This window comes from Podarcis muralis, chromosome 4, assembly GCF_964188315.1.
Source record: "Podarcis muralis chromosome 4, rPodMur119.hap1.1, whole genome shotgun sequence".
In the NCBI taxonomy this organism is placed as follows: Eukaryota; Metazoa; Chordata; class Lepidosauria; order Squamata; family Lacertidae; genus Podarcis; species Podarcis muralis.
The window spans coordinates 38,865,382-38,937,470 of record NC_135658.1 but is presented as its reverse complement, the minus strand read 5'-3'; the positions used below and the strand labels follow the sequence as shown (position 1 = coordinate 38,937,470).

The following is a 72,089-nucleotide window of genomic DNA, read 5'->3' as shown; positions in this document are numbered from 1 at the left end:
AATTAAGCCAAATGAATAACACAACCGACCTCTCTTGACAAGCAAACTGATTTAATAGAGTTCTCTTCAGTGCTGCAGCAAAGAGACAAGGAAGGCCATCAAGAGCCTTCTTAGGGCCAACTTAAATGTTCTGAACAGTTGGGTTGGGGTTCTTGTTTACAGCAGACTCAGTGGCTGCATTTGAGACCGGGAGAAAGATGGGGCAGAGGCTGCTTAACCATTTCCCTTCTTGCTATTTTTTCCACTTTAAAAATGCAGCTTCTAGGGAGATTTTTCTCTCACGCTTCAAAGCATTTGAATGCTTAGGGGGTTCTGCAGAGTATTTTTAGACCATGTTCTCATAGCCACATAGGGGCATGGTAGCCGTGGGATACATACTCATCTTCACTCCTAGCCCTACCCAGGGCATGCTGAGTCAATAACATGCACTCACTGCCATTTCCTGAATCCTGTTTTCAGCACCCCCATCACTAACCCACATTAAGAAACGTTTGCAGACATGGTTCAGCAGCAGAGATCAGCATGGTGTGACGATGCACACAAGATAGCAACATGGGATTCTGCTGAGCATTCACACATGCTCTCTCTCTAAGACGCCATTTTTACAGTGAATTGGATCTTTTGAGATAGATGCTCAGTGGTTTCAAAACACTTATTCAAATTCAGCCCAGGGTCATTTGCTGTTTGAAATCAGCAGGTCTAATGCATGCAACCATTTTTTAAAAAATAAAAATAAAAAGATCACCATTATCTTTCTGGGATAAAAGTGAAAATGCCATACACAGCAAAAGTGGCAAATACACAATACTAGGAAACTAACAATATTCTGGATACTGAAATTTGTTGCTTTTCCAGGGGCAAATTATTTCAAGATGATGAAGATGACGATGATTTTTACAGTGGCTCATCAACATCCATCTCCTTTCTCAGAGATATGTTCTCATATCTGCTTTTAGATACTGTCTCTGCAGGTGTGATATAATTTTGACTTCTGCGCACTTTCTTCTTTCCCATATAGAAATCCAAGCAGAAGTTGTAGGCTATCAATAAATGTTATCAAACGTATGAATTTGGCATACTAGAGCTGAAGGCTAATCTGACAGCAAAGTCAGTATCCGCTCCTTTAGGGAAAAATCTAGAAATCTAGTAGGCAATTATAGACTGACCTGCCCACTGCAGCACACTGTTTGGAAGCCCAATTAACCAGCACCGAGCTTTGAAGTATAATGTTTGTTCTATTCAAACTGTTTTGTGGAGTCATAATTATGCTGCTGTAAATTGGAGATTAAATAAAGCAAATTTTTTTTTTGTAGTGGTGTTGCCTTCTCTAAATTTGCATCTCTGCATTTTCATGCTGACATGACCTCCAAGAAAACAGATGGTCAAGCTTAGCTGCTTTGCCCTTCAATGAATCTCTTCATCAGCCTATTCCAGATTGGTCCCCATGCCATAGGAGTAGAAATCTGTTCCCCTCTTAGCCAAGCTTTTAAAGGAAGCATTTGTCTTTATGCTTCCTACATTTTTCCTGGGCTGTGTGTATTTTCATATTACAGAAAATGCTTTTGCTGTAGGTCAGGGTCCAAGATTCAAAGTTAAACCATGAAGTATTTTACAGTCGTTATCTGTAATCTTCTGTGAGTTCAGTTCCACATTGTACAAGTACATTGCAAGGTTATTACTTTCTATGAGTATGTATTACAAATGAATCACAGCTTGAGTAAATGAAATGACAATTGCAACAGCATTCTAGGCCCTGCCCCAAAAGTGACATAAGGTGGCATGGAATCTTCAAATGCCTTAACTGTGTTGCAGAATCTTTATTTTGTTGAATCAAGGGAGGAAAAATGTGGAATAGAAAATGCTGATGGGCAGAATTGCAGCATATGTCAGAGAAGTCAGAGGTCGCCTCTTGTGCAACATTAAACAATGTTTCCATTTAACCAAGTTTTGTTCTAATTTCAATGCTTAACATGGAATGCCTTCTGTCTTTTACTTGATGATCATCAAGGTGCAAAGGTAATTTCAACTACATACGTAGTTGACTTGGGGAAGTGGAAAATTAGCAGTGAGCACCCACTTCAAATATTTCGTCCTTGTCTCATCAATGCACACTTGCCCATCAATACCTGTCCTCTTCAAATTTATGCTCACCACATTCTCTCTCTCAAATTGAAATCCTGGAATTGCAAACACCAGAAATATATGACAAGCAAGTGTCTGATGGAATTTCCTCGTTACCACTGTCAAAGGGTTTAGCCCTCTCAAGATAACAGCTTCAGCTTTTGGGCGATTTCAATAGCTATTGAAAACTGCTATCTCAGGTGACACATGCATAATCTCACTGAAGGAGATCCGCATAGTAATAAGCCTACTACAGACAAGATCTTTTGATGTCAGTACTTTTCATAACAGGATGAAACAATAAGATGGTTAGGGTGCGTGACGGTGTGTAAGTGGTATGTGTGTTTATGGTGTGTGAATGCATGTGCATAAGAATGTGGACCTTACCACATTTTTGGCTATAACCACTCTGCTATGCAGCCCCCAGAGACATTGCAACCGAGTAAAGTGGCCCCTCAAGCTGAAAAGGGATAGCCATCCCTGGTTTACTGTGAAGCCTTAACACATCCAGAGTAAGACTAATATAGGTGTGGACAGCTCAGTTGGTTAGAGTGTGGCACTGATAACGCCAAGGTTGCCCGTTCAATACCGCATGCAATAGGTGCATATTCCTGCATTGCAAGCGGTTGGACTAGATGATCCTCAGAGTCCCTTCTAACTCTACAATTTTATGACTCTATTATTAATGTGTGCAGCAGTAATTGATAAGAATAACTGTTTAAACCAAGAGCAGATCAGTGTATATTAAACATTAAACTGGTTTTTAAAAGAAAAGAAAAACAACAACCCAGAAATGGTTAAAAGCATTTGACAGACTTTTAGCTTTTTATGAAGCAAATTATTCAAAGTAGGGTAATAAACACGTGCAGTCATAGACCTAGCACCACAGGCTGTAAGAATCATGATTTTGCTAAGCGCTGAGGGAGGGACGAGAGCGGAAGGGCGTAGTGCAGGCTGTGAAGAGAAACAGCTGAACCTATCCTCATGGAAAGAATTGTGTCAAAACCCAGTGAAACTACTATCCAGCATGCACACAGAGAGATGAAAGGAAGGGAGGAGGGGGGTGGAAGAGAGAAGGGACAGTTCAACAGATGCCACAGAGATTAAAGGCAGCAGCTAGCATTTCCTGGAGTTAGTTCTAATACTGGAAAAACAGTGCAGAAAACATAATTCTTGAAACTGGGACCATAAGCCACTCTTTCTTATGTTTTATCCTGCATCACACATTTTAAATGTTTGATGAGTTATTTTAATATTTTGTAAAAAGCAATGGTAACATATAATTAATCATTGTCATTTACGGTTTTCTAGTTGAGCAATCAATCAAATAATTAAGCAATCGAACACAGACTTTAAAAGAACCTGTTGCTATTTGTTAAACTTCAGACAAATGTCGTACAGATGGAAAGGTGTCCAATGCAACTTATTTTTTTTTTATTATTTGAACTAATTCATGCTGGTTCAAAACTATTTTGAGGAAATTGTAAAGAATACCTTATTCATTGCCCTCATACAAGCACACACAATTCTCTTACACATGCCCCCAAATTAATTTACCATGCTTTACTCATGCTTCTATTTAAAGCAAAGATGGGTCTATTGACACACACAAGGGAGCTTTTTGGAGAGGCTGAAGAAGATGTTATTAGACTGCTCCCCTTCCCCAGAGGTGCGCCATTGCTGGTGGACATCCGGGACCTCGTGGTGACCCGGGAGTGGGTGGAGGGGTGCTGCCCACGTCATCAGGGCTCCCGGCAGTGTCACACACCCCGAACTTGACATTAATCTGGTCCCAGGAGGTTTGGACTGGGTGTTCATCAGTATGCGGATGATACCCAGCTCTACCTCTCTTTTAAGTCAGAACCAGTGAAGGCGGTGAAGGTCCTGTGTGAGTGTCTGGAGGCGGTTGGAGGATGGATGGCGGATAACAGATTGAGGTTGAATCCTGACAAGACAGAAGTACTGTTTTTGGGGGACAGGAGGCGGGCAGGTGTGGAGGATTCCATGGTCCTGAATGGGGTAACTGTGCCCCTGAAGGACCAGGTGCGCAGCCTGGGAGTCATTTTGGACTCACAGCTGTCCATGGAGGCACAGGTAAAATCTGTATCCAGGGCAGCTGTTTACCAGCTCCATCTGGTACGTAGGCTGAGACCCTATCTGCCTGCGGACTGTCTCGCCAGAGTGGTGCATGCTCTGGTTATCTCCCGCTTGGACTACTGCAATGCGCTCTATGTGGGGCTACCTTTGAAGGTGACCCGGAAACTACAACTAATCCAGAATGCGGCAGCTAGACTGGTGACTGGGAGCGGCCGCCGAGACCATATAACACCGGTCTTGAAAGACCTACATTGGCTCCCAGTACGTTTCCGAGCACAATTCAAAGTGTTGGTGCTGACCTTTAAAGCCCTAAATGGCCTCGGTCCAGTATATCTGAAGGAGCGTCTCCTCCCCCATCGTTCTGCCCGGACACTGAGGTCCAGCGCCGAGGGCCTTCTGGCGGTTCCCTCACTGCGCGAGGCCAAGTTACAGGGAACCAGGCAGAGGGCCTTCTCGGTAGTGGCGCCCGCCCTGTGGAACGCCCTCCCATCAGATGTCAAAGCGATAAACAACTACCTGACATTCAGAAGACATCTGAAGGCAGCCCTGTTCAGGGAAGTTTTTAATATGTGATATTTCAGTGTATTTTTTATCTTTGTTGGAAGCCGCCCAGAGTGGCTAGGGAAACCCAGCCACATGGGCGGGGTACAAATAATAAATTATTATTATTATTATTATCCCAGCTTTTGGAGAGGCATTATTGGCGGGATTGCCCCCATCTGGCAGCAATCAATAGGGCCAAGAGAATTGCTAATCGTTCAGTGGAACGGAATGTGCCGCTCTTGAAGGGCCGGGTGATACGGCATCCCGCTATTATGTTCAACTAGGCAGCCTTGTTTCATTACAATGGTGTTTACCTTTCTGATAAGGGTAATGATATTTGGCTGGCTGATATTGTTGATAGCATTAGGTGTTGGTTGCAGGAGAGGTTGCTGGCAGCGAGCATTTTGGCTTGAGTGGTGATTAGGCATTGAATAAGCCTTGTTTATGGGAGGGGAGGGGAGGTTGTTGCCTCTGCCTGCCCCTCCTGGTTAAGGGTATCCCATTAAAGGGATCCGGGGGTGTGGTTGCTGTCCAAAGCCTGGGCGTGGGCTAGGGCCATGCCATGACCCCATTGGTGACCCTGGGGGTGCTCTCAATTGATGTATATCATAGGGCTCCCCCTATCGGTGGTTGACACTTGAGAGACTTCCTGCAGACAGGCAGAAGAGCCAGGATATAGTCTGGCTTCACCCAAATACCTAAGCTAAACCGCTAACATCTGTAGCCAATAAAGTTGTGGCCTAATTTATCCCATTAACCCAACATACTTGTATCTGTGTGTTTATTTCTGAGGGGAACTTCGGAGCCCAGGGCCTTGTCAAGCAATTCTAACCAATCAGGACCACCTGCAAGAAATCCACCATTTATATTGCATTTGACCAATATAAACTTTAGTGTACCAATTCTGAATGAGTTAAACTAGCCAACTTGCCAAAATGAGTTTACTTGTTTACAATGGTAAGTTAAAGGACACCAAATGGCCGTCATCTAAGTGGATAGAAATTTGGCTTAGCAAAGAGACATACTGGTGCCCATGAATTTGAATGTTAGAAGCCCGTGACATAAAATGTCATGTGCTATAAGGAAGTAAAACATTTGTCCCTGACGTATGCTGGTTAAGGAAAAGTGAAAAAGGCAAATCAATAGCTTGTCATCATTTCCCTGCATCTTCCTAAACTTGCTGCTAAAGAATAGGAACCTTGTATGTGCCATCACCCAATCCCATGTGTCTTGTTTAATCATATGCCAAGCTTGGATGAGCATCTATTAAACTTGATGATTTAACAAGCACCTACGGATTCAGCACACTGCTATCAACTCTTCTTCATCACAGGGATTACACTTGCACAGGGTTCATCCATGCTTCTGTTGGTGTGACGATTTCTAGTCACAGGTTCATGATTTGTAGGTACAGGTCTGAGCAGTGGGGTGGGGGGTTGCCCCACTGTTTACTGTTAAATCATAACATGTGCAATAACCAGCCTCATATAATCAACATACTTAAATCTAATGTATGAATGGGTTAATACCAGGCTTAGCAAGGTCACTTCCCCTTACCTTGGGAGAAAATGCATAATCAATCCTACTATTCAACCTCTAGTCTACCTGAGAAGTTCAACATGTGAAGAGGTTTGAGCTGGTTGCTCCAGCTCAGAATACATGGCTCTCCCATTCCATATTGTCACAATTTCACTGAGCAAACATTAACCAAGAAACAAGTGTTTTTTTTATTGACACATATAGGATACATAACTACTACTGAGGAATATAATTAAGGTTTGATGCATCCCTTCCACTCATTACTAATATTCAGCAGAAGACAGCATGCAATTTCAGCATGATTGGTTATGTAAGGTACATAAGTACTATAACATATTCATATTGCACCATAGGACAGATAAAATTACAAGTAACTGAGGCTGAAGTCCTAGTCCCACTTAAATGAGAGCAAGCTCCATTGATCTCAATGAGACTACGTAACTTCTGAGTAGATATGCATAGGATTGCACTGTTAAATAGATACACAGACGGCTTAGGTTGCTTAGTGTAAATGCTGCAAAGTATCTGGCTCATGATGTAATAGGAAATTATTCCCGTACTCAGTGTGACTTACCAATGTACAGCATCACACAGAGTGAACTGATATGCTATGCTTACTGCAGAAAGAAAACAACAACAAAATATTGGATAGTATTAACTTCCAGGAGGGAGACTAAAGCCAGTAAAAGAAATTGGTTATAATTCAGCTGTGAAAACTAGAGATATGGGGAGTTAGCCAATATTAATCATACTTGAATAAGAAGAGATGCAACAGAGATATACAGAATGATGTGCAGAAAGTGGATAGAGAAAAGTCCCATCCCCCAATACTAGAACTCAAGAAGAGCCAATGAAGCTGAATGCTGGGAGGTTCAGGACTGGAAAAAGACAGTACTTATTCACACAGCTCATAATTTCTCATGTTATCTGTATGTTAAGGCACATCAATGGAATGACTAGAATAAACAGTAGAAATCATTTGAGCATTACTCATTATCAGCATTATGGCACGTGCTATTTATGATGTAAGCATTAATAACTATAGGAAGCCATACCTAAAAGTTATCATTGCTAGCTACGTTTCATTCCATATATGCTTTGACTGAAGACAAAGTCCTAAAGGACTGAAGTCTCAAGCAGCCTCTGGGGCTAGAAGTGCCTATGCCCAGCCAAGGCTAGTCTGCTAGCTATGGCTTCTTCTGAACCCAGATAAGATAAGCACCATAGCTCAGTGGTAGAGCAACTGCTTTGCATGCAGTCCCTAGTTCAATCCTTGGAGTCTTCACATAGGGCTTGACAAGAATCCTGCCTGAAATTCTGGAATGCTGCAGCCAGGGAGCTCTTCATATCTCTCCCCATTCTATTCCATCGGCAGCATACACAAGGCCTCTCACAACTAGCTAGAGGAACTAGATTGGCGTAGATGTGGTTCCCTCTACGTTATTGGACTCCACTTCCCATCAGCCCAACCAATCTAGCCATTGAACAGGGATGAAAGGGGTTGCAGTTGAACAATATATGTTGGCTATCCCTGAACTATAGAAGATCTGCAAATTTTGATAAAGAGAGCCTCTTTTTTGCAACATTATAATTATCAGTTTTGTGGTCAATTTTAGATGTTGAGCCATTTTGGAAAAATGCAGTAGCAGGATCTAGGTTTGGAGAAAGTTCTTTCAATAAGCCAATCGACCTCTAAATTCAAAGCATGTTTTCATATCTCCTCAGTCTCACTAGACATTAAAATGAGATTAGTTTTAATAGGGATACACTCCCCATCCCTTATCAAGAAACATATGGAGGATTATGAGCAGACATTTACTGGAGCAGTTGTACTGTTATGCCCCAACAGGGCCTTTCATAGATTTATTAATATCTTGAAGAGCAGGGCTGAAGCTGTGGTTCTGCTGAACTGCGACATTCCTTGTTTGACAAGTGTCCTGCAAATGCAAAACATGACAAGCCAAATGCCAGGTCGTGTCTAGCTGTGCTTTGCCAGTTCTGGGAGATGAACAGACATGGTCATTACTACAGCAGAACAATGATTCATCTAGTCTGGTATCCTGTCTCTAGCAGAAACCAACGATGAATATTTCTAAGAAAAGGTCACCCTTCCTCAATAATAAGCCTATAATTGCAATAATACACAGTCTACCTAGGCTGCGTTGGGGAATGTTGTTTGACCTCAGCTAGTTATCCGATTACATCCTAAAGCCGGAGACAGTACTGAACATTTTATCCTGGTTAACCAGGCTCATTTACAGTAATGTTCAACCACCATTCTCTTTATCTTAAAAAGGGGAAAATATTATTCTATCACACCTTTATGGGCACAGAGAAGTGCCCAGAAGAATTTTGTATTCATGCAGAATACAAATGCACATGAGTATGTATGTAAATGTGTTTCCAGGTAAAAAGGTAAAGGTAAAGGTACCCCTGCCCGTACGGGCCAATCTTGACAGACTCTAGGGTTGTGCGCTCATCTCACTCTAGAGGCCGGGAGCCAGCGCTGTCCGCAGACACTTCCGGGTCACGTGGCCAGCGTGACAAGTTGCATCTGGCGAGCCAGAGCAGCACACGGAAACGCCGTTTACCTTCCCGCTAGTAAGCGGTCCCTATTTATCTACTTGCACCCGGGGGTGCTTTCGAACTGCTAGGTTGGCAGGCGCTGGGACCGAGCAGCGGGAGTGCACCCCGCCGCGGGGATTCGAACTGCTGACCATGCGATCGGCAAGTCCTAGACACTGAGGTTTTACCCACAGCGCCACCCGCGTCCCTGTGTTTCCAGGTATATATAGACAATTTGTTGCCTGCATCTGTGATATTTGAATTCAGTTCAATAACAAAACATTAGGTCACAGGAAACCCCTTTAGAGAACAGCTTGACCCTATCACCTTTTTGATAAGACTTTGGCAGTGGTACCAAGAATGAGTATTCTCTGCAATCAAGTGTCAAGTTTTGTGCATATCTTCTCACTAAATCCTTCACATAAATAACTCCAACTTTCACTGGGGCAGTGACATGAAAGCTATTTAGGGAGCAGAGTTTCAGGGTGGGATTATGGGGTGTATCCAAGTCCTCTTTTAAAGTGGACTTCCGCTTGTGCAGTGGAACTTTCTTATCCCTTCCTCTCCCCTCCCCACAACATCAAAATCTAGTCCAGACTGCCGGGAAACCTTGTAGAGCAAGGGGTCATTAGCAAATCTCTGCTTTCCAGTGCTTAGTGGAGTTGCCCCCATCACACACGCACCCCCAACAATGACAGATACAGGTGGGAATTCCGCCTCCACTGATGGTTCTACAGCAGTGGCTAGTAGTCCCCATTGGAAAGCTTCTTCACTACTGCACTAGTATGAGTGTTTGAACAGGCCTTTACATATTCAGAGGCTGTTTGAGGGGGATACAGGTTTGGGAACCTGAGGAACAAGCCATTTAGGTAGGTTCTTAAAAAAAAAAAAACCCAGTCTGTATCTATACTGGACTTTTTTTTGGTTCTTTTTTCAAGAAAGCTTTTATTGTTGATTTTTTTTTATTGCTAACCACTTTTGAGATGTTTCACCAGAATATATTCATAAATGAAAATGAACAAATGGTAAATAACCAATACTGTAACCAGGTACAAAAGTTACTGGTAAGGTGGTCCATTTCAGGTGGAAGATTAGAGGATGCCCTTAAACGGCAAGACACTGACAACTAGTTACCACAGATTTAACCACAAAGAAAGGATCATTTCTTGAATGACACCAGATTGTTTTGAGCCAGATTGTTTTGACTAGTGCTCAGATATTTAACGAATGAATATGTGATTGGGAGGATGGAACACCTCTGCACCAAAGAGGTTGAAATGTAGGAGGAAAACTAAGCTCTTCTCAATACATATATTTCAGTGTCAACACTTTCTAGTCATAAAGACATCTACTTCTTTGATCAAGCACTAAGCAACTAGTCCAGAGTTTTTTCCTCTACTTCCTAATGCTGCAGCCCTAGAAGCACTTTGTTTCCTTTTTTTTTTTTTTGAGGTTTTAATAACTTTGGTGTGTTTCCAAAAACTCAAAAATTATGCTGCAGATTGGTATTCTGAAATAACCACACACACACACACATTCCTTGAGAAAAAATAATTGAAAAAAGCAGCTTCTGCTCACAAACCTTCCTTTTGGGTACTATCCAAAAGAGGCCTTTCATTTTTTGTTGTTCTGCCTTGCCAGAAGATTGGTGAAAATACATTAGGGAAACAATAGTATTCCAAAATGTTTTAGTTGCCTATGGAATGTCTAACCTGTTTCAGTGAATATCCCTGATTTAGCTGACAGCATAGAATAAATCAACAATAAAATCTGAAACCCCATAAACAGGAAGGGAAAGACATCATAAATAAAACTGCAATCAGAAGAACTATATGTTTGTGTGTTAGTCACCCCACCAAAACAGTACAATTTAAGATCTGATTTTCCTCATTGTGATAGTATGGTTTAAGACTGATAACTTACTCCACAAGTGCCTAATAACAGCAAAACTGTATTAATACTTCACATTTTGTACAACACATTAAAACGTTTCACAAACATTACCCAACATACCTCAGTTGGCAGACCATGAGACTTTATCTGGGGGTCGTGGGTTTGAGCCCCATGTGAAACAAAAGATTCCTGCATCGCAGGGGGTTGGAACCCCTGTGGTCCCTTCCAACTCTATGATCTATTATCACATACATCCAGTGCTTTTTTTCTGGGGGGACACAGTGGGACACATACCCCTAAAGATTTCTGAATCTTTGTACTTTTGTCCATTTACTGTATTTATTTTCCCCGATTTGAACTATAAAATGTGGGTTTTCTCGAGTCAAAATGAGAGCACCCCCAAACATTTTTTTAAAGGAAAAAAACACCACTGCATACATCTGTAATCGTTACAAGAAGCGAAGTCAGCGTTATCCCACCGGAGCGGTGGTGCTGAAATAGAGAGTGGCTTCCCTGGGATTCCCTAACTGGTTCGGCTAAGTCTCTTAACCACTAGGCTACACCGCTTAGGAAACAAACAAAACCCCCTTCCTAGTAATTCGGGTGGATTCCCCGACACAAGCAAGCCAAGAAGGAGCAGGTGCTCCAGGGATACCCTAGAGGAGCCCAAAGCAGAGCAGGGTCTTACCTGGGATGGCCAGATTGGCCAGAGGAAGGGCGCTGAGGGCGGACGGCAGGGAGCCCATCCAGTGCGCGCTGCTGCTGCTGCTTTCCAGCGCCATCCTCTCCGCGGCACTCCGTCGCCGGTTGCCGAGGCTGCTCTGGCTCGCCGCTTCCCGCTTCGCCCAAGTCCTCGTCAGCAGCCGCGGCGTCTCCTCGGAGGTCTCGTCCACCTGCCGCTCTCTGGGTCAGCCAGCGCCCGCGGCTCCCTTTCTGCCATGCTCCGAGCGGCTGCCTCGCCGCCGCCTCTGCGGCTTAATCCCGCCTTCGCGCCCCTTCGCGCCAAAGGGGCTCCCTCGGGACGCCTGACCTCACGCTCCCTCTGCCAGGGGCTCGAGCGGAGGCCCCGCCCTCCCCGCTGACGTCGCAGCGCGCGGGTCCCCGCGGCGCACCTGGCAGGCGAGGGCAGAGGAGTCCCGCCTTTGCGCCAAGAACAAGCCTGAGGACATCTCCCACGGGAGCGCGCACCAGCGAGCGGTCAAAACAAATTATCGCTCTCCGGCCAAGCCTCGGCGCGCTGATTGGCTGGCGACGAGCTGATGGCACAGCCCTCCCTTCGTCGCGTGTCAGGGTTGCTGGCGCAGCCGGTTGGTACAGGAGGGCAGTTCCCAGCCAGCCTCCCATTGGTTGAAGGCTGGCTCAGCGCTAATTGGGCTAATTTTCTCCAGGGCGCTCCCAACGTGCTCAGTTTGCGGATTCTTTGAGGGCACGTGGCGCTAAGGTGGCAGAATCATAGAATCGGAAGGGACCCCGTGGGTCATCCATCCCAACCCTCTGCGCTGCATGAATTTCAACTGAAGCGTTCGTGGCAGATGGCCGTGCAACTTCTCCTTAAAAACCTCCAAGGAAGGAGAGTCCGCAGCCTCCAGATGGAGATCATTCCGCTGTCAAACAGCTCCTGCTTTCAGAAAGCATCATCTGGAGGGGACACAGGTTTCCTTTCCCAGTTTTGAAGGAAACATTAAAAATGAAACTCCAGGATGGACAAACGTCTGATGAAGTTGGTTCTCTCTTCAGCAAAAGCTTCTGCTGCAATAAACATGTTAGCTGCAAGGTGATACAGGCCATTATTATGTGTGTGTGTGTGTGCAACTGTTTGTGTCTCTGTAGTAGGAGTTTAGTAGCCAAAAGGATCTTCTGAATGTCCTTTATGATTTTTCTTTTCGGGGGGGGGGGGATGAGGCTCATCATCTGTCTGTCATTTGTGAGAGAACACTCAATTTTACCGACTTTCTCCAGAAGTTGCTTTTATCTCTTTTGTCAAGATCCTTACTTTTTAAAAGGGTGAAAAAGCATTGGACAAAAATCGTTTTTGAGATTTTTTTTAAAAAATTATCATTGTGTGTAACTATTAAAACAAAACAGGATCAGCACAATGAGGTTGGAATCCTTTATCAAATAAATAAATAAATAAATAAATAAATAAATAAATAAATAAATAAATAAATAGAAACTCTTCCTCTGTAATCTCATTTCAGCTGCCCTACTTATTTCCAAAGCCTCGACAACATGCTTCTACCATTTCTTTTCTGTAAAGTAGATCAAACTGGAGCAGCTGGATAAATAAAGCCACGTTCTAATGTTTGTTGAAATGTGCTTAGTGGCTGTGGTTGCAAGTCTGCTTTGAAACAAATACTGAAGCACACTCACTCTGTTTCTTCTTCTTTTTGATGCTGGTGCATGTAATAAAGTTAAATGCAAAACTGTTCTGAATAGCTATACTCTGTTACAAGGATGGGAGTTCCTCCAAATGTTGTTGAACTATAACTCCCATCATCCCTGACTTTTTGCTGCACTGGCTGGGGCTGATGCAGTATAGAAGCAAACAACATCTGGAGAGACACAGGCTACTCACCACCCTTCAGCGAGATCGTGCTACTGTAGCAGTAGCAATACAGCTGAAACAACAGTATTTCCCATGGTTTCCACGAATATTTTTGATGCTAGGTCTGTATGCTACTATTCCTTCTGATTAGCTAAAGCAAAAAGCAAAAACACAAAACATGCAAAATAAGAGAACTCAAGCAAATGTGCATTGTTTCTCCGGGTTGCAGAATTTTACTTTTTTTGTGGGATTTGGATTAGCTTGGCACAGCAGTTTGATTATGTTTTGTTTAGTACAAAGAACGCACAGAGCAGAATGATGAACTGGACTGGTCTTTGGTCTGATCTTGCAGGGATCGCTTGATGTTCTTAATGTTCCCCTCTATTTTCATGATCAAATCATCTGTCCAAACTGTTATGTTCCTCAGTAGTTAAAAAACAAAATACCAGTGTCTGTATCATGCCTGCATTCTCTCTCTGAGATAGCAACGTGCCAATCTTGTTCAGAAAAATCGTGCAAGAGAAAGGGTTATGTATCCCCCACGGTCTCATCACAATAACAGCCAATATAGCTGCATTTAGGATATATCTCACAAATGTCATAGCATAACCTCTTTCTTGTAATTCCGCCCTTCCATCTTACTTTCAAAGATAAACAAATGCACTTTGCTACCAATGGGCCAAAATACACAAGACCCTGCATAACAAACATCCAGCTGAAGTTAACTCTGATTGACAGTGCAATCCTATTTATGTCTAATTGGAAATAGATATGCCTCTACAGTTTAGTTCAGCGGGGCTTATTCCCTGTAAGTAATCCTAACTCCCATACTCTGCCCTGTGTGACTTTATGGAGTGACAGGGCTACTGCCACATGTCCATTCTTGCTTTGCAGAGGGCAGCAGCACTAGGGGGGTGAGACAGCTCCATCCAATTCAACTTCCTCGCCCAGCCTGGCATCCCAGCCAGAAATACAGCTTCAGTTTGTTGCAACCAATTTGTTCTCTGAGGTTCAATGGAATTCAGTCACAAGAACTAAATTTCAATGGGACAGAGCCCATCTTTTTATTCCTGCCATCCAAATCTATTAATGCTGAAGCAGAGCTCAGGTTTCCGAACTACAGCACAGAAGTGAATTTTCTCTCTCTTTCATCTGTTACCTCTTGAGCTTAGAAAAGAATAGGCACCGGTGATCCCTATCTTAAATAAGCCCTATGTCTCTGAGACACATAATGACTAATGTGTTGCTCATTCACCTTAATTTAGGAGTGTTGGATTTGGAAAAAAAATGTCAGTGTTGAAGCTGAGCACATGAATTTTTGGTGTGACCTGGAGCAAACCTCTTGGCCATTGCAATGAAGTCATTGCTTTATTAACCTTATGGAAGCAATTGGAAAATGCAAAGCCTTTATACAGAATCTGGATTGCATTCTGAGATGCCTGGAAAATTATCCAGTGGCTTTACCTTATGTCCATAACCTTTGAGAGATTACAGTTTTTCATCATCAAATGTATTACGTGGTTTCATTGTCACTTCCAGAAAATACTTCATGTTCCTAATTCAGTAACCTGATCCCAGAGGCTCATTTTAAATATGTGTTAGACGCGACACTTTGGAAAAGAGCCCAGTCTCTGCAGACCGAACGCCACGTGTACTTTGCCAAAACATTTCAGGGTTTTATTTTCACAGAGGCATGCATGTCCACTATACTGACAAGTGATAGTGCTGGTTTCAGAGCTGGATCCTGCTGCAATGATATCTGTCACATTGCGAGGTTGAGAATGAATTCACAGGATGAATTTCATCCCAGACTGTGGGATCAACTTAAAACTGAATTACAGTGGAGCTCTTTGTTTGCCACACTTGTATGCAGTACTAGTTTTTGTGGCTCCCTACCCTTCATGATGGCAAAAAGGCAAAAAGGGTAGAGATGAACTTCCAAATTAACTCTTAAGACTGTTTCACAACATTACAGTTTTGATGCCAAAAACACATGCCCTCGAGCACATACCTGCCACTCTCACAGCATGTGTTAAAACACACAAAAGATGTAAGTGATATACAGACTGTAACTATTTTGCATGGGGGTTCCAATCCTGGCCCCCTCGTGCATTGGGTGGAGTGTGCCCTGCCCCGTTCCTCCCCATCCACATTCTGCCTTCTTCCATGTCCAAAAGGACCTGTGCGTTGGCAGCCATATGTCAGCTGGAAGTGCCAAATATGGTCACCTCCTGTGGTATAACATTACAGGGGCCAGTCTTTCCTACAGATAAGAAATTTGAGGTGTGATTTTAAAGTAGGGTTGGGAAATCTGAGAGCCACATTCTCTTGTGGGCACATGCCAATGGGGCAATGGGCGTGATACCTTTATACAGTAAAGGTAAAAGGTAAAGGACCCCTGGATGGTTAAGCCCAGTCAAAGGTAACTATGAGATGCAACACTCATCTTGCTTTTCGGGCCAAGGGAGCCAGCATTTGTCCACAGACAGCTTTCTGGGTCATATGGTCAGCATGACTAAATTGTGTCTGGTGCATGGAGGACTGTGACCCTTATACAGTAGGCTGCATTCCAGGCATGCAAATATCAGAGTTGTTGTTACATGCAATCCTCCACCAGGCAAGAACTATGGAGTTTGGCCTCAGCATCAGCCTGACAAAGACCAATAACCTGAGTTGGTAACCACATGCTTGAGGTGGTAGACAACTTTGTCTACCTGGGCTCCGCCATAACCAGCAATAACCAGCAACCTCTCCATCAACGCAGAGCTGGATAAGACAGCTACGGCAATGGCTTGCCTCTCCAAAAGGGTGTGGGAGAATGTGATGCTTACAATCAAGACCAAGATGAAGGTCTCCTAGACTTGCCTGTCAAGCACACTGCTTTTTAGAAGTGAGCTGTGGGCAACTTACACTCACCAGTGCAGCAGGAAGATTTTGGGCATCGCATGGCAGCACAGATTCTCCAAGATATGCTCTCCCAAGCCCTTCCCAGCATGTTCACACTTCTGTCTCAGTGATGTCTACGCTGGCTTGGTCACGTCCCCAGAATGGAAGGTGGCAGGATCTCCAGGATGTGCTCTACAGGAGCTGCCGTCAGGTACCATGCCTGTTGGCAGACTAACTCTGCATTACAAAGAGGCCTGCAAATGTGACATGGAGACTGGCAACGTGAACCCCACCCTATAGAAATCCCTTGCAGGTGACAACAGTGCCTGGAGACAGACATGTTGTGTATCCGCAGCAGTGACCAGAGGAGGAATCACTGCTTGGAGGAGCACAGAGAGAAGAAGCACAATGGTGCACCGATAGCAGCAAAACTGGATGTCTTCATCCAGCCAGTGTGGTGTAGTGGTTAAGAGAGATAGACTCGTAATTTGATGAACTGGGTTCGGCTCTCCGCTCCTCCACATGCAGCTGTTGGGTGACCTTGGGCCAGTCACACTTCTTTGAAGTCTCTCAGCCCCACTCACCTCACAGAGTGTTTGTTGTGGGGGAAGGAGGGAAAGAAGATTGTTAGCCGCTTTGAGACTCCTTCGGGTAGTGATAAAGCGGGATGTCAAATCCAAACTCTTCTTCTTCTTCTTACCTTGGCTGCAGCAAAACATGCCTCTCCTGCATTGGCTTCTACAGCCACAGCAGGTGCTGCAACCTTCCAAAAGTTTGACTTCATCCCCAAAAGCACACTTCTCCATTGTCTCCTGAGACAGACATGCTCTAATATGTACAATAATGTTGTTTTCAGGATCTTTTTAATGGTAAATATGACATGTCAGCACTGGCTGCACAGCTGTGATAGACATGTAAGGCTTGTTTTATCTGTTTTTCTCAATGCTGTGAATGCAAGTCAATAGCCAAAGTATAAAGGAGAGGAAGGGCTTTGATGTGGAATGAGTTAGTTTCAAATAAACATGCACTCAATTAGATAAGGCATCTTGGAAGGAATTGGATCCACTTTCTATGAGAATACAAAAACTGGAATGTGCACTCTCTCTCTCTATCTGTGGTGGAGACAAAGTTAAGAATGCAGTAGGATATCAGCTGTTGTCCGGATGAAATCTCACCCTCTCCCCCAGCCATCAAAAAAGAATCCCTGGCTTCTAGTGGCCTGCTCTTTATGTTCTCCTGAGTCAGCCTGCTTATGTTTCCCACAATTCCATGCAACTTCCTCCTCCTGCACCAGCTGTCCACACAGCAGTCAAATAAAGTGATTGCCTTTCATTCTTAATGCATCCATCCTCAACTTCTATGCATATGCCGGTTTCTATATACCGTCGTAAAATGTAAAACGAGAAAGAGTCAGAGGTAAGGATTAAGTAGGATAGCACATGTCATTTATACAATAGGCTATATTACATTGTCGTTAAAAAGCTTGACAAACTATTATCTTCCAAATCCTTTAACTGAAACCTGTTGTATGGCAAAGTCAAGAAAGTAGCAATTATAACTGCAAAAAATGTTGTACTGCAATATTACTGTGTAACTAAATCTATGGACAGCAATCATGGGGATTTACTATACAGTGGTACCTCAGGTTAAGTATTTAATTTGTTCCGGAGGTCTGTACTTAACCTGAAACTGTTCTTAACCTGAAGCACCACTTTAGCTAATGGGGCTTCCTGCTGCCGCCATGCCACTGGAGCACGATTTCTGTTCTCAACCTGAAGCAAAGTTCTTAACCGAAAGCACTGTTTCTGGGTTAGCGGAGTCTGTAACCTGAAGTGTATGTAACCTGAAGCGTATGTAACCCGAGGTACCACTGTATATGGATACAATATAAATGTGTATCTAGGTATATAATGTGTAAGAAAAAAATGTTGTCACATTGCCAATAGGCTTCCAGTTCAACTGCAGTGTGATGACAGAGGAGGAGGCAAATAAGCGAGCACACAAATGGCCCAGGTGGCAGGTGGCACAGACAAGCAGCAGAGGAACAGTCAGAGCAGGGCAGGGCAGCTCCTCAACAGCCTCACACTGACAGTGCCATTTGGTACTCATCAGCATTGGAGGCCGAAGAAGAAGAAGGTGGAAGCAAAGCAGGCAGTTGCATGGAAGCTGCTCAGCCTTGTCTTCCTGCTTCCTCTGCAGCTCACCTGGACTTTAGTTTGTAGGGCAAATTGTGCTGGTAGGTGGCAGGAAAGGGCAAGCAAGGTTGCTGGGATCAGGAATGGGACCATCTTGGAAGTGTGCTTAGTATTGCAGCCTTAGGACATTAAAAAACACCACTTGGAGGGCAACCAAGAGCAGGGAGAGGGCTAAATGCCTCTTTTGCCCGGCACATAGTCATTTATTTCAAAGCATTTATAAACCGCTGAATATTTTACAAAATCCCTAAGCTTCTGATGGCCTCTGCAAGCTTTGACAGATGGTCATTGCATGCATGTGATTTGGGCTTTAGGCTGCAATCCTGACCCCACTCATCCCATTGAACTCTGTACTGACTAGGCATGTTGAGTATTGCCCTGTTGAAGCTTTGGTTTTACAAATAGTAAAAAGAGTTCTCCCAGGATCATAATACCCCTTGCAAGTAGCAGATGTACTTTTTATGCTTCAAACACACAGAGAGAAAGAGAGGGAGAGGGAGGGAGGAGAGAGAGAACGCTATATACTCCATAGCACAAAATACAATGAATCCTCACACACTGCTTCTGTCATTAGAATCTATGGACCCAGCATAGTTCATGTCAATCCCATTTACAGGCAATGTTGCACTTTGCTTTTAAAGCCACTGAGGTCAATCAGAGGACAGCTCAGGTGCCTGGAGCAGGAACGAGCTCAAGGCCCCATTAACCCAAAGCAAATCCATAACTCTGCAGCTCTGAAAATCGGAATTTTTCAGGAACAGAAAAGCTGCTTTAGAAGAAATGTGGACCAGGAAACAAAAGTATCTGGTGAGATGTATCATCCATAATAAAAGTGAAACAAATTGTTTCCACCTCCCAAGTGTTCCTTTGTTTTTCAGGTAGGTACTTCTATCGCCTACACACACAATGCTGCCAAACTGGAAGAAGAGAAGTTGCACTCTGTAGGAACATGGGAGCCTGCTGTTTACTGACTCAGTTTGTTGATCCATTTAGGTCATTATGGTCTGTACTGACAGGTAGGAGTTTTCTAGGGTCTCTCCCAGCCCTATCTCAAGATGTCAGGGATGGTACCTGGAACCCTTTGAAGGTAAAACATTCCCTTTACCATATATAAACAGTCATTCTTTCCTCCTCTTCCACGCTGTTCTAACCATCCCTAATCATATCTCATTCACTGATTGATTTTAATTTTTACCAAATCTGTCCCTGCTAACTCTCTTCTCAAGCATGCTGGAAAGACAATGCACTGTAATTATCAGCACGCTAGCCTTGAATGAAGGATTGGAATCTGGAAGCTGAAACTTAATAATGACTTCAACCTAGGTGTAGCTAACACACTGGCTACATTCAATGAGGCTCCTTCAGGATAAATGGCAGGTTATAGAAAGAATGAATGAACGTCAAACCATTGTTTGCTGCTGTAATTAAGCCTGAGGAAGCCTTAGTTTCATGAGGTCCCTCATCCACTTTCTCAGTTTTGCAGTGACACCCTTCTGCCGGCAAACCACAGTGGCATGTGTGTGCTTGTGTGTTTATATGGAGGTGTTTACCTCATACGCAGGGCTTTTTTTCAGCCAGAACTCACCGGAACTCAGCGTTGGCACCTCTCAGGTGGGCGCCATTGTTATTATAAGAGAACAAGGGAGGTGTTGATGGAGAATTCCATCACCTCTTTTTCTAGAAAAATAGCACTGCTCATATGAGCCCACAACTGCCGCCTGGAGTGGTTAGGTTTCCACACAAGTTTACTACTGCAGTGACCTAAAATGATTAGGGCAGTTCTTGAACTGCCACCACCAGTGTTTTCTGGGTCCTCTAATTATATTGGGTGTTATCCACTGAATAGACTTAAGTCTTGATTTCAAGGAATCTGCTCTACAACTTTGTATGGCTATCACCCAAAGATAATTAAAATAACAATTCACCACTGAATTGGAGTGTGATTGTATTCTTCTAACTTAAAGTAAACAACAAAACAAGGAAACAAAGTAAACAGAACAGAGAAGAAGGTTTTAGTTCAATGTAATTATTGCAACAGTTCTTTGGGATCACCCCCTATAGAACTAAAGTGCAACATTGTGTTTCTGTCTTAAAAAGGTAAAGGTACCCCTGCCCGTACGGGCCAGTCTTGACAGACTCTAGGGTTGTGCGCCCATCTCACTCAAGAGGCCGGGGGCCAGCGCTGTCCGGAGACACTTCTGGGTCACGTGGCCAGCGTGACAAGCTGCATCTGGCGAGCCAGAGCCGCACACGGAAACGCCATTTACCTTCCCGCTAGTAAGCGGTCCCTATTTATCTACTTGCACCCGGGGGTGCTTTCGAACTGCTAGGTTGGCAGGCGCTGGGACCGAACAACAGGAGCGCACCCCGCCGCGGGGATTCGAACTGCCGACCTTTCGATCAGCAAGCCCTAGGCGCTGAGGCTTTTACCCACAGCGCCACCCGCGTCCCGTGTTTCTGTCTTACTTTGAATGTATTTTTACATGATTAGGAGAGCTTATTAGCAAACCTCTTGACTTCCTGCCAATAAAGCTCTTGGGAGCTATGCAAGGGGAAGAGTAATCAGCTCATATTCACCAGGGATCAAATCTCAGATGAAGATCAATGTGATATTTTAATTTCATGCTCCTTCTTCAGGGAGTTTCTGTTATGGATGGATTGCACATGTTTGGCTGTGGGGAAAAAAAAAAAAGATTTCCAAACCAGTCAAACCAGTCTAGAAATCTCGTTTGTTTTGTTTTTTATTGTTTTAACCTCACAGGCACATTTGGAAGTGATGGTAAATTTAAAATGACTTTAATATTTTTGGAGGGGACATAAACTTTTCTTCTGAACAATCACCATGCTTGGCTTCTTACACCGGAGTAGCTTTTGAAAATGGTAGGTTGTCTTTATAAACAGCACACTACTAAGAAAAGACAGAAAGAGAGGAGGGAAATTTGAAGCGATAGCTTCACCAACTCACCGTCACCTAAAATATAGATTTGAGCATTTACTAATTAAGACGTTTTCTAGAGCATAAGAAGACTTGTAGGGGAAAACAGTCTAGTATTTCCCAATCTCAGCAGTCAGGAAATCTTACTTTGGTTTCGAAACCACAAAGTAGCACTGAGTCAAACAAGGCAAAATCAGCAGACAACTTTTTGACGTAAATGAGTCTTTCCCATTAGCCGTCTCTTGTTTAAATAGTGGAGTTGCAAGACCTGTAAATTAAAGGTATAGTGAGAAAAGGGTATTGAGAAAAAGGTAGTTTTAAAACCTCCGTCCTGGATGCTTTTGAAAGAGCAGTTTCTCAACACTTGTCCTAGCTAACTTGGGGCACACATCCCAGCTAACCAAACTAGATGTGGCATTAATTTCATTCAGGAATGCAAGTGTGTGTGTGTGTGTGTGTGTGTGTGTGTGTGTGTGTGGTTTGTTATGCAAACAGCCTTTGTGGGAAGCAGCTGAGCAGCATTGGGATTGGAGGTGAGAAGGGAGAGTTTAATCCTTTCTATCCCAGGCAAGGTCCTGTTAAAAAAAGGGGGGGGGCTCTCTGAAGCCATTTTCATTTCAAGGTAAGCCTCCACTGATGCCAGTGAAACAGCTGTTTGAACATCAATTCTATTCACGCAATTAACATCAAATATGATTAATGTCAAATCTAAACCCTCAGCTGTTTCTTGAAATCTTCCTTTACCCACCCAGTTCACACAGCTCTGCCAACTACCCACACCCTAAACCTTCAAAACTGAGGTATTATCTATGTCACCTGTCTGTTTTTAAAACATAGTGTGCTTTATTAATGAATCCGGAAGGCGAAACGGCTTGCCTTGAGCCTTGGAAATCACATGCTGTTCCAACGTTCTGTTGATTTACAGGATGTGACGATCGTCATTTGCTGGGAAGATCACATCACGATCAACATGAGTGGCTCTGCTAGACTGCTTTCCTGATGCACTGCTAAGATTGCCACGTGCCCCATGCTAGCATTCCATAAGTACCTATGCATACCATTGAGAGATTCATTAGATGGCTTCATGACTGAACAAAACACCTGATGTGAGCTACAAGCTGCCTTCCAAGGAGAACCCTGGAAAAGTTTCTCTTGAGCAGCGTGCAGTCATTTTTTGCAGTCATTTAACAAAATTTTGATACCACTTGATTGCAAGAAAGCCTCCAAGTGGCTTACAGAAATATGAAGTATTTTGATTTTAAAAAATAGTTAAGATTGATATTTAAAAAATATTCAAAAGATTAAAATCCACAATAGCTAACTAGAAGTAAAACACATGCAACTTCTGCATGTCTGGATAGGCTTGGCTAAACACACACATATTTAAGCAAGTACAGTGGTACCTCGCGTTAAGAACTTAATTCGTCCTGGAGGTCTGTTCTTAACCTGAAGCACTTTAGCTAATGGGGCCTCCCACTGCTGCCGTGCCACCGGAGCACAATTTCTGTTCTCATCCTGAAGCAAAGTTCTTAACCCGAGGTACTATTTCTGGGTTAGCAGAGTCTGTAACCTAAAGCATATGTAACCTGAATCGTATGTAACCCGAGGTACCACTGTACTGAAAAGAGTACAGCCAAGGCACCTAATGTCAGGAGGCTGGGAGTTCCAAAGATCAATTTTTTACAACAGACCCTCCAAGTGTCCCTATTTTCCAGGGACATACCTAATTTAGAGAAGCCGTCACGGTTTCTGATTTGATCCCAGAATGTCCCACTTTTCCTTAAAAGTTAAAGGTAAAGGGACCCCTGACCCACTTTTCCTTAGGATGTCCCTATTTTCATTGAAGAAATGTTGGAGGGTATGGCATTATCTGACCCCCAATATTAAAAAAAAAAACTTTAATCTTTTATTATGTTTTTATATATGTTGGAAGCTGCCCAAAGTGACTGGGCAACTCGGTAAGAAGTCTGGGGTATAAATAGTAAAATTATCATTATGGGATGGGACATCCCTATTTTCATCAAAGAAATGTTGGAGGGTATGTTACAAGCAGTGGCGTAGCGTGGGTTGTTAGCACCCGGGGCAAGGCAAGTAATTTGCGCCCCCTAACCCGTGGATTTGTGCCCCCTAACCTGTGGATTTGCGCCCCCTAACCCATGGATTTGCCCTAACCCCGATGTTGCGCCCGGTGTGGCTGGCCCCCTCTGCACTCCCCACGCTACACCACTGGTTACAAGTGCAGAGTCCGTATTATGCGCCATCTGTAACAGTACCAGTTCCACAGAATAAAGTTGTCAAGTCGGCCTATGTGAGGTGAGGAGACCCTGCAAGTACAGAACACAGTCTATCAGGACGGTTACATCTGTGACAAGACAACTTAATTCTCCTAGTGCATGGGTAGGCAAAGTAAGGCCCGGGGGCCGGATTCGGCCCAATCACCTTCTAAATCCAGCCCACAGATGGTCTGGGAATCAGCGTGTTGCTTTTATTTAAAATGCATCTTTGGGTTATTTGTGGGGCATAGGAATTTGTTCATTTCCTCCCCCCCCCCCAATATAGTCCGGCCCCCCACAAGGTCTGAGGTACAGTGGACTGCCCCCCTGCTGAAAATGTTTGCTGACCCCTGTCCCCTAGTGGTTAAAAGATTAAAGGTGATGGCTCTTAATGATATCTTCTTGGCTCCCTACTCCAGTTTTAGCCAAATTATGACCCCACCTCTGATAACTTTCTAAGAAACAGTAATTAATCATGGGATATCACAGAATATGAGGGGGTGGCCTCCCTCTGATCCTCTGGAATAGGAACACCAGTAACCGTGGAAGGCTCAGTATTCTGTGTCATTTGAAAATCTGAGCGATCTGATTGAATGGCTTTATGCAAACACTTATAGGGTCATGGAATTGTAGGGTTGGAAGGAGTCACGAGGGTCATCTTGTCCAACTCCCTGCAATGCAAGAATCTTTTGAGAGCCAGTGTGGTGTAGTGGTTAAGAGCGGTAGTCTCGTAATCTGGGGAACCGGGTTCGCGTCCCCGCTCCGCCACATGCAGCTGCTGGGTGACCTTGGGCCAGTCACACTTCTTTGAAGTCTCTCAGCCCCACTCACCTCACAGAGTGTTTGTTGTGGGGGAGGAAGGGAAAGGAGAATGTTAGCCGCTTTGAGACTCCTTAAAGGGAGTGAAAGGCGGGATATCAAATCGAAACTCTTCTTCTTCTTCTTCTTTCACCCAATGTGCAGCTCAAGCCCAGGGATTAAGTGTTTCATGCTCTACCGACTGAGCTATCCAGACTCAAAATATGATTAAAGTTAAACTGGCAGCTGCTTTCACATTTCCTTAAAGACTAATCACCAAACCATTTCAGGGTGACTTTATCTCAAGCCTCCTAAATAAAATGAGGTAATCTATCCATCTGCAAGACTTCCTAACAGCATGCCTAATCGTGTCAGAAGTAAGTCCTATTGAATTCAATGAGCCTTACTCCCAGGTAGGTGAGATGAGGTTCCCAAATTCAGTATCACTTTCCACCTTATAGCAAACATACATGAACTGTGGTTAGGGGGAAAAGAATAAATCCATTAATATTTAGCACTCATTTAATTTTATTTTAAATTGTATTTTTAAATTATGATAATAAACTTAGCAATTACGAGATTTGGAAACCATTTGGCAAATATATTATTTGCATCCTAGTATCAGAGCTTTTCAGATATGAAGTTCACAAAAGTCTAGCTACTGTTGACAGAAAATCAGAGGCAAATTCTGGTATGGATATTGTTCATCTTTGGTTTAAATTCGTACATTAAAAAAAGAAAAAGAAAAAAAAGGAAAATGTCAACTACTCAGCCTACTTATCTCTGTTTATATCCACAAATCACTTATTTTGAAACATATTGCATATTAGCAGATTTAGCAGCTGTTTACATTCTGGGTTATCACCATATTATGGGAAACATTTTATATGCAAAAATTAAGCCTACAGAGCCACCTTCTGGTCCTACATAGTTACTACAGCATTATTTTTTAGCCGTTTATTATCCTAAAGTGCCTTTAAAAACATACACAAGACAGTGTTTGGAAAATCAAAATACAAGGGTAATTTAAAATTGCATGAAAACTACATTAAAATTCTGATTCCCAAATGCCTCACAGATTGCATAATTATGGCATTTTCCAAATCATGGGACAAACAAGAAGGAAGAATAAATATGTATCTGCCCAATTTGTGTCCCCCCCCCCTTTCTTAATGGCATCTCAAAATCACAAGGCAAGCTTAGAGATAAGGAGATCTGGAAATCACCTGGCAATGATTTCATTCAAATTCTGACGTTAGCGCTTTTCAGAGACGCTGCCGTTACTATGCACTGAATCCAGACAAAGTAGAATGGATATGATATGGATGTTACACTTAGGTCTGATTTATACTTTACTTCCTGCAACACAACCACTTCATGCTTCCTCCACAAGCTGCTCAACATTTGCATTATTTTCTGACCACGTAGTTATGCTATATTGCAGCTTTCGCATCCATGCAGGTTTAAGCAGTCTAAATTTCCATGTGGCTCACTGCCACTGCATGCCTGTGAGGTTCATACGATAAAGACTCGTATTATCCTGGAAGGCTTCAGGCCCATTTTCCTGTTCATTGCATGATGAGTACATTCCCTCTAATTCTTGAATAGAGGTGTATTTAACTGGAGGAGGAGGTGGCTTGAAAGACGGCGGTCTGTTCAGACTAAAATGAAAAAAACAACACCCAGTGTATTTAAAAATAATATGCAGCAAAACACAACAGCAACACACAATAAAATGGTAGAGAAGGTAAACAAAATTAAGAAGTCGTCCTTCTGAGGAGAAAACAACCTCATACATAAAGTTTCTGGGCAATATACAAGGGCAGCCCCACATAGAGCAGATTACAGCAATCTAGTTTTGAGGTTGCCAATGAATGGACTACATTAGCCAGACTACTCCAGTCCAGAGATGGGTATAGACAATGCTGATAATCCTAACCACAAAGGTCACTTAGGTCTCTGATGGCAAAGGTGCATTGAAGGCTACCCCCAAGTTATGTGTGTGCTCCTTCAGAGAGCATGCAAGCCTCGGTCCAGTATATCTGAAGGAGCATCTCCACCCCCATCATTCTACCCAGACACTGGGGTCCAGCGCCGAAGGCCTTCTGGTGGTTCCCTCACTGCAAGAAGCCAAGTTACAGGGAACCAGGCAGAGGGCCTTCTCGGTAGTGGCACCGCACTGCGGAACACCCTTGCACCAGATGTCAAAGAGAAAAACAACTACCAGACTTTTAGAAGACATCTGAAGGCAGCCCTGTTTAGGGAAGCTTTTAATGTTTGATGCATTACTGTATTTTAATATTTTGTTGGAAGCTGCCCAGAGTGGCTGGGGAAACCCAGCCAGATGGGTGGGGTATTAATAATAATAATAATAATAATAATAATAATAATAATAATAATCAAGAACAAGCGATATGAAAATCTGTTAAATCTCAAGTTTCAGACCAGGGCAAAGAGGTGCATCTTCAGCATAAAACAGAAACTACTCAGGCACACCTCTGTGGGGAAGGAACTACGCGGCTTAGGGACTGTCACAGAGAAACCCCAATTTGGACACCTTCTGAGGGCAGTGGAAACCCCTCCTTCCCAAACTTCTGAGGGCAGTGGAACTATCAATCTTAACATCTGAGAAGGTCTGTAGGGAAGGAAGTGGTATTTCAGATGTTTGTGAACTAAGCTGTTTGGGGTTCACTAATGGTGAGTACCTTGAACTGGGTCTGGAAATGAGCTGATAACCCATGCAGCTGTCTTTAAAAACAGGGTCTATGTCAGTTCCAAATGGAACCAGCAATCTGACTGCTGCATTTTGGACCAGTTGAAACTTCTAAGTCATCTTCTAGAGCAGCTCCACATAGAGCATATTGTAGTAGTCTGGTTTATAACTATGACTTGCCCAATCCTGTCCTTGTCGTGCACAATAGTGGAGGTCATGGATAGATATCTCTTTTATGCAAAATGTTACACTTCATTACAGTTGACAGGAGTTGGAATTGCTTGCATGATGCCGCACACTTCTGTGTATATGTAATTACAAAAACCGCTGAGGATTTCAATAGGGATGCCAGCAGGAAAAGTTGTTTTGTGTCTTATTCACCATGTTCCATAAGTATCTGTGATTCTGATGGTGTCTGAAGAAATTAGCCAAGGTTTTACACAGCACCACTTTTATTGTAGTCCAGTTCTTTATTGTGATCCAACTGGGGCAAGTCAATGGGATGCCTTGAGATGTTGCTGGATTCCAACTCCCATCAGCGTCAACCTGAATGGCCAATATTTAGGGGTTATCTGCATTATGCAGATTGGTGCAGATGCACTGAACATGCTCAAGTCCCACTGTGATCAATGGGGCTCAGCAACTGCAATTTCAAGAATGCTAAATTACACACCATCCTAATCAGATTGCAAATCGCAGGCATGCATGAAGCTGCTTTATATTGAGTCAGACCATTGGCCCATTTAACTTATTGTCCACCGTGACTGCCCCCATCACCCCAGGTTTTTGAGACAGGGGTCTTTCTCAGCCCTTCCTGGAGAGGCTGGGGACTGAACCTGGGAGCTTTTCCATGCAAAACAGTTGTTCGGCCACTGAGGTATGGCCCTTTCCGAGTGCTTTCGTTGGGGATTTATTTCACAACAGCACATTTTGTATTAGCATGCAAAATGCCAGGAGGGCATGTACTACTTACATTTCTCTTTGATACTGACACCATTTTCTGACTCCCAAAATGAATAAGCATGTGCATAAGAGAAGCAGAACGGCTACAACTGCTGGCCAGGGGAAGGAAGTCTTTCCTGGACTAGTTGCAGTACCTGAAAAATGAACCTCAGCTATCATAGGCAAAAACAATACAACTTCAAACAGCTGCTTTCTCCTCCCCCATTTCTAAACCAAGGGCTGATTCAGACAATACATTTTTCTTGTCAACATGCGAGTTGTACCTGGTAGTCACAATGAGAAACAAATTGTGTGAAATTGCTGTTTGCAAGTAAAGCAGCAGCGCTTGTTCACAGCAGCTGGCAACCGAGGGGCTATGAGTCTGAGGTTCCTCTAGTGGAGCTGTTAATTGAACATTCATCCTGATTTGATTGCACAATGCATGCATGACGGTTATGCAATGTCCACTATTTAATGGGCATTCCTTCTGATGTGTTTGTGCAGAGGCTATACGACTTCCCGTCAACCAACCAATATCTATTTCCTTACAGCAAAATGTCTGGGTTTCTTTTTCTTTTTTAAAGCAGATTTGTTATGATAGGGTATTTTAATCCTTTTTAATTTCACAAATCTGCATTTTTGGTATGCAAACGAATCCCTCCCACGAAACAGTGACAGTGTGGAGGTGACCCTGGAAACTGCGACAGCCATATCTGCTTTTGACTGATTGACACATTAATACACATCTCAATCCTTGCAGCTTTGGAAAGGTAGAAGTGCCAGTTAGCTCTGTGAAACAGAAGCTTGAGACATATGAAGTACTGTCTGAAGTAGTGTCAAGATCAAGGAAGCCTTACTCTGACTGGTACTCTGACTCTCCAGATTTCAGACAGGGGTCTCCCCCAGCCATATCTGGAGATGTAAGGGATTGAACCTGCAACCTTATGGGTGCAAAGCAGATGTGATAGGACAGAAGGTTCTGTTTCTAAGCAGGCAAACCATCCCAATGGTTTTCAGTTTCACAGTCAAAACCAGCATCTTGCAGCATGCCTAGCAAGCAATAAAAAGTTGCTCTGAGCAACTAGTTCCCACTCAGGATGTGAGTAGCCACATCCTGCAGTTTCAGTCTTTCAAGGCAACTGCATGTATGTCAATAGAAGCATTTGGGAGGAGCTGCCCAAGCGCTCCTTTGCCTGTTGTCCTCTGACAAGGGGAAAATAGAGGCTTTTGCTTATCTCTGCTCTGCTCTAACCTATATTTTTGGTGTTGCCCTTTCTGCCCACACAGAAATTCTCAGATTGGTCTCAGAGGAGTGAATGGTGCAAAGGGAAGAGCAAAGAACAGGAAGCCTAATTTAGTTTTGTATGACTGCTCAGGTGGTTACAAATGGCACTGTGAGACACTGACATATGCAAACTAGTGGCTGTTACTTCTAGCAAAAAGAAATGAGGCAAATGTAAGATGTTTCTCTGGAGCACGTACCATGGCATAATGGTCACTGAGGATTTTTAATTTGAGTCAAAATAAGAAAATCAAACACACGCTTGTGTCTCAAATTGTCTGTCGGTTCACCGGATGTATGTTTCAGACTTATGAAATTGCTCTTGGCGGATATGCTTAGAGTTGCTCAGTGCCACTTTTAGGGCTTATTTGATTGCATTCACTGGCTTTTGTTAGGCTGTTTTATTTGTTTTTGTTCCAAGTACATTGTTGTATTACAATTCAAAAATATCACAAAAGCTGTACAATGTACACACACATACATAATTGGTATGCATTAAAAAGAACTGACCAAGAATAGCACATGTTTCCTGATTAAGAAAGGGCAATTTATGCACAGATTTATATCTACAAAGAGCAATTTTTGCATGAGATTCTGTGCTATTCATTTTTCTGCATGTGCTCTGTGACAGATTAGGTCTCCCAATAAAAAAAACAACTCATAAGGAGCACCCACTGCTTCTGTACCACATACACAGTCCCAAATGAATGGTTAGTACTGGTGGTGTTCAAACAGCCCACTCCATGCAGACATCTAATATGTGGCTGCACCTCCAATAGTGTACACTCTGCTGGCACCATCACCCTCTGACGTCCATGTGTGACATTTGAAAGAAAGCCGGCCAACGTATGTACAACTGTATAAGCATGGGCTCGCCATCCAGTCAGCTGTCCTGTGAACAGTTTTTAACTGAATGGAGAGCCCATGAGCTATACTCATGTGGGCTCCCGTTTCAAACTCTATGCTGAGCATGTGGACAAGGAAGTAAAAAAAAAAAAAAAGGTAAAGCACCCCTGGATGGTTAAGTCCAGTGAAAGGCGACTATGAGGTTGTGGCTCTCATCTCTCTTTCAGGCTGAGGGAGCCGGCGTTTGTCCACAGACAGCTTTCCAGGTCATGTGGAAAGTCCAGGTCATGACTAAACTGCTTCTGGTGCAACGGAACACCGTGACGACAACCATAGCACATGGAAATGCTGTTTACCTTCCCACCACAGCGGTACCTATTTCTCTACTTGCACTGGTGTGCTTTCAAGCTGCTAGGTTGGCAGGAGCTGGGACAGAGCAACGGGAGCTCACCCCGTCGGTGGGATTTGAGCCTTCTGATCAGCAAGCCCAAGAGGCTCAGTGGTTTAGACCACAACGCTACCTGCATCCCAGATAAAGAAGATAGGAATATGGAACCCATGGTACTGGAGGTGGAGACACCAGGCTCAACCTGGTCCTCCCTCCACCCATTGCATGTATGCATAGAAAAGGCCATTTGAATGCTCTTACTGCTAGATTTAATGGTGTTGTGGTGGAGAGCCAGTATGGTGTAATGGTTAGAGTGTTGGACTAGGACCTGGGAGACCAGAGTTCAAATCCCCACTCAACCATGGGTGACCTCAGGCCAGTCACCATCTCCTAGCCTAACCTACCTCACAGGGTTTTTGTGAGGATGCAATAGGGAGGAGAAGAACCATGTACACCACCTAGAGATCCTTGGAAGATAAAGGTAATATATACATAGATGATAGATAGATGATAGATAGATAGATAGATGATAGATAGATAGATGATAGATAGATAGATAGATAGATAGATGATAGATAGATAGATAGATAGATGATAGATAGATAGATAGATGATAGATAGATAGATAGATAGATAGATGATAGATAGATAGATATAGATAGATATAGATAGATAGATAGATAGATGATAGATAGATAGATAGATGATAGATAGATAGATAGATAGATAGATAGATAGATAGATAGATAGATGATAGCTAGATAGATAGATAGATAGATAGATAGATAGATATAGATGATAGATAGATATAGATAGATAGATGATAGACAGATACAATCATTATCATCGAGGGTTGAAGGGTAGGATTTAAACATGAATCCCCTTCATATAATTCTCTCACCTAAGAGATACATGTTACCAGAACCAGCACTGGAAAACCTACTAGATCTGGGCCCAAATGAAGTAGGTTTAAAAAAGAATCAGTAACTCACCTGTGCTTTTAAACTGGTCCTTTATTGTGGATGAATTATCATGGCTAGTCAGAGGGGTTTCTTCAGTCACTCTTCTGGTGGAGTTAAGATCACCTTAAAAAAACAAAAACCCAGTGATCCCCACATGATATGTTACAGAAACTTTAAATTCCTATTCTGAAATGTTAACCATCTTAGCCTTTTGTTTATCTTGATGATAAAATTGTAGCCAACTAGATAATTTCCACTTTGAAAAGGGCTGAAACTGGCATCAACATAAATAAAACAATCTTAAAAGCTCAACCACACCCCAATGGGTTATAATTAAGGGCTAATTTGTTTTGTTCCAGGCACTTAAATTCAGTAATGCACACACACAAAAAGCATGGAAATGGTAAGTTAAGGTACCTGCCTTAACTTTTGTACACGTAAGCATTAGCGCATTCTCTAGCTGCACATTTTGTGCTCACTTGTGCCTGAACCTTCATATATCCAAATGCATATGATGCCATGCAATTAATTTTTATGTATATGCTTGCTCATACACAAAGGGAGACCCATAATGAGCACCCAGTGCCCCTGTAACAGGTAAACACTTCCAAATCAATGGATAGTACTAGAGGTGTTCAGGTGACCCCTTTCATGTGTACATCTAATGCATTCCCTCTTCTTCTTTCTTCTTCTTTGGCGATCACTCGTAGCCGAGTAAATTGTCTTCCATGAACACGGTTTTAGCAGTAAGTGACTGTGGAGGCCAGTTCTGGATCCAAACGTCCTTCCACAGTGGGGTCATAGGTTTCTAGGCGGGAGTTGATCCTGGTGAGGGTTTGCCAAGCGTGCCTTCCTCTTAGCACCTTTCTCCCTTTCATCCTGAGTTCGAGTGTCTTCAAAGTCCATGACACCTTTGGTAAAGGCTGTTCTCCAACTGGAGCACTTGCAGGCCAGTGTTTCCCAGTTGTTGGTGTTTATACTACATTTCCCCCCAATTTGCCTTGAAAGAGTCTTTAAACCTCTTTTGTGGATCACCAGCATTACACTTTCCATTTTTAAGTTCTGAAATTTGGAAGATGATAATCAGGCACCTGCACAACATGACCACTCCAATGAATTTGATGTTGAAGAATCATTGCTTTGACACTGGTGATCTTTGCTTCTTCCACTCCACTTGCATCACGCAAGGTTGGAGGATGGATGGCGGCTAACAGATTGAGGTTGAATCCTGACAAGACAGAAGTACTGTTTTGTGGGGACAGGAGGCGGGCAGGTGTGGCGGACTCCCTGGTCCTGAATGGGGTGACTTTGCCCCTAAAGGACCAGGTGCACAGCCTGGGAGTCATTTTGGACTCACAGCTGTCTGTGGAGGCGCAGGTCAATTCTGTGACCAGGGCAGCTGTTTACCAGCTCCATCTGGTAGGCAGGCTGAGATCATGCATCTAGTTATCTCCCGCTTGGACTACTGCAATGCGCTCTAAGTGGGGCTACCTTTGAAGGTGACCCAGAAACTACAACTAATCCAGAATGCAGCAGCTAGACTGGTGACTGGGAGTGGCCACCGAGACCACATAACACCGGTCCTGAAAGACCTACATTGGCTCCCAGTACGTTGCCAAGCATAAATCAAAAGTGTTGGTGTTGACCTTTAAAGCCCTAAATGGCCTCAGACCCAGTATACCTGAAGGAGCATCTCCACCCCATCATTCAGCCTGGACACTGAGGTCCAGCACTGAGGGCCTTCAGGCAGTTCCCTCACTGTGAGAAGTGAAGTTACAAGGAACTAAGCAGAGAGTCTTCTCGGTAGTGGTGCCCGCCCTGTGGAACACCCTCCCACCAGACGTCAAAGGAAAAAGCAACTACCAGTCTTTTAGAAGACATCTGAAGGCAGCTCTGTTTAGGGAAGCTTTTAATATCTGAAGGACTATTGTATTTTAATATTTTGTTGCCAGCCGCCCAGAGTGGCTGGGGAAACCCAGCCAGATGGGCGGGGTATAAACAATAAGTTGTTTATTATTTCTTCTTCTTCTTCTTCTTCTTCTTCTTCTTCTTCTTCTTCTTCTTCTTCTTCTTCTTCTTCTATGTCCACAGGTGATATCTGATGGGGACTCCAAACATATCCAGCTGTACACACATCAGCTCTCCACCCAATACATAGCCCTGTTTGCGAACCATTCTCAATGGAGAGCCGATACGTACATATCTGAACTCTTGTGGGCTCCCCCTTCAAACATGGTGCTGAGTACCTATATGGACAGTGAGGGAAGGGTTGCTGTGACACTGGAGGGAGAGACACTAGGCACAACTGCTTCCTCCAACACACATTTGCTGTATTCACAGAGAAGGTCATTTGAACATCCCTACTGCCATAATCAATCTTTACGATCATGGAGATTTGGGGAGGGGATATTTAAGCATGAATCGCCTTCCTTTAACCCCACACCTCCACCCAAGAGATCAATGGAAAGATTTCTAGAACAGGATCAAAAAGAAATGTTTGCAGCAATATCCATCTGAAAGAGAAACAGTAACTCACCTGTATTATTAAACCAGTCCTTCCCAGTGGAGGAAAGATCAAGTGGAGTCAGTGTGGTTACTTCCGGCTCTCTGCTGGTGGATAGATTCCCTTTAAAAACAAATCCAAACCAACACCCCCAACATGATATATATTATACTGGCTTGATTTCCGTGTTCTGAAATTGTAACAATCTTAGCACCATTATTTATTTATATGATAAAAAATTAGCCAACTAGATATTTCAGTTTTGTAAAAGGGCTGCTGTTGGCATCAACATCAAGCAAAACTAAAACATTGGTTAAATGATGAAGTAGTGAGTGTAAGATGTCACTCACTGTGTTATATCTCAGGGTTGCCATATTTTAAAGCGTGAAAATAAAGACACAAAAGTTGTTGAGTTTTGTTTTGTTTTGCCAAAGTTGTTGCGCTTTGGGCAAAATTGAAAAATAATAATATTTTTGAGATATTTTTAAGAAAAATCAGCAAAAAAAAGGACACAGGTTGCCATACATCCAGATTTCCCCAGATATTTTTTGCCAATTTCTGACCACACACTGCTTCCGACTGCAGTATTCCGGTAAGCCCGGGAAATTCCAGACATATGACAACCCTATGAGCAGAAGTGATGGTACATGGTGGCTTTAATTTTACATGTTTACAATTAAATTGCATACACACAGAGATTTTTGAATATAACAAAAGCAAAAAAGCAAAACAGAAAAGCAAATAATGTTCTAGCATTCCTCTGCACATGTCATAAATATATCTGGACATATCTTCACTTAGCCCCATATCTGAAAATAACCTTTGTTGTCTGGGCAATTTAAGACATTGTGGAACAGGACGAGGGAGGAAATCTGTGAGAACTGTCCCTCCTTTCCCCAGATTTCCATTATAATATCCAAAGCTTCTCCCCCCGTGGTGAGGGCATTGAGTTCCCTCAGAATCTGCAGCTCTTGCACCTCTGCATTGGGGAGATTTGAGCGAATTTAATTTCTTTTCCAGTGATCTATTGCAGCCCATGTATTTGGGTGGGTGGGTGAAGGAGGAAAGTGGTATTCTTGTCAGACCCTTGCCCTCCACACTTCATCCGACACTTCTCACTCGTGTAGGAAACAGTTTGGGAGCGAGCGATCAATATTAGTTTGTTGGATCCTAATTGCGTGTTATGTATGTGAACTTTTAAGCAGAATGACTTGCCACAGGGAATAGCTTTTCACAGCTTGTAAGTCAAGCAAGCATCCGCAGCCTGAAAGAGGAGCAGCCTGCTAAGCGTGTTAGACATGAGAAATGATTGTGTTAAGAGAATCGTAATTGTGAATAGCAAGCACTAACCCTTAGGCCACTGGTTAGAGTCTTCCCGGATTAATAACTGGGAGCCTTTTTCCAGGCAGCAAGACATGCAACATTTCAGTCAGAGCAATATGGTACAGCTAGGAGGGTGGAAATCTAGCACGGGTTTCTATGGGAAGGGCAACAGAGGGCTCAGAGTGTGGGTGAGCCCAGAGTCGAAGACAGAGGTGTAGTGGGACAGAGACAGGCATGGATGAGCTCCTGCCACTTAATCCACAGCAGGGAGGAGGATATAACCTTCTGCATGCCAAAGAAATGAGCTTTTCTCAAAGAGAAAGCCACCTGATAAGGTAAACAGAAGAAGGGGTTGGTTGTATCTGCATGCTTAGGTTGTATCTAAGGGTTATATTGCCACATTTTGTTTGATAAAAAATACTAATCCCAGATTCCCTGTCTTATGGACAACCAAAACATCACAAAATAGTGAGCAAGCTCTATCATCTTTCTTCGATCGTACAGTTGTACCTTGGTTCTCAAACGCCTTCTGACTCGAACGTTTTGGCTCTTGAATGCTGCAAACCCGGAAGTGAGTGTTCCGGTTTGTGAACTTTTTTTGGAAGCTGAACGTCCGACGTGGCTTCTATGGCTTCCGACTGAGTGCAGGAAGCTCCTGCAGCCAATTGGAAGCCACGCCTTGGTTTTTGAACGTTTTCAGAAGTCGAACGGACTTCCGGAATGGATTCTATTCGAGAACCAAGGTATGACTGTATATGCAAAGGGATTGTTTGCATTTCTCTTCACTTCTGGATCTTTCATTGAAGCTAACTTCCCTCTCCCTCTTTCTCCCCTCCCCACCAAACCAAAACAACTGGTCTCTGCTGGGCAATGGGTCAGCACATCTGGCTGTTAACATAAAAAGCTACTATAGGTTACTTACTTTGCGGCACTGCAGAGTAACTGGAGATCTTAGTAATGGTGTTATCTTGCAGGTTTTTAGTCGAAAGCCCAGGCTCTGTGGAAATCAAAGTGTCTTTAAGGTCCTTGTTCAAAGTGTTGCATCAATGCCTTGTTGAAGAGATTCCCCATGGGACAGGTCGCAATGCTAGTGAGAAAGCTTCATTTTGTAGGGATACAAATGCCCTGTTCATTCATTTAAACAACATGCATGGACATGAAGTGTGGCTCGAGTGGGGGTGTGTGCTGTGCATAGCAACACTAATGCCATGTTCCTGCCACCTCCATCTCTGAAGGAGTATTCTTCCTGCATTTGGAAAATGGACTTAGAATCTTCCACATAAACAGCGGAACATACTTAAAATCTTCCTGAGCTTCCCTTTAGCCTCCTTGCCTCTCTCCCCCACTTCTTCTGGCTTTTTCCTCATTTCTTCCTCCTCCTCCCTTCTACTGTAGGTTCCAGTGCTTTTCCCCCCTTAAAAAATATTTAGGGAAACTCTCATTTTGACTCAAGAAAACCACCATTTTATAGTTCAAATCAGGGAAAATAAAAACAGTAAATGGACAGTGGGGGTAGCAAAGGAACTTACGATTCATTGTGCTAGAGAAGAATCTCTTTTTTTAAAAAAAAATTAGTTTCTACTCCCATTAGATTCACAAAAATGATTAGGGGTACGCGTACCCCTGTGTCCCCCCCCCCCGAAAAAATGCACTGTTAGGTTCCCTCCCTTTCCCCCGGCCACAGCTTTCTCAATACCTCTTGCCCAAATTTTACGGAGTCCATGTTTTGAAGGATGACATATTTCAAAGTCTTATTTCAGACATTTCTATGGGAAGAGGTCAATCATCCTTGACATCTATCTGGGTTTGGGGAGAAAAGAAACTGGCTCTTTGACACTGGCTTGAGAAGGAGAGACGTACAGTGATTAACACTCCGTGTCAAAGTGTCTCTTAGTGCCTGGTGCACAAAGGATGTTCCTATGGAAGCTAAGCGCCGAACAGCTGTCATTCGGATTATCTCACTGAGCAAAGTTGAATGGGAAACTTTTACAGTGAAAAGAAGAAGGCAAAGGGAAGTTACAGCTTTATTAAGGCAAGCAGGGGATTTGTCAGACAGCAAGAGCAACAAAAGCACTTTGCAACCAACATGACATTTATGAACCATGGCATGGGACGTCTAAGGAAGTCGAGTGCCCTGTTCAATTCGGCAGTGGAGATATTCCACGCACGCAGTACAGATAGTCATGTTGAGCAGTGCCAATCAATGAAGTGAATAAAGAAGGACTTCCGCAAGTGTTTTCTCATATAACATTGCTGCATACAAAAGAGGAGGCTGTATCAGGGGCCCCTACACATCAACTAGATAAGAGAGCATACTTGAAAGCAATGGAGTTTGTATTCAGGTTCATGTTTTTAAAAGGCAAGTACATGTTGACATTTCAAAGGAGCATAGGAATCTGTTTTATACTGGATAAGGATCCCTCCTTGTTGTCCTTCCGCTGGCAGGTAAAGACTTTCTTGTTCCAACAGGCTTTTGGGAACTGCCTGCTTTTATTGAAAGAGCTGGTGCCATGCTGTTTTTATTGGAATTATTGGTATGTTTTTAGCATATTTTACACACACACACACACACACACACACACACACACACACACACAGAATATTTATAATTGGTTTTGAATGATTGCTTTTTCTATGTTTTTAGTGCTTCTTATTTTTATTGCAATCCATTCTGAGTCCCACCAAGGAAAAAAGGTGGAGTATAAATATATAAGTGCATTGGGCCATCTCAGGAGCTGGAGCCAAGCAATCAAAGCACAACATGGTGTCAGTGAAATCAATTCCTTATTCAAGAAACCAAAACAGCACAGGGCTAGTGATCCCAGCAACCCTTCTCAGTAGGTCTTGCTTCAACAAGGCAGTTGCAAGGACTGAAGGTCCCCACCTTCCCATCACTTCCTAAAGCTCTTCCTCTCCAGGGTTTTTCCCAAGCAGTCATAAACTGTGCCTGCACACAACCCTGCTCCGTTCTGCCTTCTTCATTTCTTTGAGTTCTAGGAAACTGGTGGGGTGGGGGGGGGGAGAGAGAGGCAGAGCTGATCACAACAGGAGGGGGAAACTGCCTGGGTTCTTCAGCAGCCTGCCTCTCTGTCTCCTGGCCCTACTCCCCTCCAGCCTCTACTTCTGCCTCAGAGTCTGAACTGCTCTCTGCCACAGCCTCTTCCTGCTCACCAAATCTTGTTACCGCTTCTGCTTCTGACACCTTCTCTTCCCAGTCTGCTCCTTCTTCTCCCTCTGACCACTCATGGTCATCCCACCACCAATCCCCTGGCTCTGAGCCTTCTTCCCCTTGGGGGTTCCCCAGCTGATGCCTCCCACCACTCCTCAGCATCCAGCCAGTCCATGACAATCCATCTAGCTCAGTATTATTTACACTCAAGGGTAGTGACATTCCTGGGTTTCAGACAATGTATCTTCCCCATCCTATCTTGAGATGTCAGGTATCAAACCTGGGACCTTCTCTGTGCAAAGCAGATGCTCTACCACTGAGCTCCATCCCACTTTCTCACAGACATCCATGAAAGAACTTAAGAAATATTTTAGAAAAAGTTAGCTTGGCAACAAATGCAGCCGCAAGAAAACAAGCTGAGGAGTAGGTGAACCTGAACTAAAAAAAGAAAAGGAGAAACAGCTGACTGCTGCCCTTTGTCAGATGTATGAAATCCCATCATGATGCTATGCTGTGCCTGTCCTACAAGGAAATCTGAGCCAGCTCAAGACAAATGTTCAGCAAACAGCTGACTTGGTGCTCCATCTGGACCTCAGCAGCTCCTAATGTAATTTCGCATGTGCACAATGGCTCCCAGGAGAGATGGATTCAGAGAATATTTTAAGAATCTCTCAGATTGCATTCCCTTTTGGGCTGCATCACTTGCCTATGATGAAGTCACTTCACTGCCGGTGCTTTGTCTGCTTATTTTACGAGGCGGACTTAAATATGTATATTAGAGATTTGGCAAACAAAAATAAAAATGCTGCAGATGAACAGAGGAAGCGGGTTAGTCTTTTGACAAGTCTGTGACTTGGCCAGGGAAGGCAAAATGAAGAGAAAAACAAAGGAGAGGACACAAAACCACTCTATAAGAACTTGGAGAAACACACACAGAGATTATATGCTGCTTCATGTTCACCTCTCTCCTTCTCTACCTTGAAAGATCACTCTCTTATATGTAGGGTAATGGGGAGCAGATGGGGAGAAGGGAGATGGTGGTTGAGAAGATTTGGCAGTGGTGGTAGATTAGCACAGGGATGGGGAAACTCAGGCCTGAGGGTTGAATGCAGCTTTCCAGGCTTCTGTATATGTCTCCCAGAATCCTCCCCAAACCATACCCCTTCTGCCCAGACCAAACTCCTGCTTTCCACACTCATTGCCTGGCTAGATTGCATCTTTGAACTTTGCTCATGCTTCCTGTTTTCCTGGATGGGGGATGGAGAGAGGTATGCGAGTGAATCAGTATTTTGCTTCTGGCCCCTGCCCACCACTGACCTATGGCTGCCTGTTGGGAGGTTGGCTAGAAAGGAACTGCAGCCGTTTGGCTGGAAAGAGGTCCTCAACCCGAGATCAGAACATTCTCCCTTCTTCACATGAGCAGTGTGTAAGAGCAGCTTGAGAACATATTGACATACTTGATATCTCTATGGTCTTTCAAGGTACAAATCAGACATTCCTGAATCCCTGCACAACACTGGACTGCAGGAAGCTGCTCTAGACTGAGTCAGAGCAGTGGTTCGCCTTACTCAGTAGTATCTGTTGGCTGACAATGGTTCTTCAGGTTTCTGGTTTTCATTGTTTCTAAGCTTTACCTGGAGATGGTGGGAATTGCAGCCTAAGATTTCCTGCAGGCAAAGCACACACTCTACCACTGAGCTACCACCCTTTCACCATCCTTAGGCTTTGAGGGGAAAACTTGATGCCAATTAGCCTATGGGCATTGCATGGAGCATGTGGGTTCAATTTGCCATATTGAACTTTTCACATAAACAACAAATGTAGTGAGATGTTCTCCAGTTGGACCATCCTAGGTGGAATGGGATACATGTTGGAATAGCAATAACAGAGCTTGGTAAGTATTTTAATCATTTATTGTTGGATGAATTTCTCAGAAAAGTGCAGAAAGTGATTCATACAGATAAACATAACTTACCGGTACTTTTTGTGAGGGAATCCAAAACTGGAGTAACCTGACTACTGGATTTTGAAGCTTCCATCGTCATAGTCTGAAGCCCTGTTGAAAATAACAATAGCCTCAAATGTAGTGGATGAACTGTCTAATAATAGCTTAAGAACAACTTAGTACTAACCGAGAGATTTGATTCTTGGTACGTTAAAACAATAGTAGGGTTTGTATGGTGGGGTAAGTCAAATTATGGTTAAGCAAGAATGCAGGTTTCTCACTGGTCATTTTGCCACTGCACATGTGCTGTGCCATGGTTTGGCTTAGGATATTGACTGAACCTGGTCTTGTGGTTTAGCTCTTCCAGCTTAGTGAATATCTTTGCTTGTTAAATTCATTCTTCTTACAACAGAGCTTACAATGGAGCTTTAGTAACCTCCCAGAAACTTTATGGTTCTGTATTTAGGTGGGGAAACAACACCATGGTAGCTGAGAAAATGCTCTACCATTGCCACATTTACTCTCAGTATTTATGTGATTTGTGTGTGTGCAGGTTTTAAGCAAAGCACAAAAATATAGACTTCACTTACTTTGTGTGGAGGTGTCCGAGACTGGAGTAACTTGAGTAACAGATTCTGAGAGTGGCAAAGATGTAGTCAGAAACCCTGTTGAAAATAACCATTGCAGTGAACAATCCAATAATAGGTTAATGACAACATCACAATAACTGAGAGTTTGATTGGATTCTTGATGTACCAACACAATACACACAAAACATGACTTTTCATCAATATTGCAGTGACCTTACAATGACAACACAGGCTAATCCCTGGAGGCCAATGTTTTAAGATGAGAATACAAATTTCTAAGTACTCTGTGGTGCTGGGCAACATAGTAAAGAGTGAAGTTTCATGTCTATTCTAAATAATTTCTAGATTATGAAAATATTGTAGAGAAAGTGAATAGAATTTTGAGGCCACAAAAATCCAGCAGCATTTTTTGCAAAACAATGTTTGCACTGACATTACAAACTTTTCTCCAACAAACGAAGACATTTTTATTTGCCCAGGCATTTTAAATTTGTTTTACTGCCTGAGCCTGCTTCATAGTATTGCTGCCTTTCAGGGTTTTTTTTTTCTCCTATAAAAGATGTGTGGTGTTGATGTGATGTATTATCATTTTTTACTGTTGCTGTACACCACTGTGGATTCTGTCCTAAATGTGGTTTAGAAATTTTATAAATAATACAAAAAAAATGTATTGCCTGCTGAATATGCATTAGTACTGAATATATACCAGCATATTCAATTGTTTTCTTAGCATGACTGAATTTATACCTTGAAAACATGTGTGCGGTGATTTATGGAATGAAGTGTTTTTCTATTGTTTCTGCAGACTTCGCATTGTCAAAGAGGCTTCAGTTAGATTGAGTTCATGCATATCATATGCTCTTTGGATTTCAGGTGGCTCATAACTTAATTTGACTTACCATAAGGGAGAACTATTTCTTCAGATGAAATGTCATTTCCACGGAAAGGATACACAGACATGCATTTGAAAGCCTGATAAATGGATGGCCAAGTTGTACTTCGTATTGTCAACAGTGATCTCCTCTCATAAAAACCTCCCTCAAACTTTGCATCTTCTTTTTGTATGGATATTCCTTTGAAAAATAAGTAGAAATGAGATCGGTCAAAGAAAACTCAAACCAGCTAACAAGAAGGATAAACCCATAGCTCAGAGGTTTAGCACTGGGCCACAGTAAAGTGACAGAGCACCTATATTGCATGCAAAAGATCCTGAGTTAAATCTTGGTGCTTCCAGAAAGGGCTGACAAAGACTTCTGCCAGAAACCCTGGAAAGTCAATACTGAGCTTTCTGGAACAATGGTCTGACTTAGCTTAATGTGAACATCATTTCAGTGCTAGGTTAAATGGCACCTCTTCTCCCTGCTTTTGTGGAATTATGATAATGGAATCCTTACTGTTGTGTGTGCCTTTTTCCTCTGTATTTTTGAGGAAGGTGGAGCATTAGTTTATCATTAAATGAGAGTTGTGTTCAGCATAAAAGCTGCTTTTCCTCCCACATAGATTATGAATGTTTACATTCTCCTACTCACAGAAAGTAGGAGCTCTCTGGTTACAGCCGGATATTTTTTAAAAGTGAATTTTTGAAATGCCATTTTAGACAATGTTTGCATTACCTCTGGATTTCTCCTTCAGTATCTCTCCATCCATGTACCACTGAAGGTCGGGCTTAGGAAATGCCTTCTTTACGACACAAGTAATATTAGCCTATTAGAAAATCAAAGGAAAACAAGTCAATAATGGCTTGGCTATAATGAACATTACATTGCAGAGTAATGTTGAATCTTTGTGTGGGATAATCAGCCTCATATAACCTCTCCTTTTGTGCTTATTTATTTACAGCACTTATGTGCTTATCTGCCAAGGTACCCAGGGTGGTTTACAGTTTTAAAATACCCAAACAAATACATGTTATTAAAGTTGCCCTGTGGTGGCGATGAGACTGTCCAACTGATGTTTTGTTTACCTGTCTCCCTTATTGCCTTCTTCCCTGAAGAAGTCCCAGTGTCCTTTAACCTGAGGGGGAGAGCAGTTTGACTGGAACAGGGACAGGCCTTTTCTTTTGCCTGCCCCCTTTGCTTTCTCCCTCTTCCCCCACAGGGAAGATGGTCTAAATCACCATAGTAAAGGTGCCATATCAATCAATCAATCAACCAACCAACCAACCAACCAATCAATCAATCAATAAGATGTTTGAATACTTCAGGGTAAGCTTTACAGAAACATTCAGTCTTTGATCCTCTGTCCCCATAATCACCCTGAACATTTTGTACAGAGCTGCAGGTGTAATGAAACCACTAAAACATTACCACTAAAATAGTTCAAAACATGAAGGAAAGGATGATCATAGCTGTGGCTCCATCTGGCATGGGTTTTGTCTAAAAGCAGAGAGGATGTGGTTTGGTACCCCGTAGACAGTGCTAAATATGAGGACACCGCGAGCAGACCGCAAGAGCCTTATTCTCGATGCATACAATGCAAAATACTAAACTACCTAGAGAAAGATGAGCTGTTAAAAAACTGCTTTTACCTTCATAGATCTGCTCGTACCTGCAGAGTGTTTTGTTAACTGAAGTTTTAAACTGAATGTGATCTGAGGTGCAAAATATAGACAGGGACTTAACATTTCCAGCCATTTTAGAAAGCTCAGAACTGTGGGTGGTTGCTGTATTTTTTACTGCCCCCCTGTTGACCACATAAATAATTTATTTCACTTTTCTCTGCGGGTATAAAACTGAGAACAAGAAATGCGATAGGAAGATGGACGGATATAGGAACAACATCACATGAGATTGAAATGACTTCTTAGGCTATCGAAGCAGGGATTATGTTAAAAGATGGACCTGTGTTTTCAAGCATATCAAACTTAGGAAAAATGTTATGATCTGAAATGGGCCAAATAAAACATTTTATTTTAAAATTAAAATAATATTGTTTTAATACTCTCTCTCTCTCTCTCTCTCTCTCTCTCTCTCTCTATATATATATATATATATATATATATATATAAAATCTGGGATGTGTAGATTTTAAAATCTGAATTAGACAGGAGCCTTCTTCGGGTGTTCTTCTCGCATGTAAATATATATAGTTACCAGTGTACAAAGCTTGGCTCCCATTACCAACCCCCTCTATGCATTGCCTGATAATGCATAGAGTGGATTGGTAATGGGCTTGACCTGCTCCTGAGACGATCCCATTCATAAGAAGGGAACAACATAGAGGGGAACGACATGGGCAACTGCCTTATACTGAATCAGAGCATTGGTCCATCTAGCTTTTCATTGTGTACATCGAAAGGCCTCAGCTCTCCAGGATTTCAGAGAGGGGACATTATGAGCCCTGGAGATGCTAGGAATTGAACATAGTGCCTTCTGTATGCTTCCAACTCTATGATTCCATGATTCTATTCAAGGCAGCTGCTCCAGCACTGAGCTACAGCCCTTTCCCTGTGGTCAGGTAAATCCTGAAACAGGTTGCATGTGAACAAAGGACAAGGATGAGATAATGAGATAATGTGTTGTTCTTTTCTATTCTTTTATGCCACCTGCAGATGTCAAAGAACAAATACTTCAAGCTAATGAGCATTCTGAATTCTTTCCTTCAAAGGTTCAATACCATCCAAGGGCCACATAATTACTAGGAGGAAATTCTGACTGGATGATTCCAAACTTGAGGGGGAAACGTTCCCAAATCAGTTGCCCTAGTTGGTTTGCTTGTGGCTGAATTATCAATTTTGTCCCATTTGATTGGATGACTGGAGCAATAAAGCTATACACTAACTCATGCATTTGTACCTCTAAATTTACTAACCTCTCTTGTGAAACTTGCTTGGAGTCCAATAGAGATTTCTGGTTTCACTTGAGCACAGAAAGAAAATACACGTTTACATTAGTTAGACAGCAGCCAAGTCAGCACTGCAAATTCTTACACAATAATCATTACTTTGCATTTATGAAACAGATTCAAATAGAAGAGGAGATGATGTTCAAGAACAGTACTACAGATACTAGGATCCATTCAACAGCCTAGCAATAGCTCAGTTATGGCTTTGGTTTCAACTCCCCACTGAGTACAGTTTCTTGGAGACCAGTTCCCTTATTTCTACTTCGCCAAAATCTGAAGGACAATTCACAGAGGCTTGACTGTTAAAATAACTTAAGACATTTTCTTCCCATTTCTTCCTATGCAGCCACCTGCATCCTTTCTCAATCTTGGGTTCCCAGATGTTGTTGGACTACAACTCCTATCTTCTCTATCTAGCAGGCCAGGGATAGCTGTATTCTGTTGTATTCTGAGTTGTATTCTGACAACATCTGGGGACCCAGGTTTATTGCAGATATTAATATTGCACAGCATGAAGAAATTGGATGCATAAAAATGGAATAGTTTTGGAATATAAATATCCATAAGTATTATTCAAAGTTCTTCAAAAAAACAGATACAAAACAATCAATGATACATCCAGAAATTTGTATAAAGCATATGCATATTCAAGCATAGGTTCTTCTTCTTAAATATATAACATAATTGTGATCAAATCAAAGATCAAAGCTCTGTTTCTTTCATATCCTGCATTAGTCTGCATCCAGCCTAAGGTTATGCAACTCATGGAGAGGCATCTTATCATATCCTTTTCTCACTGTGCCAAAAGGCAAAGGCAACTACCTTTCAAAATGAAGATTTGCAAGTGAATACCTTGAACACGTGATCTAAGGTTAAACATTCATGTGAAGAGAACATCAACAATTAATTATCAACCCAGCTAGAAGCTCAGAGAGCTCTTTCTAGCTTAGCATATTCCAAAGAAATTTTCCAATGTTAAACCCTTAGCAACACACATACAGGCATTCTCTATTTCAGTGTGCAATTAAACAATTAGCAAAGTTGAGCAACTAGAGGGTCAGGGAGGCTTTCTGAACAAGGTGAGGCAAGGCAGATGACTGCTGAGAAAGGATTTGCCACAAATTGGGCTTGGATCCTAAACCAAGATAATTTAAGGAAGCCCCCAGAAGGAAACTTTGCTGTCTTTTCTTTCCTCCCCTGACCAGCCCCCTGAGCTATGTCCCACATTTTTCCCCCTCTGAGGAAGGCTATAGATTGGTGGCAGAACATCTGCTTGGTCAAAGGGTTCACTCCCTAGTATCCCCTGGTAGATCTGGGTAAATATCCCATGTCTGAGGACCTGCTGCAAGTGACCGCAGACAGTGCTAAGCAAGATGGGGCAATGATTGACTCAGTATAAGACAACTTTCTATGTTCCTCCATGGAGACTTTCTTAGGGTTGCAGACGGCAGGTAGTGGGAAGAGCTGACTGGAAGCTTTCATTCTGTGAACTCCCTTCAATTCACTTAGATTGGGGTCCAAGGCAATTTTCCATCAATGGCGATGATCTATGGGCAAACTCAGATTGTACGAGTTGATGAAACTGTCCTCAGAGCACCCCATCTCAAGCCCAGATGCCAAGCACTGGGCATTCCAGCACATGGATACTGAGGCTATTAAAACACTCCAGATATCATAAGCCACTGGTACACCAGATCATCAGAGGATTTGGGATAATATCAAACATGCTCAGGATTGCAACGCTGTAGAGCAGAGCCAACAAAGGGATGCATTTCCTGAGACTTTATAAGGCAGGCATTACTCTCCCTCACATCGTTGGCATGCCTTTCTTCATTCAAACTCCCCAGTAGAAAATCTATTTATACAATTAGGATGCAACGAGTTGCAATGCCATCATTCTGTTATAGCAAGGACATTGGTAAATAGAATCCTGTTGCAAAGAGAACGGCCTGATTGTAATTAATTTTTGGCTCCTCTGTGAATGTAGGTTTTGTACTGACGAGCACTGGACACAATGTAACACAGGAGGGGGAAGAACTTGTGGTCCTCCAGATGTTAGAATCCTAGAACCATAGAATTGTCAAGTTGGAAGGGACCCCGACCCTACAATTGTTGGACTCTAGCTCCCATCAGACCTAGGAAGCATGGCCACTGATCACAAACAATGGATGTTGCGGTCCAACATACGCATGGCCACAGTTTCCCTGTCCCTGCAGTACAGCATTGCCACACAGTGGCCTTGTTTAAACCATACTATGGGGTTGGACAGGGACGCGGGTGGCGCTGTGGGTTAAACCACAGAGCCTGGGACTTGCCGATTAGAAGGTCGGTGGTTCGAATCCCCGCACCGGGTGAGCTCCTGTTGCTTGGTCCCTGCTCCTGCCAACCTAGCAGTTCAAAAGCACGTCAAAGTGCAAGTAGATAAATAGGTGCCGCTCCGGCGGGAAGGTAAATGGTGTTTCTGTGCGCTGCTCTAGTTTGCCAGAAGCGGCTTAGTCATTCTGGCCACATGACCTGGAAGCTGTACGCCAGCTCCCTCGGCCAATAAAGCAAGATGAGCGCCACAACCCCAAAGTCGGTCACAACTGGACCTAATGGTCAGGGGTCCCTTTACCTATGGGGTTGGACTAGATGACCTTTAAGTGCTTTCCAACTCTAGAATTCTATGATTCTATTCAAATGAGTTTAGATGAGTCTCAGGTTTGCATCACCTCCACCACCACCACCCCGCTTCACATCCTCTCTTCTTCTAGCATGGCTGCAAGGAGGTGAAGAGAAGCAATTGCTTCCTGTTTCAATGGACCGTGGTTTGGTTTTATGTCTGTTGCTCACCCAGCCTTGTTCCCGCAGTGCTGAATTGTGGTGTTTAGCATCATAGCCAAGGACAGTGTTTGCTAGAGAAAGAGCAGGCCAATTATATAGTCAACCAGTAAACACCCCAAGCGGATGAATGCAAAAAATGCAGACCAGGTGGTTTAAATTAAGGTCAGGAAGAGGTTGGTTAAGTAGCTGAATACTTTGCAGCTCTCAGAGCTGCTCTCTGCATTCTCACAATGCTGCGTCAACAGTCTTATTGTGTCATCCTTCCTTTGATCCAGTTCTGCAGTAACACTCATTGCCTCCACTTTGGTCCTCCACGTCTGCCAGTTATCCTTCCCCAGTGACTTGGGTTGGGCTTTGTTCCCTCCAGATGGGTTTGTTTTACTTTGAAGTGAAGTTATGTTTTCTTAATGACTAATATCCTTCATCCCCCAACTCTGTTTCTGAGCATCTTCTAACCCAGTTGGGTGAAAAGGCAAATTTTGCAGGATATTGGGGTTTGTTTGTTTTCTTGCTAGCTATTATTTTGTACTCTCAACCAGGGAATGCAGCAGACAGCAAGGGCTAGTGCTGTTGTATGGAAGAGAGGAAATATAAACTAAACAGTCTGTCTGACTTTGGTCCAGTAGTTAGTGATAATGCTGGGGTGGGTGGTCACACTTCTGTAAGAAGTGAAGAGCAAAGCTTGAAAGAGCAGCATCAGGAGCAAACACAAATCTATCTCAAACAATCCATCCATTCCACTAGGTGCTCTATCCATTTGACCAGATCATCTTTATGGTCTTGGATTTTTTCTTATCTATCAAGTTGTCAATGGCAGATAAAAACCCTGAACTATGTATGATCAGTGTGCCTATCATAATCAAAACTGCATTTATCAGTCCAGTTAGTCCTGCCTCCAATACTCGGTGACCTTCAGGTTCCCTTCCAAGTCTATGATTCTGTGATTATCAGAACAAACAAGTCCTGTCCCTTGTTTTCCATGCATGCCTGCAGCAAGAAGGGAGCTTGTACAGTAAATCCTTGCTTGCTATGATCCTGCCTCCAACCTTTGGCAAGCATCCTTATTCAAATGCTCGTAACCTCCCTAGACTTACATAGACATGCTCCAGGAAGTTTCTTTCCACCGAAAAATAATAATCTTCCACATATTAAACTACATATCAAGGAGAGGTGTCGACTCTGTCCTAGACCCTGACACGTTAGTTTTCCATATGCAAGAATGTCACTCCTCTCCTCAATGGAGAGCATTTTGTTATAGAAACCATCACCAGACATAGACTTATCTAATCAATGAGAACTGGGACTAAGGGCTCATGCAGACTGCCACTTTCCCCACCACTTTCCCCTGGGGAAACCCAATCTTTACCACTGAATCGGAGCAAACATCAATTGGGTTTTCTGCAGATTGACATTTGCTCTGATTCAGTGCTAAAGAGCAGGTTTTCCTGGGGGAAGTGGTGCTTTCTAGACATGGCACAAGCGGGTGAGTGGGCAACCCGATATTTCAGGAGAATGGTAAATTCACATTATGGCAACCTTTCCAGCACCTGAAGCATTCTATATTCCTTTCACTCTTCATCTCAGCTTTCATGGAGTATGATTCCCTAACACAGATGCTCAATCGAATTCTGATTGCCATCGGAGCTACTGCTCCAGATCTCACAGCCATGTGAGGAAAGGCAGGTGTCAACTTGGATTAGGGCTGCTGCTACTGGGCTGCCCACCCAAGCACAGTTTGACAGGTAACTTCTTTCTGGGCACCAAGCAGAGATGTGGCTTTTTAGTAAAACATTTTGCTGATGAAATAACTTTTGGGCTGGCTCAGCTTGCATTTATGTTGATGACTGCTGGATTTGTCAATTTGAGTTTTATTGCAATGGTAAAACAAACATTATTGGTTTTACACAGCGCAATTATTTAATCTGTTGGCCGCTTTGACTTTCCTTGGAGAATAAGGTGGAGTAGAATTTTTTAAAAAACTCGCTGTTTTACTGTTTCTGCCCTGAATGGAAGCATTTGAAGTTCTTCTAAAATGTAAACTGAAGCACATTGCTTGCAACAGGAACACGGTCAGTCGAGCAGCAATGTAAATGCATCATCTGGAGTCACTGCGAAAGAGATACTGTTTAAAAGATTATAATGCCCTTCATTAAAAACAAATCTTAATGTGTCAATTACTGCTTACCACTGTTCTTAACAACAAGATTGATTTCAGAGCGGCTTGTTCCAGTTGGATATGTAGCAAAGTTGCACTCATACAAGCCAGACATTTCCAGACTCACGTTCTTCAGCTGCAGAATCCATTGACTGCATTCTATGTTGCTGGCTGTAATACCACTGTGGCCACCCAGGCAATTGTGGACATCCTTCCTGAAACTTACAGAGTAGCTGTAAGCCATTTCATGGTATCGTGTGCCATAGGTAGGGTGGTACACAGCTATCTTTCTCGGCCGACCATCTTGAATCTTTGTCCACTGCGTTTGTGTTACATAGATATCCTTTTCCTTCGAGATGCCACATGATAGAGTCACATTGCTGCCAGGCAAACCATAGACAGTTTTCCCGTCCTGAAGGATGTTGTTAGACTGGGCTGCAAGAGAACACAAATGCACACAGTGTCATTTTCACATGCTCTATATCCTCATGTTTATAATTCCTAGGTTCCCACCACACACCTGGCAGTAGAATATGGGGAAACTGGCATGAGCGATGTGATGGAGATAGTGGCACAAAAACAGTGCTTCTCAAAGGGTGTGGCCTGGTGTGGCAGGAGACGCTGACAAATGTGGCACGAGATTCAAGGGCAATCAATATTATATTTGGGAATGATCCATGTTATTACATAGCTGCATTATTTTATACCTTCTGGGTGTCCCACAAACATATTATAAATTAGCTGTGTTCTATGTTATAAATGTAGCACTGCTAGGAGTTGTCTCTTTTTGTTTTCCATTGTATTTGTTTTCAATAAAAAATTGGAATGGCATGAGCAAATTTTTATTCTGAAAGTATGGCCTAGAGAAAAAAGGCTAAAAGATTGGCCCCCACAGCCCTTTTCTACCTGTGTAGAATGCTTCAATGCTGGAAGAGTCTTTTTGCCTGCTATCACACCTCAGAAAGCCAAGAGATCTGGGGACCCCTTCTTATGTGCACATAAGGTAAAGGTAAAGGTAAAGGGACCCCTGACCATTAGGTCCAGTCGTGGCCAACTCTGGGGTTGCGGCACTCATCTCACTTTATTGGCCGAGGGAGCCGGCGTACAGCTTCCGGGTCATGTGGCCAGCATGACTAAGCTGCTTCTGGTGAACCAGAGCAATGCACGGAAACGCGTTTCCCTTCCTGCCAGAGTGGTACCTATTCATCTACTTGCACTTTGGCATGCTTTCGAACTGCTAGGTTGGCAGGAGCAGGGACCGAGCAATGGGAGCTCACCCCGTTGTGGGGATTCGAACCGCCGACCTTCTGATTGGCAAGTCCTAGGCTCTGTGGTTTAACCCACAGCGCCACCCGTGTCAATTGCACAAATCCATGGAGAACAAGGCTGCCAGTGGCTACTTGCCTCCGCTGCTGGAGGCAGCTTAAAATCATAGAATAGCAGAGTTGGAAGAGCATGTCTCTGAATACTAGTTACGTGAAATCACAAGTGGGACGAAGCTCTGTTGCACTCATGTCCTGTTTACAGGCTTTCTATAAGAATCTAGTTGGCCACTGCATACCCCACAACTGTCCCATTTTAACCAGGACATCCCGGATCACAGCAACCAGGATTGGGGAGGAGGTGGCCTTGCAAAAGCTACCTTGACTTTGGCCTTGCAGCGTCAGTGAGCCACCAAAGCTAAGGCATGGGTGGAGGTGGGGGGGAGGGTGTGGCAGCAGGCCAAGGTGTCCTGAGCATGCTTGCAAATGGTGGTGGGCCAAGGTAGCCTGGGCTGGTAAGGGACGGGGAGTTGAGGGAGTGTCCCCGATTTGGGACAGAAAATGTTGGGAGCATATTCCCGTGTGAGAAGAGATTGCATGGGTTTTTATGAGATGGTGCAGGGGTCAAGTGAAGAGCTTTATCTAGGACCTACAATCATAGTATCCTGGCCTTTAAACGCTGTGTGAGTACGCCTTAAGAGACTTTTTAGAATAAAGAGCAAGAGTATATATTTCTCTAACGAGGAACAAAGAGCAGTATAAACAGCCCAGGGATCTCAATTCAGCATCTTGCATTCAGGAAGCTGCTTCGCTTTTGAGAGAATTCTACACAGGAAATTCTTCCTGAGAATTATGCTTAAGAGCATGCATGAAGATCAAAGTGCAACATCAACAGGGAATTAGGAATAAATATTTTAATACTTAACTTTTATTAATAGCCCTTTTATCTCAGAACGTGCTGCAACTCTTGAGTATCTGTATCTTTCAAGTTGTCATGAGGGGTCTATTATCAGGCCAAAGTTGTTAAGTGTGGGCTGACTCTAGTTTGACTGTCTGGTCTGCATTTAGGCTTATAATCCTATCCAGAGAGATTCAGCTGCTTGCCCTAGCTGATAGGATCAAGTCTATCCATGAGACGGGCTGAACCAGCACAGGAGCACTTAGGGAGAACCAGTAGATACAACTACGGTAGCACCACAGCCATTTTGCTTATATTGGTTTTTGGCATATCCTACCATAGGGGTGAAACTTGATTCCATTCACTTTTAAAGGCAAACCTGCACAATTTGCCCTTTCTGAAGCATTACACAAAGCAAAACAGCCATTTTTCTAAATTCACATTTCTCTAAATTCAGCACTGTGGTTCTTCAGTCAATCAATGTGTAGCATACACTAGGCTGCAGTCCACATAAAATGCATTACCAAAAAACACACACCATACAAAATGCATTATATTAGGGAGGAAAATTGCTTTTTTTAAAATGTATATTGTAGGCAAAACTGCATACAGCTTCTCCCGTCTGCAAACATGCCCATAGGCTCCAAAAAGGTTGGCAACCCCTATCCTACCAGGATATTCCAGCAGCAGACTTAGGGCACCAAGCTGAAGAGATGCAAAATAATAATAATAATAATAATAATAATAATAATAATAATAATAATAATATCTATATTTATACAGGTACCTACTGAGAAGATCCATTAAAAAGAAACTGTACTAAAAGGAATTATTGTGAAAATAAGAAATATTTGGGAGGGTGACCAAATTTTGTTTTCACTCAGGACACCATATTGCCAAAGTCCGCCCATGGATATTCTCTTAAGCCCCATGTGAAGGAAAAGCTGCATAAGATCACTACAATTTGTGATCAACTAATTCGTGATCAATTCGTGTACAACTAACACCCTTAATTCTGAAATGTTGCAACAGAATGTGGAACCTGCGGCCCTCTAAATGTTATTGAGCTAAAACTCTTATATCACTGACCAGTGGCCGTGATGGCTGTGGCTTATGGGAGCTGGAATCCAATATCATCTGCAAGATGCTTCCTGTTTCCCCATCCCCTGTGTTACATCCTGTCCTCTTCAGTGCAAAGTCAGTCCACATTGACAGAGGTTCCAAAACCCAGAGAAAAACAGACAACCCAGCACTTTCCTTCAGAAATGAATGTATAGCTTATTCTTGAATTCTTATTAATAAATGGTAAGAATATTTTAACCGCATCATTATTAGCAAACACCCCTTGAAAATACAGTTATGGTAAGAACCAAAATAACTGTTCTGCAATGTCAGCCTAATGCAGTACTTCATATCCAAAAGTGACTTTTTGGAAGTCCCCAAGAAATACGACCATGGATATAGAGCTTGAAGGAGACACCACATAATTGACTTGGGTCCTCACCCTCAGCTCAGGCATGCAACAGATTTATCAACCTAACAGGAAGAGGTTTCTTTAAAGAAAATGAACTTACCATTGAACAAGTGTGTGAGGGTGAACAAATAATGCACCTGAAATTGCCATCTCCTCTCCATCTTTACCTCACGTTGCTAAGAAAAAATATTTATAAAGAAAGAGTAACAACACATTCAGATGTCTCTCAAAGAAGATAAAATGTTCTGTCCGTGGTTAGATATACAGCAGAAGGACTTTTCTACTATTTGCATGAAGAGTTCTGCTTTTCATGCTTTCTTTCTCACATGTCTGAGAGGAAATAGATGCTTACAGGAAACCACTGTGTTTAGGGTTTTTTTATTTGAATAAACGTATGTTCATATGCAGTTTGCCAGGAAGAAGGAGGAGGAAGAGGAGGAGGAGTAGAAGAAAATGACACAGTGCATGATAAGAAAACTTGCCCCTATTTCCTAAATATTCTTGGTCACATTTAGCTGGAGTTTTCAGCTCTAAATAAAACAGTTTGACCTGACAATGGACAACATTGTTGTTGTTGTTGTTGTCGTTGACTTAATTTGTATAGTGCCCTTCACCTGAAGATCTCAGGGTGGTTCATAGCATAAAAATGCTAGATGAGAGCCAGTGTGGTGTAGTGGTTAAGAGCAGTGGACTCGTAATCTGGTGAACTGGGTTCACTTCCCTGCTCCTCCACATGCAGCTGCTGGGTGACCTTGGGCTAGTCACACTTCTCTGAAATTTCTCAGCCTCACTCACCTCACAGAGTGTTTGTTGTGGGGGAAGAAGGGAAAGGAGATTGTTAGCCGCTTTGAGACTCCTTAAGGGGAGTGAAAGGTGGGCTATCAAGTCCAAACTCTTCTTCTTCTTCTAGATAAAAACACAAAATACATATTACAAACAAGAACAAAACTAACCAATAACACCTTCCGGTTCCCTGGGAGAACATGAAGCCATTAGTGATATATGTGTATCTCATGTGGTGTTAGAGCAAATGCTTGTTTTTTTCCCCTTTTATATTATAGCAGGAGTTGCCATCATAGTACCTGTGGGCACTATTGTGACTGCCAAAGGTCTAAATAAATAGCCGCTCAAAAATCCACAATACACAAAGGTCCATTTGCACTTCCTATTCGGCCCATGTTTGCGGCAATTCAGCCTTTCCTACATTGAATACATACCCTTAAGTACACCCATATTTTACTGGATGCCAGGATCGCACACTTGTGCTGAACAGAAGTGCTGTAAGTGGGACCAGAAACATTGTAACACAGTGCCCCCAGTTCCCATCCCAAAGAGCCAGAGCAGGAGGGTACCATGGTCAGCAACATCAAAAGCCATAAAGAGATAAAGAAGCAGTACCAAAGTCACATTCCCCTTGCCCCTCTCTTTGTAAATGTCATCCATTAGGGTGACCAAGGGTGATTCACCTGAACCTGGTGCCGTTGATGAGAGATGCTCACCTAAAGCTCACATCCTTTGCTAGTGGGGAAAAGGTGTGTGCGTGTCTGTGACTGCTGATGGCATTACTGTAGTATAGATGATATTTGAAAAACAAGAGGGTTGTGACAAAGATTCTTAGCAAATGGCTTTTTCATAATTTGAAAGGAACCAAGGATGGGCCTCTGCACCATTATACGTTTTGCTTCAGCCAACCAACTCTGAAATGTGAATTCAGCTGCAGAAGTAGATGGGTGGAAGCTCAGAAGGAAGACTGGGATGTTACTAAAGGTAAAGGTAAAGGTACCCCTGCCCGTACGGGCCAGTCTTGACAGACTCTAGGGTTGTGCGCCCATCTCACTCTATAGGCCGGGGGCCAGCGCTGTCTGCAGACACTTCCGGGTCACGTGGCCAGCGTGACAAAGCTGCATCTGGCAAGCCAGAGCCGCACACGGAAACGCCATTTACCTTCCCGCTAGTAAGCGGTCCCTATTTATCTACTTGCACCCGGGGGTGCTTTTGAACTGCTAGGTTGGCAGGCGCTGGGACCGAGCAACGGGAGCGCACCCCGCCGCGGGGATTCAAACCGCCAACCTTTCGATTGGCAAGCCCTAGGCGCTGAGGCTTTTACCCACAGCGCCACCCGCGTCCCTATGTTACTAATATTTACTGTAATAAATATTACAGTTATAGTCCCTATGTTACTAATATTTACTGTAATAAATATTACAGTATTAATATGGGATGTTACTAATTTACTGTAAATTGGGGTGAGTGTTGGTGGGGTCCACTGGCAAATCTCTGGATGGTTTGAAGTACGTAAATCAGTGAGGATTGCTTAGCAATGGCAACCATAAATGAATTCCCACCCCACCCCAAATTATTTGGCTGAAATGCCAGAGATGGAAGGTTCTTGGGACTGTTTCCTATGTAAGCTCAGTTAAGTTTCGGTACTCAAAATAAATTCTTGCGCTGAAAATGCTTCACCCTTAAATGATAACACCTTTTATGTACAGTGGTACCTCGGGTTAAGTACCTAATTCATTCCAGAGGTCAGTTCTTAACCTGAAACTGTTCTTAACCTGAAGCACCACTTTAGTTAATGGGGCCTCCTCCTGCTGCTGTGTCGCCAGAGCACGATTTCTGTTCTCACCCTGAAGCAAAGTTCTTAACCTGAGGTACTATTTCTGGGTTAGCGGAGTCTGTAACTTGAAGCGTCTGTAACCTGAAGTGTATGTAACCTGAGGTACCACTGTACTTTATATACTCTGCTTGACAGATCTTAGGGACCTAGGAGACAACAACACAGTAGACCCCACAAGCCTGAAGTCTACTTTCACCTAATTTATATAACTGCTTCAACTTTCACCCTTTTTTTGGAGGCACACTGTTCCATTTTCTGCTTTGTTGCCTTCTACCTCTCTCTCCCTTCACCTACTTCTCCTTTAACAGCAGCAGGAGAAAAAAAGAGCAAGAGGTCAGCATATACAGCTATCTGTGTGACACAGTAGAAAAATTGCACAGTAGCAGTTTTATTGATCCCATAACTATTCATCACAATTGGAGACGACAGCCCAAGCGCAGTATGATATATGCCATGTGCACAAGAGGGTCACTCTGAACTCCACTGTAGTTCCTAGGTCATTAGGTCCTGTCCTCAGAGAGGTATGCTAACAACCATTATTCATCTGCACTGGCTTTCCTTGGACCCTGTTTGCTGGCCCTTGTCATAACACTGGGAACGGGCACGTCAGGGAAGATGAGACAAGAGGTTCCTGCTTGGTGGTAAGATTTAATTTATCCTGTTCAAGCTGATGTGGACAGGACCGCTAGTTATTTACACTTGAGATAAAATATAGCATTGGAAAAGAATGTAAGATCATGAGTTACGACTCCGATTCAAAACGTGCCTTGGCTTGCCAGTGGTATCCTTATGCCCGAAATGCTCCTTTGCAATATTCATGAATGTGCAGCATAAGATAAACAGATAGCTTGCTTACACACACACACACACACACACACACACACACACACACACACCCTAACACTGCAGTCCCTTCAGGTCCTGCAGTCTGGGCAATAATACCTCAAAGAGCAATCTTGCAGAACTGATTGCTCAGCAGAAGACATTGTTTCTTTCAATGCAATATATGAAACGATTCTGAAAAATCTCTCTCTGCTTGACTCTTGCAGACGCCAACTTCAGAATGCCGGTGGAATGGAGTTCTTCCTTTTGCCAATGGGTCATATGAGGCAACATAAACCAGGAAGCAAGGTTTGTCTGATACAAGGTATCCCTTCCTTTAATTTGCCAGTTTGATCAACTATGTACACAACAGATTGGGCACTGACATTGCTCAGTGGGGAGAAGAGGGCCAGTAGAGTAAAAAAGAAGCAAACCCACTGAACAGATATGAGTATCTCGCCTACAGAAAAGCCAGGGCAGCACAAAGCTGCTGCAACTCTTCGATATCATGTAGGGAAACATCAGGAAGAACTTTCTGACAGTAAGAGCTGTTCAACAGTCGAACGTTGTGGGGTCTCCTTCCTTGGAGGTTTTAAAGCAGAGGTTGGATGGCCATCTTGTCTGGAGTTCAGCCTACACTCGAGTAGGACCCTGGCAGAGATACATGCCCGACTGGCATGTTACTTCATAAGCTTTCTTCAGCCCGAACATCACAGCAACCGATGCCAACCAACACCCGCACACTTAGGGATCTGCAGAGTTTGTGCATCTCGCGTAACAGACCTCAGGAACTCAGCTTTTTGGCTAATCTACTTTATTTACATATAAACACACACAGAGCACTGCAACATGGCTCCCTCTCTCTTTAGCATCAGACAGCAAAGAGAAAAAGAACAAAGGACAATAGTCCCACTTCATGGAACACAGTAACACAAACATCCTGTCTCCGTCACTTCCCACTCTGTGGAGTCAAAACATATCATGTGATAGACAACAATCCCGTGACTTCAATCATGGAGCAGGAATTCTAACACATCTGTCATGGATGCTTTAGCTGAGATTCCTGCATTGCAGGGGGTTGGACTAGATTGGCCTGGGGGTCCCTTCCAACTCTACAATTCTGATTCTAAGAGCTCCATTATAGGATTGAGTTTTGGAGGATGTTTGAACAATGCCTTGTTCCAATTAGTCTATGCCTTGTTCCCTTGCCTTATCCTCACACTGCTCCCGGCAGTCCACACTGATACATTGGTGCAAAGACCCCTGGTCTCTAGTCTGTCTCTTGAATCTGTACTAGGCACACAGGTATTTCTGATGTCACAGGTTTATTAAAAAGGATTATAAACAGATCCATGGCAGGGAACTATGCAGGGGACCTGAAGCACAGTGCTGCTAATCCAAGAGGAAAGAGGAAGAAGGCTGAAAGCTAGGCCACAGTGCGCAGCTAATTCTCGAGAGCCAGTGTGGGGTAGTGGTTAAGAGCGGTAGACTCGTAATCTGGTGAACTGGGTTTGCTTCCCCGCTCCTCCACATGCAGCTGCTGGGTGACCTTGGGCCAGTCACACTTCTCTGAAGTCTCTCAGCCCCACTCTCCTCACAGAGTGTTTGTTGTGGGGGAGGAAGGGAAAGGAGAATGTTAGCCGCTTTGAGACTCCTTCCGGTAGTGATAAAGCAGGATATCAAATCCAAACTACTCCTCCTCCTCCTCCTCCTCCTCCTCTTCTTCTTCTGTGTCTCAGATAGGGATGGAATTTGCAGGATAAAAAAAAATGCAAACCCTGACAAAAATTCATTAGACTTTTAGTGCAGATTTCTCCTGATATAGATACACATTTTTGTTACATTATTTTCACTACTATTATAATTCACAGTTTCCCCTCAGATACATACTTTCCTTTGGTGAACAACACCGCAGAATGAGGGGAAGTGCAAGTTTTGAGGGAATTCTGGGTTTCAGTTCACACATTGTTCCAGGAAGCACGGGTTAGGTTGGCATTACAACGCAAACCAAACTAAACTTCTTCCGCATCCTTAGACTGAATATAGCACAGCCAGGGCCACGTGAGAATCCTGGATGGAAGACAATGTGCAAGATTCTCTGCTTTGATATGCAGACCTCCCTGGGAAATGTGCAGAGCTTGCAGCTCCAGAAGACACGATAGTTAGGAGGGAGAGTCAGGAAAGAGCTCGGTGGAACTGTGGCCACAACTTCACAAAGTTGGAATGCTAACGTAAAACGAGACAAATTCTGTGTTCTGTGTAGACAGTGTGTAGTGTTCTGCTTCAAAGTCATCTGTTTAGGAGGCACTTTGATGCTCTGCTTTAGAAAAGACAGAAGTCATTAGCCGTATCCCAAGGACATACGCTTTCATGTGAACATGATTCAATATCTACGTTTCAAATCGCCAGCTATCCACGCTGGAACACTTTCGTTGCTGGTAAAACTGAATTACTGTGTCGCGAAATGATGCAAAACCGAATTACTGTGTCGCCAAATGAGGCATGTCTGAAAAGTGTGTCACCAACATGAAGAGTTTGGAAAGCTCTGTTTTAAGTTCTTGGCAGTTGACCCGGATCCCACTTTCGGAATTCACTGCTTTTTGCTACCGCTCCCCAGAGAAGCAGTTTTGAAGAACCGTCGGTAGGTGGCGCCGCAATCTCATTTGCGAGCCTCGACGTGCAGCGAAGGGAAATCAAATCCCCGGGCGCGCGTTAACTTTGCTCACATTTGGAGGGTGGCGACGGGGCTCCCCCAATTATCTCCTCTTGGTGCTTTCACTTCCAGTGAAGGCAATCCTGAAGGTTTTGGGTTGTTTTTTTTAAAAATGGTCCACCAGCCCCTTCCATTATCCCTCCCGCTCAGAAAAACAACATCAATTGCCTGGCAATTCTTCGACGGCTGCAGCCGCGCCGCCTCCGAGAGAGCAGCGCAGGCATGCACCCCCCCCCCCTTTCCCAGCAAAAGAAATCCTGAACTCTGGGGACACTTTCAATTATTCACAAAGCGAGCCTTTTTTTCAGAGGACTTGGCGCGAGAGCTATTCGTGCTAGAGGCGAGAAATGATTCCCTTGCAGCCCGGTGTCCTCTAAACATCGCTTAAGGAAACGCAGCTCCCCACCGGCCGGGGTGGGGGGGGGAGAGGACACTTTGAAGCAGGAATGTCATTAAATGATAAACTAACTTTGCAAAAAAAAAAAAAAAAAGGACTTGTGTTCAAATACCACGTAGTCTTACTTTGGCCTATTTTCTGTTCCGCAACTTTAGACAGCTATGTTAGTTAGCAGGGGGAGGGGGTAACTTTCAGTCTTCTTCTTTTTAAAGGATATATCAACTCTTCCCATTTATTACATTTAAAATGCATCTTTCCTCCAAGGCAGTATCCATGACTCTCTGCCCTCTGTTACATGTTCATAACAACCCTGTGAGTTAGGATACCCTAGTGGTTCCTACCTCCCTCCCCCCAAGTCAACGCTCACTGGGTTCCATAATTCAGGTAGGTAGCCGTGTTGGTCTTACACAGTTGAAATAAATTTAAAAAATAAAAAATTGTCCAGTAGCACCTTAGAGACCAAGTAAGTTTGTTTTGGGTATAAGCTTTCATGTGCATGCTCCTAGCGCCCCTTATCCTATAAAAAGCACTACAGTATGTAAGCACCTCGGGTTACATATGCTTCAGGTTACATACGCTTCAGGTTACAGACTCCCCCAACCCAGAAATATTACCTCAGGTTAAGAACTTTGCTTCAGGATGAGAACAGAAATTGTGCAGCGGCGGCGCAGCTGCCGCAGGAGGCCCCATTAGCTAAAGTGGTGCTTCAGGTTAAGAACAGTTTTAGGTTAAGAACAGACCTCCGGAACGAATTAAGTACTTAACCTGAGGTACCACTGTATTCAGAACTGAGGCTCACACAACCCACTGAGGAAGACAACACAACGGAATTCAAAACAGTCACAATTGATTGCACATTTATTTGAAATCCATGCACTCCCCAATCTGTTCTGGGGGGTTGGGGGACACCAAAACTATTTAAGGGGTACTGTAAGAGAAAAGGGAGAAAGCTCTGTTGTGCAGGCATGAATCCTTCTGCCGACAAGACATTTAGCACTATGTTGGATGCAAATCTTAGATTGCTCTCAGGCTATTCAAAGGCTGCAGTTGACTCTCTCTTCAACACTATCAACCGGACAGGCTGTACTGGCAGGCAGAGGCTAGCCTAGAAGGGGCAGAGCAAGCCACATGACACACACACACACAGCCCTGTCCTCAAACAACTCACAGTCACTCCCTTTCCCTTAAGATCTGTTGCCTGAGGTAGCTGCCTCACTCAGCCCAATGGTAGGGCTGACCTGATTGCCCCTTATTTTGAGGCACCTTTTGAGGTGTGACACACTTGATGGATCGCACCAGATGTCAGCTCAAAAATAAAATATGAGCACAATCCTGCTTCTTACACAGAATCTCCCACTGAATAATTCTTAGGCTCGTCTATCACACAGGTTACAAAAAGAGTTTTATCAAGAGAGTTCAGCTGTATAATTTTATTGTGGGCCTCAGACCTGTGAGGTCTCAGTTCAGATTCTGGTTCAGCCTTGAATACAACTGGTGGAGTTTCTCAGTCGGTATTTCTCAGCCTCACCTGTTCACCCGTCATACGGGAATAGTAGCAGTTTGCCTCAGAGAGTGAAGACAAACAAGAATAAGAGGGTGTCTCACCCTCATATTAAATAGCCTTTAAGCATGCCTCACACTATTTGTGCATGCAAACAGTCCAGAAGTATCTGGATGTTGCTTACCCCTGCAGAATAAATATTTCATGGAGGAGCCGTTCAGAAGTCAATAATGTCTTAATTTCTTTCTTTCGTTCTTTTCGTGTGGAAACTGCATTTCATGCTGCATCTTAAAAAGCCAACAGTGAGGATTAAGAGTCAATTCTCCAAATCCCCAGAAATTAGAAACATAAGAGACTTTGAATCAAAGCAGAGACAAAAATAAATACATAAAACAAACATCCTTCCTTCCTCCCCAATCAGGGCTTATCACTGTCGTTTTTTTCATCCGAGCTGCCACAAAGCAGAGAAGAACAATTGGCAGAATCTGTCTTTCCTGCAGGAAGGAAACAAACCCCTACTTCACTCGCCAAGATTAGGGTTTTTTTTTATATAAATAAAAAAACTCCCAAAAGTTGCATGACTCATAGACGTAAGCAGTTTGAACTAAATAAAGATTAAAACGAAAACCAAGCAACACATGTATTTATAAAGTTTGAAGATGCATGGAGGGTATTCTGAATATTATGAGCTACTGTGCAGACCAAGCAATGCATAGCAAAGGATCCTGGATGGTTAAGTCCAGTCAAAGGCGACAATGGGGTGTGGTGCTCATTTTGCTTTTCAGGCCAAGGGAGCAGGCATTTGCCCACAGACAGTTTTCTGGGCCATATGGCCAGCATGACTAAACTGCTTCTGGTGCAACAGCACACCATGACAAGTGCCAGAGTGCATGGAAAAGCTATTTACCATCCCACCACAGCTGTAAGTATTTATCTACTTGCCCTGGTATGCTTTCAAACTGTCAGGTTGGCAGAAGCTGGGACAGAGCAACGGTCATGTGGATTTGAACCACCTAGCTTCCAATCAGCAAGCCCAAGAGGCTCAGTGGTTTAGACCACAGCACCACTCACATCCCTTTACCTTTACCAATGCATAGTATCTAGATAATGACTGCAGTAGGAAATCAGAATCACCTTGGTTTGTCATGAGGGGAATGAGTCTTGCTCCCCCTGTTTCCACCAGTTGTAAGGAGGTGCTCAGAATGTTTTACGTCCCTTCTTGATTAACTACAGCTTGTAATAAACTGTGATTAATCTTATCTATGGCTTGCTTGAAACAAGCCAACTTCATTTTGCAGTTTATGAAGCTGGGTTGTTTTTCAATAAACCATCATTAAGATTAACTACAGTTTCCTGTTCAGCTTTAATGCTAAATTGTGGCTAATTCCAATCATAAGCGAAAGTATCTAAGCCCTTACTTGTGGCTATACCAGAAGAGGACACGGGGGAGTTTGGAAGCCCAGGGGAAGGCTGGGATTATTACCATGAAGATAAAGCATAGTTTATCATGACATTCACATGTACTGTAGCAAGGGACTTAACTTTTCAAAAGCAGGAAGTGGCTCATCACCTTGCTTGGAGGCTCAGAAAAGTAAAGTCATTGGTCCTAATCCAGAAGCAGACTTCCTGACTGTGATGCTGAATAGGCAAAGAGCTCTGAGACTTGGATGGGCAGAAAGCCGTCAAGGTGTTGCCTGGCATAGTTGCCAAGGGGAATCAGTTACACACAGATGATCTGAATTGCAGTGCTTATTTCTCATGTTGTTTCTCAGTGGTTAAACACACAGAGACATGCAAATGATTGACATTGTGCTTAGCACAGTTTTTTGAATGCCCCAACACCGCTAGTCTTCTCCTCCTTGGACTAAATTGCTCAGTAAACTTTCCCTTCTAACATTTCGCATTTCAACCTTTTTGTAGTTTTTATGGCTGTTCCCTGAACACTCTCCAGTTCATTAATCACCATAAGTTGTCAAGCCCAGGCAACCACTTGACTAATAGCAGAAGGCTAGGAAGGAGGTTCTTTTTTCTAGTACATTATTTCCAACAGGTTTTCCCCTCCTCTTCAGCTGGGGGCATATGCTGCATTCGAAGACCCCAAAGTAATGATGGCTAATTTTGATCTCTTTGCATTTGGGAAGGGTTTTATTGAACATGTAGTATCCAGCAGTAAACAGCAGGCTTAGGTCAATAGCATCAATGGTTACTGGTCCATTGTTTACATCTTAATACCACTTGCTGGGGGAAATGAATGGGAGGGATGCTGTGGCACTCAGATCGTCCTTGTGGACTTCCTGTAGGCATCTGGTTGACCAATAAAGTGGTCATCTAGTTAGATCATGATGTGCCTATTTTGGCCATTGAGATCAGGAAAGGAGGCTTTTTGCTGGTGAACTACCATTTGAATTGAGAATGGTTATATTGATAGTACCTTGGATCCCGAACACCTTGCAAGTTGAACGTTTTGGCTCCTGAATGCTGCAAACCCAGAAGTGAGTGTTCCAGTTTGCGAACGTTCTTTGGAACCTAAACGTCCACTGCGCTTTGGTTTCCGAACATTTTGGAAATCAAACAGACTTCCAGAATGGATTCTGTTTGACTTCCAAGGTACCACTGTATGGCCTTTTTGATGCTACCTCCTTGATTGTGGATTTCCCTGCCTCCTTTTTAGAAAAGCCATGAAAACCACCCTTGACCAGTCCTATGAACATGCTTATGGGTGCTGAAATTTGCTGTTTTGAATCTTGCCTCCTACCTTATCTTGATTTCTTTAACTGATGTTCTTTTCATGTCTTGCAGTTACTGGGCTGGATCCTAAGGTAAGTTAACTTATGTTCAGAGAAAGAAGTTTTCCATCTCTTGCTCCCCCTGCAACCGCCTGTCACGATCTCACAAGATTTGAAGGTCTTCCTGAACAATGTGGTCTGAGGTAAGGCGGGCAATTACCCCAAATTAGGCTCAGGTGCTAACACATATTAATTGAAGGAAAGCTTCCTCCCTATTTGAGCATTTTCGTGTGCCTCCCACAACCCTCTGAAGAGGCTTGTCGAAAGAAACAGGGGTCAGAAAACTTCACTTCTGCAAAGTTATTTGGCAGAGACAAAATGGCTTGGCTTCTAAGATAGTCATAAGTCATTTAGGGGAGGTGAGCAGGTTATATAAATCAGTAAAGTGTCCTCAACAAGAAGTGGCAGTTTTGCCAGGCCTGTGCTGTGAAACGCTCTTCCAGCAGAGATTTGTCAGGCATTTTAACTTTGAATTTCAGGTGTCTCTTGAATGGAATTCAATCAAAGAAGTACAAAATCCAATTGATGTGGGTGTGACCCAACAGTCGGCCACTGGTAGCTGGAGCTGGCTAGATGATGCTTGATACCTGCTACTGCTGCCATGCAACTGGTTATTTAAAAAAAGAAAAACAAAGCCTTTCCTAATACTGCCTGATAAGTCAGGGTGATGGCAGCTAGGAGAGCAGACTGACCAGGACACTGAGGAATGGGGAGAAAACAGGGTAGCAAAGGGACCAGGGTGTTGTGTGTGGGTTGCCAATCCTCCCCTAAAACCTAGTTGTGTTCCTCCACATACATTAGTTCAGTATTTATTACAGAACACTAGACTCCCAAAAACACCCCTGGAAATGGATGGAGGTAAGTATGGTGAGCTATGAGCTGGTTTGGTTATTAAGTAATCACACATGACTGATTGACTGTGGACCCAGTAAGCAACACACACAGAGGATGTGGATACTTACATTGGACACCTATATGGCACTGCTAGCACAGTAATACCATGTCTATGGTGCGGGTGGCGCTGTGGTTTAAACCACTGAGCCTCTTGGCCTTGCCAATCGGAAGGTCAGCGGTTCGAATTCCCATGAGGAGTGAGCTCCCGTTGCTCTGCCCCAGCTCCTGCCAACCTAGCAGTGCAAGTAGATAAACAGGTGACGGGAAGGTAAATGGCATTTCCGTGTGCTCTGGTTTCAGTCACAGTTTTCCATTGGGCCAGAAGAGGTTTAGTCATGCAGGTCACATGACCCTGAAAGCTGTCTGTGGACAAATGCCGGCTCCCTTGGCCTGAAAGCGAGATGAGTGCCGCAACCCCATAGTTGCTTTTGACTGAACTTAACCGTCCAGGGGTCTTTTATCTTTTACCTTACTATGACTTCCTCCCTACCCCCCTCTCTCTGTGTGTGTACACATACACACACACACACACAAATATATATATATATATATATATATATGACAAGCCATCCTTCATTTACAGCAAATTAATGGTACCATTTCTACAGCATGGATTGTGCAAGTCCAATTGTAGCATTTATAAACATTTTACATCAACATCGGCTATTCCTCATTCCTTTTGGGGGTGGGGGATAATCAACTGAAGCCAGTAGAGGCTTGCCCAATGTCAGTTAGTAGATTAGTAATTGATTTTCAGATTTTTCATTTACCTATTACTCTCTCTATTATTGTTGTTTAGGCAACTCTGAAGTTTATAATTATTTAATTTTTCCGAATTGTTGCAGCCAACTCCTGCCCCTTGAAAAATCAATGATACAGTAAATTAATTTCAGTCTGCTTCCATAATTGGATTTTGAAGAGAGCAACTTGCAATATCTTTTTTAAATTAAAAAAAAAAGGGCGGGAGAAATGCAATGTTAAGTGTTTTGAAAACATCATAAGCAGTTTCCCTTTTTTATATACTTTACCCCCTTGTTTATGCAAGGGGGTGCACAGGTGCACAGGGAGCGGAAGGAGAGGGGAGATTGCTCTGTCACGCAAACAGAAAAGTATTTGGCAAATAAAGGGATAAGTGTGTGTGTGTGTGTGTGTGTGTGTGTGTGTGTGTGAGAGAGAGAGAGAGAGAGAGAGAGAGAGAGTATGCATGCATGCATGTGTATATCATTACACAAGAACGAACAACAGAAGCAGCTATTGAATTATATTATCTATCATGAAAGAGGAAGAGGAGGAGAGAAGGAGATTTACAATGGTAACTTGGAGCATAATTTCCCAACAGAGTTTAGTAAAAGGGCACTCAATTCGATTCATTTTAATATCAGCTTTACTGTTAAGTGAGAATGCTACAGATAAGTTGGCCTAGTTGCTCAGTTTTGCGTGTGAAGACCCACAAAACCACCCCCAAATGAAGACACAATAGACCCAGATTTTAGTTTAAGGTTTTTGGCATTAAATTTTGGCCACAACTTTGCTTAGGCATTGGTTCCAGACTACCTGAACGTGCACAGTGGCAGGAACAGGACTGACACTGGACTCCACCATATGTCAGTAAGGGAAAGCATCCTGGGGGAGCGATAACTCCTTTGATCTCACAGCTCACCCCAGATGCTCCCAGGGGCTCTGGCGTGGCCCTAGCCCCTTGACAGGGTTCAGAAAAAAGCAAGGCGAGCCCCTGGATTCCTTTAATGGAATTCCTTAGCAGCAGCAATGGAGGGACAGGAATAGCCAACCACGTCCCCTCCGCAAAACATTGAACCAAATGCCTAACCGCCAACCTTACAATGTTGTGATGATTTGCTGCACGGTAGGCCAGCGGCGTAGCGTGGGTTGTCAGCACCCGGGGCAAGGCAAGTAATTTGCGCCCCCTAACCCGTGGATTTGCCCTAACCCCAGATGTTGCGCCCGGTGCGGCCGGCCCCCCCTGCACCCCCCACGCTACGCCACTGCGGTAGGCAAAAACCAAGTGGCATCAGCCAAGTGGCAAAATTCCTACCGGGCCCCTGTTCCAAAAAAAGACGACCCCTAGACAGACATGGCAAGGCCAAAAGAACAACCCTAAATATAGTGAGAGGAGGGCGGGTGATCTGCTGCACATCGCAAGAAAGTGAAACTCTCCAGCGACGTGCAGCGATTGGCAGCTTAAGGAGCCCCTCAGCAGCCAATAGCCAACCCAGCTGATCAAATTTCTGCCCCAGCAACCAATGGGGTGTTGTGGCCATCCAAACGGTCCCACCCCACAACAGGGAGACAGTTTCTGGTGATCTCACTGCAACACGTGCCCTCCATGATGGAGGACCCAACTTGCAGATATTTTTCAAGATGTTGACTGCAGTTCAGTTAAAGTTCAGTCAGTCACTCAGCAAACAACAATAATATTAGCAGCCTAATGTTTTACTCTTCCAATAAAGCTTATGACAAAACCAGAAACGAAATGCTAGCAATAATAATCAAGGCAATAATGTATGCCTATGGAATTTGAGCCACACCATCACATCCCGTTCTGATGTCGGTACATTTCAGGCAGGTTCCCGTGCTGCTTTCCTAATGACCTCCTGGGGAGTAAATGAACAATCAGAGCTAAGATTCGTTGGGCCCTGGAGAAACTTGAGATTTTACCATTGGCTCTCCCGAAAAAGCAACCCATGAAAAGTAGATTGAAATGGTGCAAGAAAAGCATGTTCCATCTACATAACCAGCAGGAAAGGATTTAACAGAGATGAACAAGTGAGCACAATTAGACTGACTGTATACTTCTGCTTCTCCAATATATTTCTTGAGTACCAGGTTATAAGCAGCTTTGAGATTTGGAGTGAACACTGTTTAATGGTAAAGCGTTGCAGGTTTTGCACGGTATTTCATCCCATTGAAGAACTCACGTGTGAGCACTGGTTTGGAGTTCCCAGTTTTGCTTTTGCTGAGTCCTGATCATATGCATGCAGGTCAGACTCTGCCTAGACCTTCCCCTGAATGGGCACAGAGGTTGGGGCAGGCACCGGGGGTGTTATCCTCCTCCTCTTCCACACATACATGGCGTCGGCACCATGTTTTCTCTCCAGGTGCCTTCAATGGCTAGGTTCTACCCAGGGCTATTATTCTAGAGAAAGAGGTGCTGGAACCAAAGTTGTTGAGCTTTCTTTATGTCTCTGAATACCAGTTGCTAGGAATCTCACATGGGAAAAATGCTGTTGCATTCAGGCTTCTGGTTGGCCACTGTCAGGAGAGGTTGCTGGGTAAGTAGGGATAGCTCAGCTGATAGAACATGAGACTCTTAATTTCAGGGTCACGGTTTTGAGGAGTCCCACATTGGGAGGTCGGACTAGATGACGCTTGTGGTCCCTTCCAAGTCTACAATTCTCTGATTTTCTGACAAGAAGAAGAAGAAGAAGAAGAAGAAGAAGAAGAAGAAGAAGAAGAAGAAGACAACGACGAGGAGGAGGAGTAGTTTGGATTTGATATCCCACTTTATCACTACCCTAAGGAGTCTCAAAGTGGCTAACATTCTCCTTTCCCTTCTGTGGTGATCACATAGGGCCCCCGGGCGTTTGACGGTCTATTGACCCTGTGCCAGCACTGTGATTGCTTTCTTCGCTGCCACCAACCCGTTTCTCCTCATGGGTAATCACGGAGTCGAGACAGTTGTTAACATTAACAAATAATCAAGTTTATTTATAGGCATGAACAAACTTATTGTTTCAGTTAATTTTTCTTGGCAGTTTCTTAATCTTAGTTCCGTAACTGTTCTATATGTTCCTAACAACTTCAAACTGATTACTCCAACTATCTATCTGACTCCACCTAACAATCCCTCTCACTCCCTCACCACACAACTCGACCAACCTACAAACTAAACCTCCCTCTTCCTTCTTCAACTCCCAACTCTCAACTGACTTTCACACAACTCCCCCTCTAATCCTAACTCCTCCTATCAGTTTCCACTGGCCAATCACATCACACTCATTTTAACCCTTTCCTTATGACCCACCTAGGAGGCAAACGCCACACCTTCCTCCCCCACAACAAACACTCTGTGAGGTGAGTGAGGCTGAGAGGCTTCAGAGAAATGTGACTAGCCCAAGGTCACCTTGCAGCTGCATGTCGAGGAGCGGGGAAGCGAACCCAGTTCACCAGATTACAAGTCTACCACTCTTAACCACTACACCACACTGGCTCCTAGATGATGTGCTGTTGGGATGATCCAGCAGGGCTCTTCATGCATTCTTATTTTGCTACTGACTGACTAGGCAGTTGTCAAACAAAACATTTCACTCTCTAAGTACGGCCATGGCTGCCTATTCTACCTCTGTCCTTGTCAAGCATTGAGTGAAGGGAGATCCGTTTTAGAACCCTACCAATTAACTTAAATTCAGCCATTTGTCACAACGTCAACGGTCCTTTGAGCCAGGCCCAAGGGATGGCTGTTTATTTGCTTGACTTTAGCTAGCAAGCTCAAGTTGGCATTGCATATCCAGACACAAGGAAGGTGCTTTGTCTGGCTTCTGCAGCCAGACCCCCCAGTGTGATGTACTTTGAGAAGCAGCCAAGTGCAGTCTCAGGGGATTGTTGTCTCGTTTCCAGAGAGCAAAATCCATCCATCCATCCTTGCTTAGTGGTTCTGGAATGGAAGATTAGGACTCTCAAGGCAGTGAACTCAAACCTCTCAATTAATTTTTCCAGGATCAGCTAGATGCTCATTAAGTCAATTATCAACGCAATTGGTCAATGTGCATATTTTGTATGACATCGCTTAGCATCGTTATTATCAAAGCAGTAAAATTGGGGAGGGGAAAAACTTTTTTAAAAAAGAGATTTTGTTGCTTCTCCAACCAATGGAAAAGACACACTGTCCTCTCCTTTTCTCTTTTGGAGAGCTTGACAGAGAAAGATGCCAAAACAATAAGGGACTGAATTCAACTTTGCATTTACCTTTCCCACAATGCAACAGGGGCTGAAGTTGGACTCTACATTATTCTTCCTTGCAGTGTGAAAGGTGAAGAGCACTGTAACAATACCAGCATGACAAAAGTCCCCCACTCCTGCAGTTTCATGTCCTGGAGCTGGCTGTAGATCTCATTGTTGCCCATATTTAATCCCCACTTCTAGCCAAATACTGAGAAAATCCTGAGATTGCAAGATCTGAGTCATATGAAAACAGAACTGAGTGCCATCAACATATTAATGGTTTTGGCACCTTCATCTAGTCTGGTATCCTATTTTAACTGCCAGTAGCTTTCCAAGACTTCAGGCAAAGTGTGTGTGTGTTAAATTGGGACAATCTAAATGCAAAGAATGTGCTACATCACTGAGCTATGTCTGTTCTGCAGCATCTGATTATTGGAAACACCTGGTATAAAGGCAGCTAATAGCAAAAAAAAGGTGTGTGTTGTAGGTAATCAAGCAAAGTCCTTTTTCATTTCCTAGAATTTCCAAACCTTGTTTGCATTTTTGTACACGGCAACACCTAGTGCTCCCATTAAGCGAGTTCTTCTCTTACCCAGCAGAGCAATAGGAATCTTCCACAATGCTGGAAAGGAGCCCTAAAACAATGGGATCCATTTCACATGCAGCATGTAGTGTGCCTTCGAGGTCTATGTATCTTCGGAGTGAGTTATGGAGCAGCTTTTCTGTCTGACAAATGATGGTGTGGGAAGCCTTGCCAAAGGTAGCGGCAGTGGGCACAAAACTATTACGCTGCATGCAGATTAAACCGCCCTGTGGAATTGTTGAGCAGGAAATCAGTATAAATGCTGTCATGCTCTTTTTTCCTATTAAAAAATGTTAAGTTTCACTAATATATCTTCTGCCCAGCTTCCACTAGGAAAGTAACATGGTACCAGGCCACTGCTTACCCACTTGTAAGGGTCACTTACGAGAGATAGTTAATCATGTCACACAGAAAAGGCTGGATGATGCCAGTAGTCTCTCAATCTGGTCTCTTGGTGTAGGTTAACTTCCTGCCTTGAGTTGTAGGGAAATAAACAAATGACATTGTCTGATAAATGGATGGGAAAATCACAAAGGGCAAAAGGAAAGGAGCAGATAAGCAGGAAAAAATAATAATTGTGAAACCTTACCTAAATAAAGTGATGCATCCTGGGAGAGCTACAGAATGAAATATGGAGTCCCCTTAGTGATATCAGCTTCAGGACAAGCCCACTTCTAACTCTATCCATCTCCAAAGATTTGCATTATGATAATAATAATCTACCTCACCAATTAAGAATGAGCAGATGGATTTTATTATTATTATTTTTTTAGGTCAACAGTGATGCTTTGTCTCACAATCTCATTTCAGATATTCCTTTTTGGTTGCCCAAAAGCAATATGGTCTAGCATAGACATAGATCAGGAAACCTGCACAACACCGCATAAAACTCAAACAATTGATGAAATCACATCAAGATTGCCACTTTTGTGGTGTTTTATTAATGCACATTGGAAACAGTGATGCAACTGAGACCGAATGCTAAACCACAGTGTAATGTAATCTGCATGGAGCCAGTTTCCTACTCCCCTTCTTGTGCAGCTGCAAGAAAGATATCAGAAGCATTCACTTCTGGTTTAAACTGTGCTTGTTGCCTTGTCTGAACTGTGGTTAGCTGTAACAATGGTTTAAAGAAACAAGCCAGAATCGGAAACTGTGGTTTGATCTTGGCTTGTTTAGACAAACCATAGTTTAAACAAACTGACAAACTGTGGGTGGTTCAAAAAGAAAGACTCCTCACAGCCATGCCAGAGGAGGACAAGTGTGGAGCACACAAGGCTGAAATATGATTTAACATTACATTTGA

General features: G+C 43.3%; 2 protein-coding genes across 2 annotated transcripts in view; both read right to left on the bottom strand.

Annotated features, from left to right (window-relative positions):
• The window catches only part of PLCXD2 (phosphatidylinositol specific phospholipase C X domain containing 2), a 25,152-nt gene extending 13,151 nt beyond the window's left edge, over positions 1-12,001 (bottom strand). The window contains exon 1 of the mRNA XM_028726742.2: positions 11,447-12,001. Coding sequence (XP_028582575.2) covers positions 11,447-11,540 — 94 coding nt within the window. The 5' untranslated portion in view covers positions 11,541-12,001. The remainder of the gene's footprint in view (positions 1-11,446) is intronic.
• Positions 12,002-24,913: 12,912 nt separating this feature from the next.
• CD96 (CD96 molecule) lies at positions 24,914-53,848 on the bottom strand. The gene is made up of 12 exons (XM_028726741.2): positions 53,609-53,848; positions 49,905-50,309; positions 44,864-44,910; positions 42,667-42,757; positions 41,953-42,126; positions 41,054-41,128; positions 40,494-40,574; positions 36,272-36,346; positions 34,060-34,149; positions 31,554-31,646; positions 28,077-28,200; positions 24,914-26,051 (listed from the first exon to the last, which is right to left on the bottom strand). Exons 1-12 carry the CDS (start codon positions 53,667-53,669, stop codon positions 25,880-25,882), a joined length of 1,488 nt encoding a protein of 495 aa, XP_028582574.2. The 5' UTR covers positions 53,670-53,848; the 3' UTR covers positions 24,914-25,879.
• Positions 53,849-72,089: the final 18,241 nt, after the last annotated feature.

Excerpts from the sequence above, each read along its gene's own strand:
- CD96 (XM_028726741.2), bottom strand. The coding sequence starts at position 53,669 with ATGGAGAGGAGATGGCAATTTCAGGTGCATTATTTGTTCACCCTCACA. Across the intron at positions 42,758-44,863 it reads AAGCAAGTTTCACAAGAGAG|GCTAATATTACTTGTGTCGT; the intron begins GTTAGTAAATTT and ends ATTTTCTAATAG. Across the intron at positions 31,647-34,059 it reads GGACTGGTTTAATAATACAG|GTGATCTTAACTCCACCAGA; the intron begins GTGAGTTACTGT and ends TGTTTTTTTAAG.